The 72,089-nt window shown below is 32.1% G+C and overlaps 2 protein-coding genes and 1 non-coding gene across 3 annotated transcripts; 1 reads left to right on the top strand and 2 right to left on the bottom strand.

Annotated features, from left to right (window-relative positions):
• Window positions 1-84: 84 nt before the first annotated feature.
• On the bottom strand, window positions 85-1,392 carry OFP14 (ovate family protein 14). The gene has a single exon (XM_086430742.1). The coding sequence runs from the start codon at window positions 1,383-1,385 to the stop codon at window positions 537-539; it is 849 nt and encodes a 282-aa protein (XP_086286868.1). The 5' UTR covers window positions 1,386-1,392; the 3' UTR covers window positions 85-536.
• A 23,441-nt stretch (window positions 1,393-24,833) lies between these two features.
• TRNAL-CAA (transfer RNA leucine (anticodon CAA)) lies at window positions 24,834-24,917 on the top strand. The gene has a single exon. It is a non-coding gene; the product is annotated as a tRNA-Leu (tRNA).
• Window positions 24,918-26,287: 1,370 nt separating this feature from the next.
• ALDH2C4 (aldehyde dehydrogenase 2C4) lies at window positions 26,288-36,029 on the bottom strand. The gene is made up of 9 exons (XM_086430738.1): window positions 35,853-36,029; window positions 30,856-30,998; window positions 29,551-29,934; window positions 28,520-28,609; window positions 28,098-28,271; window positions 27,872-28,009; window positions 27,059-27,196; window positions 26,880-26,941; window positions 26,288-26,739 (listed from the first exon to the last, which is right to left on the bottom strand). Exons 1-9 carry the CDS (start codon window positions 35,953-35,955, stop codon window positions 26,466-26,468), a joined length of 1,506 nt encoding a protein of 501 aa, XP_086286864.1. The 5' UTR covers window positions 35,956-36,029; the 3' UTR covers window positions 26,288-26,465.
• Window positions 36,030-72,089: the final 36,060 nt, after the last annotated feature.

The raw sequence follows: 72,089 nt of genomic DNA on the forward strand, positions 1-72,089 counted from the left end.
ACACAAAATCTAAATAAACTTCATATATGTAAACAAAATATTCAAGCAAAACAATCTACACACATTATCACATTTTATGATCCTCTTATCGGATGAGTTCATATCATTTCTGAGACTCAAATCCTCAACCCAAATCCAAAATTATCGAATTAGAGTTAGTCAGATTCTGGGTCTGATCCGATCCATTGGAAACTATCTCCATGATCAGTGATTTTACCCCCATGATGTAAAATCATTGATCATCCTAATTTTTAGTGTGTAGGTCCACCAAAATGTTAGTTCCAAAGGAGACTAATTGAAGTTAGCAAGCTTTCCAACTCCTTGTAGTTCACTATCACAATCACAATCACAAACTAAGTAAGCAAAAAGAAATTATAATTTTTTTTTTTTTAAGTTATATTTCTATATCTATTTTGCATTATATGAGATCCCTCATCAATAGGTCTCAAATCTAATGAAAACCAATTAAATTAAAAATGTCACCCTTTCTTGTGCCATCATTCACGCATATATTTAGAATATTAATAACTAAAATCTTACATTACATCTCCCTTTCTTCTTCTTCTTCTTCTCCTTTCTCCGGTGACCGGAATCTGACACGACATAGCTGGATTCTTGCTAGTGTTCTGCCTTAATTTGACAATCAGATCGGAAAAAGCGCCTAATATGTACTTATGTGACTTCCTCTCATTCAACCTTAAGTAACAAAATAATAGTTCCTCCATATAATCCCAATCTACGCATTGATTTTCGCATAATCTGACTTCGATCATCGCTTGCATCGATCGTCGAAAATCATCAAATGGGTCTGATGAGTATTTTAGTACTGCTATACTTTCGTCGGGGAGGAGAAGACTATTTACCTCAGTAGATACTCTTATGGACTCATTATGAGTAATATTAGAGCTAGAGCCCAAATCATCAGATATCGAACCACCACTAGACCGTGCTTCCTCAACTAGCGAACTCGATGTGCTAGGTGATACAAAGAACCGATGTGAAGCTCGGATATCGGGTGGTGGGTCGATAAACCTAGGCGATTCAAATAAAAACCCATTTGAATTTTCTTCATTATTGACATCCTTCTTTTTATTGTCGGTATTGTCGTTATTGTTGTTGTTGTTGTTGTTGTTGTTGTCACGATATAAAGAACCAAAATTCTCGATTAGGAACCGATCAACATCTCTTAGTGTGGCAGCGTCACCATTTCGACCGTCAATTTGTTCATGATCCAAGGCAAATGAAGGGGTTTTAGGGTGTTTGCACCCTGAGAAGATCCAATTTTTGGTACATGTGGTGATGGGTTTTGGATGGATTTGAAATTGTGTGGGTACTTTGACTTTGGAGAGATAATCTTGAAGAGATCTTTGAAACCCTTTAGGCATTTTTCCTTCTTGATTCTATAATGGGCATGAGTGAAAATGTGGTTTTAGAGATATATATAATAATGGATGAGAGTAGGTAACCTAAGAACATTAAAAAGTGTGAAACGTTTGTCCAAGGATGTAGCTGTAAAGGATTAATGGGTTTTAATTGGAGGGGTTGTCACCAAAAATCTTTTTAGATTTTATGCGTTTTTTGGAAATTTTGAGTTTATTGATACGAGTGTTTTTGGACTTTTATTTAGTGTTTTTAAGGCAAGAATGGACTTTTGAGAGATTTGGTGAATAAATATTTAAATGAGTTTCTATTATTTATGCAAATGTGTAATAAATTAAATTGGAGTATTTAAGGAAGGGTTTTCCTATAGGTTACTGGATAGATTGGGAGTTTCTCCAAGACCGATCCGATTGCAAACTAAAAAGAATTCTCACATGGATTGGACCTAATAATGTTTAACAGGATGGGTCTGACCTGACCTTATAAGCAATCAAATACTGACTCGATGGGTCATTCTAGTCTCTTGAGGCAACCGGGCTAGATGATTAATAATAATTGTCTATAACATTGACTCCACATCTAAGTTAGCTTTTCGATATTTTGAAAATCACATTAGTTTATAAAAATTACGTTGAATTTTGTGTTTTTTATATAAAATAATTTTTTTATTGATGCCCATGCCTATAGTAGGGGCATTTTCTTTAGGGGATTAAAGAGTATAAGAGGAAAGATGATAAAATTGGAGAGATATTATTAGAGAACTGACAATAAATTTAAAGGAATATTCTTGAAAAATGAGGTAAAATAGGAAAATTAATAAAGTTATAAGGGCATTTTTGAAAAATAAGAAAAGAGAAAAAACAATAAAATTAAAATTATCTTTTAAGATTTGTTAGAAAATCATCCCACCTCTTCTTTGTGTTGAGGAGAATAAAGGGAGTGGAATCTACTGTTGAGTTTTATTATATAAATTAAAATATTAAATTTTGGATTAAGCATCTATTAATCTATCTTATAATAAAAAATATATAATTATTAAATATAATATTATAATATTAAATAAATTTAAGTGATTAATGATTTGTCCAAGACTAGATTATTTGGACAAGTCAACTCGATATCAATGCGGGCGCGAGACAAGACAAGACAAGACAAGATGAGATACTTATTTTTGAAATTATGATCTAAACTTACTTTGCATATATAATAATCATTATCGTTGTCAAAATCTTACAATGAAGGTTAAGGCCATATCTTCTTTCAAGTCAATTTTCACTACTCTTTATGCTCTTTTTGTCCTCACATCGTTCTTTTTATCTAGCTGAAGTTGTATTAACCTTCATTACACATTACCCAACCATCTCAAATGACTTGTTCGTAATTTACCACCCATTGAGTTATTTATGGGGTGACAATGGGTCTGATCGTGTCGTGTTGAGCTAAGGATATTATGTCTTCCATTCTCTCTTCACTAGATAGATAGACAAATAGGCAATCCTATAGATAGATTATGACTTCCTCACTATCAGCACGCTCCCACAGGCGATGAACTGCTTCTGACTTCTGAATTCGATTTGTAGCCATACCATATAGACTGAAAAATGCCTTTTTTAGGGAGCAATGAAAATTTCCCAAACCCAAACCTAGCCCATTTAATATTCGTGTCAAAAACTTAAACTCAACACATTTATTAAATAGTAACCTGAACCGACCCATATAACATGTTTAATAAAATTCTAATCTTAATTAGAAAAAAAATAAGGGTCATTTCCATCATAAAAAAATGAAAAACCATTACCAAAAATAAAGTCACACAACCGTATCTAACAACATAAATTATCACAAAACATAATTAAGTTTTATCATAAAAATAAATGTATCACAACCAATTAAAGGTATGAGAATAGATGAAAAAGAACATGTATTCATAGCCTAATACAAAAACTATGTATCTCTCTACCTAGAGGTGTAAATTGGGCCGGACTGGGCCATTTCGGGCTTAAATATTGTTGGGTCGGGGTAGGGACATAATCCCAAAGGCCAAGCCTGCCCAAATACTCATTGAATTTTGAGTTTCAGGCTTGGGCTTTAGTTCGGGTTTTTAACTTAAAAAAATAAAAATAAAAATTATATTTACATGATGTAAGAATTCATAATAAAATATTGTAGTTACATGTGTCTCAAATTGTGGAAAACTTGAGATTTCAAAATCAGGAAATTGATGAACATAATCTCTAAGATCCAATACATTAGTAAAAAAAATAAAATAAAAAAAAATTGACACTTAGAAAGACAAGTAAAATAAATAAAATAAAAATGTACCAATCTCTACCGCTCAATTTGTCTCACACGTGGCAATAAAAGTAAATAGCTCAACACGTGATAAATATAAATATGAGAATTAATCTTGATCACTTGAATCTTGAAGCTTTATTGATAAATTCCATATTTTCAATCAACGAGCTCACTTGTTTTGTATTCAATCGGGTGATTACAAATGACAAGTGGTTGACTTGATTTGGACTTTTTTAGGCCGGGCTTCGGACTTGGGGTCGAGGCCCAAGCTTATCCATAACCACTTAGGTCCAGATTTATTTTTGGGCCAGTTTTGGGTCGGGCTTTTTCGGGCAGAATTTTGAGCTTTTTAATAACAAAAAATAGTTCCGTTGGTAAGATTTTAAATCTTAGAAAGGGTTGTTTTGCCCACATGGATTACTATATTGGGAATAAAAAACTACAGGCCTTTGGATTTCAATGAAAAACTCATATTAAAAAAATATATGTAAATATAAGTAGATAAATAAGTTAGTAACGAAAGTGTTTTTCTTTGCCAAACTAAAAGCTTAACCATTAATTATTTGAAAAGTATCTTAAAACATCATCAATATTTTATAAAATTTAAAAAAAAATGTATTATGAAAAGTTCTAAAAAATTTTAGCAAAAAAATGGGTAATTTAAAAAACTCTTAAATAATTGTTGATGTTTGAGATTCTCTTATGTTTTATGATTTAAACAACACTTTAACGATAAAATAACTAAACATGTCAAAACGGATTAAGCGGATTGAAATCCTTAAATCATACTTGACTCATTTAATAATCGTGTTAAATGGGTCGACACTATTATGACTTAAACTCAATTAGGCTTGATCCAACCCCACTAATATCGTGTCATTTTTTAGTGGTGTTCGCAAGTTGTGTTAAGATTGCCACGCTTAGTTATTTACATATTTTCACAAACTTCATTTATAAAATTTTATCTTTCTTAGCATTTCACAAATTTTAGTTGACTCAACTTAAATCGATTGGAGTCGAGATATCTCGGCCAAAAACTCTTATGAACTAACTAACTTGTTGAGTCAAATTGAAAAATATATCAAGTCAACTAAAAAATGCACTAAATATATAATAATTTTGTGGAGAACAAAAATTAAATATTTTATTTCTATATTTTAGGATATTTAATTTTTTTTAAATATTTATAAATTTGATATATTTTTTCTTTGACTCGTCCAAGTCGACTTATGAGTTGTTGATTTGACCTTATTGACATTCTAGTCAGGTGGAAGTTTTCAAGTATTAGAATATGATCTCTACTACACTTATTCTATATATATATAATTTCCTGATATAAACTCTATAAAGCATAATGGATTTTACTATCATCTTATAAAAATTGATTGGGATGAGATCACCACATTGCATTAGTCTAGATTCATAGTTCTACTTTGAAAGAGAATAAAAGTTTAAATTCTCAAGGGTGGAAAATTATTTTATGACAGATCCATTATCAAATTGGATCTAAGTGGAGACCAAATATCTGAACCTACTCATTCCATATATATTTCAAGGTACTATTTAAGTATGGTAATAATTTGGATTTATTGCCAAGGTTTGACTCATTGGATCATAGATAGGTTTAAAATTCGATGAGTTTATTTGATCGAGTTTTAGAACTAAGTCACCTAAAATGCAAACGAGTTGAATATATTCGACTCGAGTTTTCAAACTATACTTAGATCTCCCTAGTTTGAGTTTTCTAGTTTGTCATAAACTTAGGACCCGTTTGATTCAACTACTTGAAACTGTTGTAAGAAACTGCTGTCAGAAGCTGAAACACTGAAAAGCTTGTTTGATAGAGCTTTATAAAAGTGTTGTGCTGTTTATCAGAATCCCGTAATTATTATTTGATATAGCTTCTAGAATTTGTTGTATTAGGGTAAAATGATCAAAATACCCTTAAGGTTGATAGTACACCCAAAATGAATAAAAAATTATTAGAATACCCTTATAAATATATAATTACATTAAATATATATATAAATATAATAAATTTATATTAAAAATTTATAAAAATAATTACTTTAATTTTAAAAAGTTTATAATTATTTAAAAAATTATAAAATTTTTATAATTTTATAGAAATTTTGGCAGCATTTCCTCTTTAAAAGGGACATATAAAATTTTTCTAATAAATAAAATACCTGCAAAATACGTAATCCAACATAATCCACCCAGAATGCATAAAAAATTATCAGAATACCCTTATAAATATATAATTACATTAAATATATATAAATAATGACTCTCAAGTTATATATATATATTGTGACTCTCAAATCAAGCTAACAGTAATGGATTCCAACAAAAATTGTAAAATTTTGCATTTACTTTTTAAACATATAGCCAATTGGGATTTTAAAAATTTTATTTTTGCTACAATAATGTAAAATAAAATAAAAAATCCTTTCAATAATTTTTCTCTGATCTTCATCCCTACTTAATTAACCTTTTCCACCACCCTTCTCAAAGTAGAACAACCTTAGAATAAAAAAAAATTTAGGTTGTCCTACATCAGACCATGACACCAGATAACGTACGTGAGACAACTACATGGTGATAGTTCACAAAAAAAAACACATAAGAACTTAGCAATGTTGGTTAGAGACCACAATCAAGAACATACCACTTGCAACAATGATGCCATAGGCCCCTTACGAAGAAGTGATGGTAGAAACAAGGGCATAGTATCTTATGAACGAGTACCAACAATAGAAGGTCTAGAGCATTCGCATGAGCGGGTGAAAAAGGAACAAGGGCTAGACACCCTAGTGAGCGAGTGATGGAGGAGCTAATGTGCCTTACGAATGAGGGTGGGAGCAACACTAAGTCTAAATCATCCTCCTTTCTTTTAACAAACTAACAAATCCTGAATACGAACTAGACCTTACAAAATCGAAACTCCACTAGGACAATATACCTTATAAAATAATCTTCAAATTGCAACTTCGACCTAAAAAAACATTAATTGAAATTTAAAACAAAATGAATTAAAAGAAATTACAAAATCTGATTAAAGGAAACCAAATTCTAACAACACCGAAGAGTTGTTGGTTCGAATGAGTAAGAGATTAAAAAGGTAAAGAGTCATGTTTGCGAAATTGACGTGTAAACTGATGAGTCGAATCAACTATACCCATATTTGAATCCAAATCCAAAAGAAAAAAAAAACAATATGTTATCCGAATTCAAAATCTATATTATATCTCAACATCTGAATTCAAATCAAATTAACTTATGAGATGTCTGATTCGTTTGGAAGGTAAATTGGACTTGAAAAATCCTATTAACCGTGTGCAATTCTTTGGTAATTTACAAAGAAATTGGTGTGGCATTAGTAAAAGTTGAAGTGGCAATATCAATTCTCTAAAAAATCCTAATCAGAGCATACAAGTCTCTATGAAATCTATACCAAAAACTCTTCTACAGATACCTAAAGTTTAATTAGTTTTCCACATTTCCTAATTTCAACTCTTCTAAACATAACAAAAAAGGACAAAATATATAAATAAAAAACTATTATAGAATCTCAATCAATTATTTGCTTCTCATTTTCTTGGATTGACGGGATTAGTTCAATTTTTATTCGAGACAAAATGAAAACAAGTTGAAAGTCACTAGATTTGAAGAATTTCTAAGTGCATTTCGGCATCAATTTGAAGAGAAAACAAGATTAAGAAATCCAAATTCAGTTATAGATGAAGAAAAATGAACCTTATAAGTAAGCGTTTTCTATTATCAGCAGAGCTGCTTGATTGACATTAAAGTTCGAAAACCAGTAGATTGAAACCTTGAACTTCAGATCTAAGAATCTGAAAATAACAACAGTAGATAGAGAGATATGTGAGTGGCGCAGAGATCGAACTCCGGCAACTTCAAGATCTGTACGAGGCTTTTGTCGATAGAGATGTGCGAGACAGAGAGAGAGAGCTTTGCGAGAGAGATGGACCTGTAGAGAGAGATGTCCGAGAGAGATTTGTGCAAGATCTGTACGACAGAGAGAAATCGAACAAAAAAGAGAAGAGAAGCAGAGAGAGATCTATGATATTCGTGAGGTTTTGTCGAGCTAATAGAGACGAGGGCAAAACGGTTATTTTAATCGAACCGTTTTATCGTTGTTAGTTTCTCCCGCAAACACGAAAAAAAAAAGCTGGTTTCAACAGCTTCTCCTAATTACGTTTAAAAACACAGTTTTTTTAAGCACTTTTTTTTTACCAAACGATAATTATCAATTCAAACGCAGATTTTAGATGCAAATGCACTAAAATCCGCGTTTTGAAGCCGTAACAAACACCACCTTACTTTTTCGGGAAATTTTTGTATTATAGGAAAACATATGATATTGTTGGTTGCAACCTAGTCTGAAACCTACCTCCATAGTTGCATCACGGCCGTTAGATTGGTGTGACATCTCGATGGGCCAAAGTTTTAAAAAAAATACCAGTTAGGTAATCAAAAGATTAACTTAAGATCAAATGGATCAAATTCACCAGTCATCAAGAGTTAAGGTTATGTTGGGCCTACAATAGAATGATTTCGATCGAAAATTGGTGGGCCACACTAGGGTTATCAATCCATCATGTTCAAATTAGTTTGGTACCAAATTGGCACTGATCCTATAAGGAATTTATTATACCCAGACCTGATATGATATGTATTGTTCTAGATCTAATCCGATCATATACAAAAAAATAAATACTATTTAGATATGTTCTAGACTTTTAGTCCAACCAATTTGATTTATTTAAAGTAAATGTAGTATACATTATAGGAAAATTTATCAAATAATTATTAATTTTTTTATTTATTACCAAATCATTATCAATTTTTAAGTATTGCCAAATCAACATTTTATTTTGTATAAGACACTAAATTACGCTTAAAAGTAGGTGTCAGATTTCTGATTTGATTTGATTTAGGAGAGAGAAAATAAAAGCTTCAATTTCAAGTTTCTTCATCACTCTTCTTCCATTTTCTTCTTCTTCTTCTTCATTTTTATTTCTCAATTTTCGCTCATGCGACTTGAGGCTGAGAGAACCATATATTAAAAAACTTTTGTTCTTCCATTTTCTTCATTATTTTCCTCTGTTTCTTTATATTTCATTCGTGTAGCCGTGGTTCAAAATATCTTTCTCTTCATCATTCATCCTTCTTCTCTACTCCAATTTTATTGTTATATAAGGGCACATAAATGAGTTGTTACATAAGGGATTTAAGGTGAAGAGATTTTAATTTTTTCAACCATCGAAGGAAGTAAATGAGATTTTTGTATTATTTTTGTCTTTCACACAATCTGTGATTTTCTTCCACGTTTTGAATGCGAGATAATCAATGTCAACTTCATTGAAAACTTAAAGTTTATTTATTGAATGTGTTTAAACATTTGGTTAATTGAAAATTCATGGACAATATATCAACAAGAAATACACTAAAGTTATAAAAAACGTTAGCGAAATGTTGACTTACATAATTTCAATGGCAAATTGACATTATTGTAATCCATTATTAACATATGTTAAGTCGATTGTTGACAATTTTGAAAGATTTGCATATAGGATAAATGTATAACTAAACATATAATATATGATGATAAACCTTAAGTATAGAGTTGACAACAAAGATATTTTGTTGACAAACTTTGAGTAAAACGTTGATAAAATTATAATATGAATATTGAATTATTGTGTTTTGTTTTAAGGTCGGGCTCCGATATAAAATCCGATATGAACATGGATCTATTGTATTTTTATGATAGATTAATAAAGTATAACGATATAGGATGCATTTATAAAGGAGATAGTAAGAAGATAAGAAATTGCTCTTGTTCAATCGATTTTACTCATTTTATAAATATTATTGAAGAAGGGGTCAGCCAAATTGTCACAGAAAGTACAATTATAACCTAAAAAAAAGTTCTTTTGGCTTACCAATGTGATATCGATGAAAAATATAATTACATTGCAATGATGAATAAGCATCGAAAGAACCTTAACATTCTCATTATCATGCGAAAAAATAGTGTGTTTTAATATAATGATTATCTTTTCTAATTTCTCGAGTCAACTACAAACATACACTTCGAATAAAATACACACATCACTATTTAGATTAATAGATGAAATGCACAAAAGAGAGAATATTGACACTGTAGAAATAGAAAAAAGAAGGAAGATATGTCAATGAGGAAGATCACTATACTTATTTAAACATTGAGATAAATATTGCCAAACATTTCTTTAAAAATTAACAAAAAATAATTTCGTAATGAAAAAATCATCATAATAGTTGACACACCTTTCATTTTATGTTGATAAATCATTCTTTAAAGGTTTGATAAACTTGCACTTAAATTTTGACAAATCTTACATAGATATCTTTCAAGTCGTCGATACAACTTTCGTAGAATTTCATTATTGACATATAATTTTTATTATGTTGATAATATCTTCATAAAATGTTGACATACTCTTTGTCTAATATTGAGAGATCAGGGATAATTATAATGAATCCTATCAATTGCTAACGAGCTATTCTATTGAGTTAAAATTTTGTAATCTAGATGCCTTCATCAATATTGTCAAGGTTGAAAGGGAATAATGTTTCTAATGATTTTATTAGACATTTGGATATTCTATGACTAGAAGAATATTTTATGTCTAATGATACTAATTGATATCACATTTTTTAAAGGTAAGATGTGGTGAAATACTCATTTCCACCATAGGTATAGATAAGGATAATTTAGTTTTTCCCATAGCATTTATAATATGTGCCTACCACATAGAACAACATTTCAGGAGGTATTAAAATCAATAAATGAAATATGCTCTCACTATAATGTAGTACGATAAGATAATGACGTCCATCAAAATAAAAAATCCCAATGCCCATTATTACATAGCTCTCATTGAAAAAGAACATGGGCAAATGGGGTCATACCAAAAAGAAAGTTTGGAGTTATTTGTGTGAATCGTGTTGAAAGTTGGAATAAAACTATTTTAGCTGGAAGAGACTACCAGTCACCTCCATTATCGAAAAAATTCATAGTAATTGTTCAAACTATTTTAATCAATATAGAGAACTTGGGGAGAAGTTAAAGACTAGGTTGACCTCATGAGCAGCATGTCATATATTAAGTCTGAGGAATCCATGTTAGGGAATAGGGAAGGTGTTAGGCACCTTATTCCCTCCACCATCTGTGGTAACCTCGAATTCAATCATTTTCAAAAAACAAAAATAAAAGTTGGAAAAAGAATCGATTTGTACCCTCGAATGCGAGGGGCTTTGATTTCAGCATAACCCAAGGAGGGCTTCCTTATTGAGGAAGGAGCCCCACCATGGTCCATGCCTTTTGGAAAATCTTGAAAAATGTAGACATTTTGGTCGATGGCCCATTTTCATAAGGAAATGGCCCAAGTCCTTAGTCTCAAAACACTATTGTGGTATGTGCACTAGTGTATGGATTTTTAAGAAATATTTTAAAAAGGGTTTTCAACTCCTACCCTTTCGACCAAGCTGAAACCCAATTTATTAGAAGTAAAGGAGGGTACACATTATATCTTAGGGTTTATCTAAAAGAAAATAAAATTAAAATTAAAAGATAGGGGGCAAGTAGAATAGGAGAAAGTATGGAGGGGAGATAAGGGGTTTTTTCCTTTTTTATTAATTATTGTCCTTTCCCTATTTTGTTATTTTTCTTTCTTGAGCTTTCTTCTTGATCTTCAAGAAACGAGTTTTCTTGGCTTTGAATTTGATGTGTTGGTTATGTACAATTTTTTATGGTTGATGAGTGTGAGTGTAGAGATTATGAAAGAGATAGAGTTGATGGTTGATAGAGAGTTGAAACTTGATAAGGGTTTCAAGTCTTAAAGAGTTTGTGGGAGAATGATGGGGTTTTATAGGTTTTTGGAGGTGACTTTTAGTTACCTACAAAAGGGTTAAAGGACAAAGTTTATAAAAAGCTCTATTTTTCTTAAAATAAAAGCCCAAATGCCCTTGATTAGTTCATGAGTTCAAAATAAATACCACTTGGCAACTATTTCGTGCGTCTATGCATTTTTTTTAGACTCTAAATCCACTTTTAAATCCAACCTATTTTCAAATCCTAGCCTAAGCCAAATTCAATCCAATTTCACAAAATCCCTAATCCATTTCAATTCCTTCCCAATCCTATCTCCCTAATTCAAATCCAAATTAATCATATCCCCAATTCAACTTTATCCCAAATCCAACTCCCCGATCCAATCCATTATCTAGCTCAATTTTTAAGTCCACTATTATTCCTAAACTACTCCAAAACCCAACCCATGTTCAACAATGGCCTACCCCAGTCTAATATTCATTTCCAGTCCTAAGCTAAACCCAACCCTTCAATTAAAATTCATTGACCCATTTAAAGGTCCAACAAAGCAAAAAACTCATTCCATACCTTTGCTATGTGTCATGACCCCCCCCCTCCCACTCCCACTCCCAACCTCTCAAATTCAATCAATCAAATCCCATCTCATAAGCCATACTACTTTCCTTTAATCAACTCACCCAATACCATCACTTTGACTTTTCTCTCAAATTGCCAACCTACCCCCCATTTGGTTTGATTTTCATTCAACCACATGAGAATGGAAAATCCCATGTGGGTTTTACCTAGAGACATGGGTCAAAAGGTCCATGCCTCCCTTTTTCCATTTTTACACTCCATCAATGTCTTAAAACCTCATATCATTTTGGCTTGCTATCCAATATGGACCCTTTTACCCTTGAGAGGTGTCTCAAATCCTACAAAAGCCTACTATTTCCATGAGAAATCACATGCTTGAAGTTTTCCTCCAGAAAGACTCAAATCTTTAAGCCTAAAATCCATATTTCTCCTAATCTCAAGTTCTCTATACTAAAACCCTCAACTTTCAACCTTAAATCCCTATAATTGAAAATCAAAATTCAAGGGCTCTTGTCGAAGATAATAATAATAATAATAATAATAATAATAATAATAATAATAATAACAAATCAAGAACTAGGTGGGGTTTGGAATTAAAAAATTAGTGTGGTTTCATTCCCTTTATCCTTCTTTTATTTCCCTTTTTTCTATTTCCCCCATCTTTAATTTTGGTTTAAAATAAGCCCTAAGATGTGATGTATACCCTCTCCTATATCTGATAGATTGGACTTCGCCTCGATCGAAAGGATAGGAGTTGAAGACCCTTTAAAAAAATCTTTGGTTTCTTTCAACCATACACACATTTCGCACCCACCACTTAAATTATTTTCAAGGCTAAGGATATTTGGGCCTTGTAGATGCGTGATTCTCGATTACGAGTGTCACTTTTACAAAGGTTTGGAAACGCCACCATTCATATTGTAAAAGGGTGTGAATCGTCATCTGATGTACATATTTTTTGGAAAAGTGTCATTTTTGACATTTAGTGACTCTCGATGGGATAAGGTACTAATCAACTTGAGATCGAGGTAAGAGGTTCGATTGGAGAAAAGGGAAGGTGTTAGGCACCTTTTTCTCCTCACCAAGTAGTAGTAACCTCAACTTAATTTGATCATTTTTTGATGGAAATACAAAATAAAACAAAATGCTACATGTTGACTGATTGTATCTAAGTAGGGATTTGCTATTGACTTTATCCTATAAGGATCATCTCATTGAAGGAGATGTTCTTTACATGGACCTAGTCTTGGGAGTAATTGCTTTTGAAGAGTGTTGGCGACGGTCATTGATCCATTCTCATGAGTTTGAGAATGATCTGAATACCAATTACCTCAAAATAGTTTAAAGGGTTTAAATCGATTTTGTTTTGAAGGTAGTTACAACCCCTATATTTTCAATCAAACCGAAATTCGATCTACCGGAGATAGGGGAGGGGAAGCATTACATCTTAGTAGCTTTCTAAAATGAAAATTAAATAGAGGTGAAAGGGATAGTAGAAGAGGGATATGGAGAGGGTGGAGAGAAAGATTGGGGTGTTCTTTTGACCTTGAAGCTTCAACTTATTCCTTTTTTTTTCTTCTTCTTCTTCTTTGAGTCCTTAGTAAAATATGATAATGTATTTTAGAATAATATGAGAGTATGAGAGTAGAGTAGAAGGTGATTGAAAGTGGAGAGGTGAGTTGAGAGTGGATTTTTCTTAATTTTTCATTAGGTTCTTTGAGTTGAGAATGAGGAAGGTTTTATAGGATTTGAAGAGTATTTTTAAGGATAAAATGGGATAGATTGATGCGAATGAGTAAAATAGTTAGGGGTTTGAGAGAGTGGTATATGTAAATTGAAGGGGATGGAATGGCATTTAGGGAAGGGGGGTTAAATAGGTTAGTTGTAACCCACATGGGTTGAGTGTTTGGTGGAATAAAATGTGTAGACATGAAATGTTCGCCATGAACCTCAATACTACATTGTTTGGAGTCGCCACCATTCTTTTTTGGAAATGGGTGTGAATGGGCACCCGAATTGATTTTTTGGAAATCATTTTTTCCATGGCATTGTAGTGACTCTCATTTGTTGAAAAGGGCAAGGTCTACCTAAGATCTAGGTAAGGAGGTCCGATTAGAGGATGGGGAAGGTGTTAGGCACCCCATCCTCTCCACCAAAGGTGGTTACCTTGCTTGGCCATTTTATTTTGTAAAAACTTCAAGAAAACACATATTAAAATGCATGAGAATGTATGGTAAGAGTGGTGTGTGCATTAAGTGGAATATTCCCTTAACAAAGGGTTTTTTATTTTTAACATGACATTAGGGGCATTCTATGGAAAAGAATGACCCATGTAGCCACATTAAATTTATGAATATGAATGTAGGTTTGAACTTTTAGAGAGACTCCATGATGGAGTTCCCTTAAGGCCACAACCATGATGCATGTATGCATGGCTAGAAACTTAGTGTTTCACCCCATCAAGAGGGTGACACATTCTTCATCATTGCCATGCATAGGTGAGTGTGTGCATTGTGTACAATATGATGCATGAGATTGAAGTGAAAAGGGCTTCAACCCCCATCCTTTCGATCGAACCTTAGTCCAAATCTACGGACCGGGGAGAGGGTATACATTACATCCTAAGGCTTTCTAAAAATAAAATAAAGAGAGGGTTAGAAGAAGAGAATGCAAACTTTGAAATAAGTAAACTACATCTTAAACCCTACCTTGTCCCTTGATGGTGAACTTGGACCTTGAAGAGTAGGCTTGAGAGATGAATGAGATGGTTAAGGGTTGAGTTGAAGTTTAGAAGATGAGAAAATGAGTAGGAATTTTTGTAGAGTTTTAGGTTGAGAGATGGGGGCTTGAGAGCATGAGTTGTTCATGGAAATTGAGGGTATTTATAGAGTTTTTGGAAGACTTTTGGGGATAAAGTGGTCCAACCCTAAAAATGAAGAAAATGGACATGAGATTTAGGTTATTTTTTTGAATTTTTCATTTGTATGGGGGTAAAGATGACATTTGTGAAGAAACCCTAAAAGCATGCTTTGATCCTTGGTTTTTTGGTAAATAGAGGTGAGAGAACAAAAGTACTTTTGGGAGGGTGAATGGGGGAGTGACATGTGTAAAGGTGGAGTGGTAGGTAAAAAGTAGATCTTGGTTTATTTGTAAATAACTCATAAAGCAAGGGTGGAAGTGTAGTTTTGAAATGGACCAATGGGAAAACAAAAGCACATTTGGGAGGGTGAATAAGAGGATGACATGTGTAAAGGTGAAGTGGTAGGTGAAAAGTAGACTTTGATTCATTTGTAAATAACAAATAAAGCAAGGGTGGAAGTATAATTTTGAAATGGACCAATGGGAGAACTCCATGTATGTACTTGAAGATTCCCACCTTTTGAGGGTATAATGGGAAGTTCCCTCACCTTTATGGATTATTACCAAAGACCAAACAACCTTTTTGGTTTGACTAAACCTTTTGAGAAGGGCATTCTTGAGTTTTCACAAAGGGAAAGTTGACCCTCCAATTAGATGATGCATTGGGTATTAGGGGCTTATGAGGTATCAACATGTGTCATCATATAAGGGGTGAGAGAATGGACTTGGGTTTGGGTTTGGGATATGGACTTGGATTTGGGCTTAGGATGGACTTGGTTTTGGGTTAGGGATGTGGACTTGGGTTTGGGCTTAGGATGGACTGGTTTTGGGTTAGGACATGGACTTGGATTTGGATTTGGATTTGGGATATGGATTGGATTTGGGTTTGGATTTGGGTGATGGGCATAGGTTTAAGTGGATTAGGGACAAGGCATGGGCATGCAATGATATGAGATGATGCATGTATGCATGAAAATGATGCAAAATAGCAATGTGGGTCCGTCGAAGAACTTGAGTTCTAAATCGAAATTAATTCGAGAAAATTTGGATTTTCCTATGGGTTCGTGCAAATTGGGGTGTCTACAAAATGAATGGTTTTTGGTTGAGAGAATGGAGTTGTAAAATGGTAGTTGAGTGTTTGATGAGTTGATGAGAGTGGACTTTAATTAAAAAAATAGGTAGTGTAAGACGGTGGTCGATTATGGAAGGATGAGAGAGATAGTAACATGTGTGAAGATGTGTGGAGATTAGAGGTTTAAATGAGTTGATGGGAGGGGATGAGGTGTTTAATTTGAGATAATGAAGGTTTATAAGGAATGATGAAGGTAGGTTATAGGGAGCTATGGTTTGGAGGTGTTTGATTTAAGAGAATGAAGGTTTATAGGAAATGATGAAGGTAGGTTAGGGGGAAGTATGGGTAGATGATATTTAGAAAAAAGGTGATGAGATAGGTAGTGGGATGAGGGAGGTGAGTTGAGGTGGTGACATGTGTCCCACCTTGATGATCATGTTGATTGGTTGTGATGTTGAGTTGGGTTGAGTGTTGGGCTTGGGTAATGGATTGGGTAGGTATAATGTTAGGTTGGATTGAGAGTTGGGCTTGGGTGATAGGTTAAATAGGGATAGGTTGAGAATTAGTGGGCTTAGGTGGTAAGGGGTCTTTGGTCCGTGAGCCACGTGGGAAGCCTTGGGCCGTTTATTAAAAAAGAATGACAAAATACATTGGATTTGTGTAAGTTTGGGCCTTGGGGTTCATTCCAATTTTTATGATTTTTGAGACATTTGCATTGAGGGCCCGGTCAAATTTGTGTGTCTACAGGCCTCTTTTACCATAAAAGTGGACCTATAACCATAAAGCCTACATTTTTCAAGTTATTGTAAACAATCATTTTTGCATCCGCCTAACTTGACAATCCGTCACCCGGTTGCTGTAGATTCCTAATGATGAGAGCAAAGAACTCGAAAGCTTGTGAGAAGCCTCCTTTTAATTCCCTCTATCTTCTAATTCTATTCTTTTCTTTCTCTTGACCACGCGACATAGAATTATGCACACTTAGGATCACTATACTTTCCACCCAACTTAGCAAGCACGTACGCTTAGGTTCGCTACACATTTGGATAACTTAGAGATCTCATTATGCTAAGAAAACATGACCTCGAGACTTATAAATAATCACATTAAGACTGAAAGAAATTTCATGCAGAAATTCGCAAAAATGGATGAAAATTGATAAAATGTCAAAAATACCCCTAATGAATTTAGGACCTCCGAAAAATCTCGAAAGTACCTGCATTGCATTCAGAATATGATTTCAAGTCTAAAAGGACCTAAATCGACGAAAACAGATAAATTTATGAAAAATCACAAAATGACCAAAACGCCCCTTGATGTCCAACTTATACATAGAAACCTTGATTTTTAGGAAAATCGAAATAAAGCAACCAACTTGAAAATTTTTAAATCAAAACAAAATTTAAATTCAAACAATTAATTTAAAAACTTTAAATCAATGTTCTAACAAAAACTCAATCAATCCCATCAACATTTAATCAAAATCCAATCAATCGATTAATATTTAAGTTAAACTCTAATTGACCAATCAACATTCAAATTAAAATTCGATCAACTAACCAAAAAAAAAAAAAATTTGTAATCAACTTGAAATTAAAAGTTAATCAACTCATTAAAATTCCAATTAAGGTTCAATCGACCAACAATAAGTAAATTAAAATTTAATCGAACAATATAATCGTCAATTGGATCAAAATTCAAATTCTTCAACCAATCGACGAATCTAAGCAAAATGCAATCAACCATTAAAATTCAAATTAAGTTGCAATCGACCAACCATAAGTAAATTAAAATTTAATCGAACAATCTAATCGTCAATCGGATCAAAATTTCAATTCTTCAACCAATTGATGAATCTAACCAACATTGAGCCATGGGAACGACATAAGTCATGAAGTATAGGAACATATCCTCTTTCTCTTGTTATTTATAAATCAATTAGAAAGATAGGGTCTCATTTTCTTTGGTTCAGTCAAAGAGGAAACAAACAAACAAAAAAAATAAGCAAGAAAAGAAACAAAAAGAAAGAAAAGGGAAAGTGAGGTAGAAAATGAAGGAAAGAGAAAGAGTAGAAAAAAGAACAAAAGTGGAAACTAAATGATATATAAAGGAACCATGTTCTCTTGTAAAAAGGGGAGGAGGCTAACGTTTTGAGAAAAGATAAAGGGAAAATTATGAAAAAATCCAAAAAAAAAAAATTATTTATCAAAAACAATCTAAGTTTTAAAAAATTAGAAAAAAGATACAAATCCGATCATTCAAAGACCGATTTTTCTCTCTTCACTTTTCTATCATCTTTCTCTTTCCTTAACATTTAAAAAAAATTGAATTTTTTTAAATATCGATCATTCAAAGATCGATTTTTCTCTCTCTTCATTTTTCTATCATCTTTCTCTCTTCTCAACATTTAAAAAAAAATCAAATTTTTTTAAAATACCAGTCATTCAAAGACCGATTTTTCTCTCTTTACTTTTCTATCATCTTTCTCTCTCCTCAAGATTTTTAAAAAAAATCAAAATTTTTTTAAATACCGGTCATTCAAAGATCGATTTTTCTCTCTCTTCACTTCTCTCTCCTCTTTCTCTCTCATCAACATTTAAAAAAAAATCAAATTTTTTTAAATACCGGTCATTCAAAGATCGATTTTTCTCTCTCTTCACTTCTCTCTCTTAATATTTTAAAAAAAATCAAATTTTTTTCTCTCTCTCTTCATTTTTCTATCATCTTTCTCTCTTCTCAACATTTAAAAAAAATCAAATTTTTTTAAAATACCAGTCATTCAAAGACCGATTTTTCTCTCTTTACTTTTCTATCATCTTTCTCTCTCCTCAAGATTTAAAAAAAAATCAAATTTTTTTTAAATACCGGTCATTCAAAGATCGATTTTTCTCTCTCTTCACTTCTCTCTCCTCTTTCTCTCTCATCAACATTTAAAAAAAAAATCAAATTTTTTTAAAATACCGGTCATTCAAAGATCGATTTTTCTCTCTCTTCACTTCTCTCTCTTAATATTTTAAAAAAAATCAAATTTTTTTCTCTCTCCTCTTTTTCAAATTCAACCGTTATATAGCCGTTTTTTAGTCATTTTTTAAATATTAAGAGAGAGAAATACTGGTCTTTGAATGACCAGTATTTAAAAATAATTTGATTTTTTTTAAATGTTGAGGAGAGAGAAGTGAAGAGAAAGAAAAATCGATCTTTGAATAATCGGTATTTAAAAAAATTTGATTTTTTTTAAATGTTGAGGAGAGAGAAAGATGATAGAAAAGTGAAAAGAAAGAAAAATCGGTCTTTGAATTACCGGTATTTAAAAAAAATTTGATTTCTTTTTTAATGTTGAGGAGAGAGAAAGATGATAGAAAAGTGAAGAGAGAAAAAAATCGGTCTTTGAATGATCGGATTTATATCTTTTTTCTAATTTTTTAAAATTTAGATTGTTTTTGATAAATACATTTTTTTTTTTGGATTTTTTTCATAATTTTCCCAAAAAATAAATAAAGAGAAAGACAGCAAAAAAAAAAAGGAAAAATAAAATAATAAGAAAAGAGGAAGGAGCAGACCCCATTGACTTCTTCTTCAATCGAGGGACGAAGCCCATTCTCCTCTCCTCTTCAGTCTTCTTTCAGCCATTAACAATAGCTACTTTCAAACCATCTTCTTCTTGGCAGTCCGTAATAACTACAGCACCGTCACCAGCCCCATCTTCTCATTCAATCTATAGCAACACCTCCTTCATTAACGACTTCTATTTCTATCCCAAGGACAACCCATCAGAAGCCCCCTTTATCGTCTCCATGCAACCAGCAGACCCATTTTTATCATCTTCAGTAATGCAGCCCGAACGCACACTCTTATCTCGTTGATCTATCTTTCAGCCCTGCAACACAAACGAATTCACCTCTTTCTTCTTTCCTCACAATCACTTTCAACGCCATCTCCTTTCCTCCCTTTCTTCCTCTCAACCTACCCATCACAGCACCATTCTACCTATTCATTGTCAATGGCAACACAGCCCCAACCTTGGTCCAAACACAGCACCAGTACAGCCCCATAACCAGTCCTGAAACTTGTCCCTGCAGCAGCCCCAACCTTGGTTCAAGAACAATATCATTACAGCCCCATACCAGTCCCAAAACCAGTCCAAGACAGCCTACTTCTTCTTCATAAAGCTTCACACTGACGACGAGGTCTCCAACCTCTACTTCTCTAGTCAACGTTGTAGCAGTCAAAATCTTTGTTGTTGCTTCTTCTACCCAAGCCACTCAACGACACAACAATCCTATTTCTCCTATTCAAGTTCCTTCCATTCAAGTTACTTCTCACAGAGGTTTTCGCTTCTTGCAGTCCCTGAAGGAATTCAAAGGAACCATTTCTACATCCAAATTCACAAATTCTGAAGGTGAGTCCCATTGTTTGTATATATTTCGGTATTTAAAGTCTTGGATTTGTCTTTGAATGCAGGGTTATACAAGTAATGGTGTGTGAATCCTCTTTGAATGATGGTGATAGAGCTGATTGATGAATTATGTTATGAAAAGGAGTTAAGGCACGTGTGCATAGAAGTTTCGAAATATGTTTTTTTTAAAATAAAATTGATAGGTGAGTCAACTCGCTATTTTTGCGTGCATAGAAGTTTCGAAATTGTTTTTTAGTAAAATGGACACATGGGACAAATTGTTTTTTAGTAAAATGGACACGTGGGACAACTCACTGATTTGTGTGAGCATAGGAATTTAAAATCGATTTTTTAACAAAATTGACGCATGAGTCGACTCACTGATTTTTTTTCGAGCATATAGGAGGTTTAAAAATCGTTTATTTTTTTTAATATGCACGTGAGTCGGCTCAATGATTTTTTTAGCACATAGGAGGTTTAAAATTGGATTTCTTTTATTCACTTGCCATGTGAGTCGACTCACTGATTTTTTATGGATATGGGGGGTTCAAAATCAGTTCTTTCAATAAAATTGGTACGTGACACTCATAGTGATTCTTTGTTTTCCAAAGTAAAAGTGAAAAAACGCATACTCATAGTTTTTTATTTTAGAAAATCCATATTTGCGAATTGCCAAATTAAAAAAATCCTTATTCATAATGTCTATTGTGAAAAAACCCATACTCATAACTCTCTATTTTGGAAAAGTTCATATTCATGAATTCCTAGTTTCAGAATTTATCATATGTGGGTAATTTTCTATTTTAGGAAATCATTTTTATAAATTTCTAATTTGAAACTCATTATGTTTGGAAATTTCTATTTTGGGATGTTTATTTTTTAGTTTCCAACTTGGGAGCTCCTCATATTTTCATACATTCCCAATTTAGGAAATTTTAAATTTCTAGTTTGGAAACTTCATGAATTACCAAATTAGAAATTTCATATTCATGATTCTCTAACTTAAATTTTTTTTATAACTTCCTATTTTGATTGATTGGAAAAATATTAGCGACTGTGGATTTGTGATTGAAATTTATTGCCACGTGGGCTTTGAAGCATAGATCGAAATTAAAGTTTTTTTTGTAGTATTTCCATTTTTACACGAAATTCGAGAATCATGTAATATTTAGTAGAATATGGGCCGTAAGATCCGTTTAGCACATCCGGTATAATCTGATGATGATGGGATCCTAGCTTGACTTTAGTCTTTACCCGTTGACCCTAGGATAGTTTCGATCGTAGTTGAGACCGATCGAGCGGGTTCGGTGCCTGACACCTTCCGAAACTTGTAACCTGACCCCTTACCCATTTCTTTGATCCGTGGATCGATTCATATCTGTTTGGAGTTATCTATAGTTCGTAGACTTAAACTAGGTGACGACTCCTTATTCCCCAAAATCTCCCAATTTACCAATCGGACCCCTATTCGCTATTTAGTGAAAAATGGGTCGAGGCAATTTCAATGACGACTCCGTTGGAGACTTTAAGATCAAATTTGACCCGATCCAAGATTATTCTTAGGTTGACTTTTTGCTCGAGTCAACTCAGTTGACTCAATGAGACTTTTTAGATCAGGCTAGATTTTGTCCATTCTTTTATGGGTATGTGATTGATTAGATGTAATTGGTTAATGATTTTTATGATTGGTTGTTTCGTGTGATGGGATTTGATTGAATGATATGGCTTGTATGGTTGGATATTCATGAAAACGCCCTAGGCGCACTTTGTCCCTTTACACACACTCATAAGCATGCATATTCATGTTTGCATTATAACATGACTCTATAAACCCCCGTAACCGGATCCAAGCTAACCTAGTCTTTCGGAACATAGGGGATGGCAGTGAATACTACAACTTCAGTATAGTACCTTCGGGTATATCGAACTAAAGCACCATGTATTATTTGACCAAGTAAAATTGGGATAGTATATCGGTGTTTCGGGCTGAAGTGACCTAAGCTTTGTTCTAACCTAGCCTCAATCATATAGTTAGCTTAGAACCTTGAACTTAAGTACGGTCCTATTAGGCCACAACTCGAATCGACCATGAGTACTCCCAGGTTACTCCATTTAATCTAACCAAAAGGTAAGTGGGCGGACCGATCCACACTGTTCAAACTAAACCAACAATATCGGTCCGACCCAAGTGGTAAAATGCACCAATCAATTTGAATCGATTAAACCAATTAGCCCAATTGGCAAATAGATCTAACCGAACGACATCAAAACAATTGGACCAATTGGTTTTTAAGACAAGACTTGAGTTAGGATCGCTTCCCTCAATGAGGTGATCTTCATGATTTATGCCAATATCTATGCCCTTTACATTCAAGGGTACAATTTTTTTTTTTTTTTTCCTTCTATTATTTTTTTATTTAAAAATGATCATGTTTCAAGGTTACCACCTAAGGTGGAGAGAGTGGAGTGTCTAATATTTTCCCCACTTTCTAATCGGACCCCTACCTAGACTCAAGGTAGATCAGTTTCTTTATCCATACAAAAATCACTACAAAAAACCAAATTTCTAAAACTAGTTTTTGGGTGGCCATTCACACGCACTTCTTAAAAATGAATGGTGGTGAATTCAAATTACGTAATGTCGATCTTTAGGACTCTAAAATCACATAACTACAGTTCTTTTTGTTTTTTGTTTTTTTTTTTTTAAATTAAAGGTCTATACATATCTCAACGAAATCGACTGGTTCTTAAAGTAAATAGCATGTCACATTATCCATCACCCATCTCGTTAAACATATTGAAGTGAAAGACTGCAATGCCTTTCGATGGAATTTCAGAGGTTGTCAGAGTACAAGAACATTATGGGTCCTAAAGTAGTGAATTAGGAAATCGAAAATGTTAGTAACGTATTTTGGTAATAAACCAAAATACTAGTAATTATTTGGTAAATTTACCTATATTATATATCTGGAAAAAAATGCAAACACACATTAGTATATATTTCAAACACATTATCGGATCCAAACCTTGAATTGGATTCTTACTAGAACCCGATCCTTCATTTGGATTAGTAGTTATTGAATTGATTGGATTGGATAAAATCCATTGACAACTAAAAGTTTTTTCCTATATGGCTAAAAGTTTCGGAATGGGTTGATTTTTTGTAGATGGTCTTGATGGTGAAGAGATCATCCTCAGAAAAAATCAACCCATTCCAAAACTTCTAACCTCATCAAAATTGGTTTACAAATTAACCGTAAAATAGATGGTCCCCGATTCTTCAACTTGTAAATTGAGATTAGAAGTTTCAGAATGGGCTGTTTTTTTGGGAGGATGATCTCCTTACCATATAGATCACCCTCACAAAAAGTCAGCACATTCCGAAACTTCTAACTCCTATTTAATTTGAAAAACATTTGATACAATGTTTGGCTCTCTTTAGGGAAATAGGGGTTAGAAGTCTCGGAATTAGTTTATTTTTTGTAAAGACTATCTCTATAGTGAAGAGATTATCCTCATAAAAAATAAACTCATTCCAAAACTTCTAACTCTAGTTTACAAGTTGAAGAATTGTGAACCATCGATTTTTGTAAATCACTTTTGATGGAGTTTGAAGTTTCGGAATGTGCTGATTTTTGGTGAGAACGATCTCCTCATCATAGAAATCATTCTCACAAAAAATCAACCCCTTCTAACCCATACAAAGAATGTTTGGCTCTCTTTAGGGCCTCCGAATGCCACCCATGTATATGTATATATATATATATATATATAGCAACACTTCTAACCAAAAATCAACTCATTCCAAAACTTCTAACCCATGTAGGACAAAAAACGTTTGTTAAAGTGTGTGGTAAAACTTAGGGTGCTGAACATTTCCCATATATATATATATATATATATGGGAAATGTTCAGCAACAAACATTTTGACAAACATTTTGGCAAAACATTTTTCAAAACATGGGTTAGAGGTTTTGGAATGGGCTGATTTTTGGTGAGGATGATCTCTACGGCGAGGAGATCATCACCACCAAAAATCAGCCCATTCCAAAACTTCTAACCCCATCAAAACTGGTTTACAAAATATGGACGGTCCACGATTTTTCAACTTGTAAACTGGGGCTAGAAGTTTTGGAATTGGCTGATTTTTGGGGAGGATGATCTCCTCACCGTAGAGATCATCCTCACCAAAAATCAGCCCATTCCAAGACCTCTAACCCATGTTTTGAAAAATGTTTTGCCAAAATGTTTGTTGCTGAACGGGACCCTATATATATATATGGTTCTGACATTATTCCAAGACAAAATTAATGTTAAGATAATTATTAAATTTAATAATTTATATGAAGTCAGGATGGCCGAGTGGTCTAAGGCGCCAGACTCAAGTTCTGGTCCTCGAAAGAGGGCGTGGGTTCAAATCCCACTTCTGACATTTTTAAAATTTTGAGGTTTATAACTTGGGATTGTTGCTTTCTTTGAAAATCCATTCTTCAAGACTAACAAAAGCCGACCTAATTGTGTAAATGTTACCGTTCCCATATAATGTCACACGTCTGACCTTTTTTTTTCTCTTCAGTTTTCTTAGTTGGAAGTGCTGCTTTCTTCAACAAAATTTCATTTGTGCAGATTAACACTAACATTTTGTAGACATTAAATTATTCTTCTATACTAACTAGAATGCCGATCTGATTGTGTAATCATAACCATCCAAAATAATGATTTTTTGATTCAAATTCCACTTCTGTAAAGTGCATTTCACATTAAAGGTTGTGTTTGATATATGATATCCCTGCATCCTCACTAGAACGTGGTATATGCAAACGCACATGTATCAGAAAGGCTTATTGGTAATTTAAAATAGTAATTAAATGGTGGTTTGAAGATTATATAATAAAAAGATATTTTTATAATTTTAAAAATTAATCAACGTGAATTTAGGGACGTCCAACGGTGCGATTGCAATTTTCTTGGTTTGAACAAAATAACCTTTGATTATATTTAAATTAAATATTAAGACCGGGTCAAAAATAATTACAATGTATTATATTAATATCTTACATAAGTATTATTTTTGTAATTTTAAACTACAAAGACACCATAAAATGCAATGGAAAGAAGTCCCGATTTTGAGGAGTCTTTACTAAGCAATACATGTATGTGTCCCTTAACTAATTATGATTAGAAAGAAATCAGAAAGTATTTGAGAATTCTTTAATCGGCCATGGGATGAGTTGTTGTTGTTATTTTTCTTCTTTTTTTTCTTTCAAAAAATAAATAAATAAATAAATAACAATGTCATCAATCGAATGGTTAATAAAATTTTCCATACCATGCCATTTCGTTTACCACGTGGATTTAACATCTTCACGGAATTTTGAAATTAAGCATAATTGATTAAAATGGATGTAAAAAATTCTGTGACCAATGAACGTGATGATTGTATTGACTGATGAAGGTAGCTCCTAGTATTCGATGGCGGGGGTTAAATAGATCTGGGTGCAGCTGAATTTTATGTGATCTTTAGTCGATTTTGAATGGGTCCGACCGGCTAGTTTATATGTTCATTGATTTTCAATAACAAAGCATACTCGTTCGAAGCGAAGACTAAATAACTTATAACGACACGAGGACCCAATTCCGACTGAAATAAAGCCAAATTGCAACTCAATTGGAGGAAAGGGTCAGGCCCGGTTGTGCCTCCCGAAGAAATGGCAACATCGTAATGTAATGGTCTAAGAAAATATCGATCGTTTCCATGATAGCACACAAAAAGAACTCCAATTCCAACATGAGAGACATAACTTGTAGAAATCAATCAATATCTACTATTTATTTTTTGAGGGTGCTCACATATTCTTAGACAGCAAGACGAGCAACTTCCCTACATAACCAGCATTACATTTCGTAGTATCTATAAGAGTAACCAACTACTATACCATACACATATCAGACAACAACTGGTTTATCACTAACATCAGATTTAGAGCCAAGGAGAATCATGAAGGGGTGTTACAACAGTCTTGACTTGGAGATACTTCTCGAGAGCATGCAATCCCATATCTCTTCCAAAACCACTCATCTTATATCCACCATAAGGACTGTCCCTATCAAATGCAAAGTAACAATTGATCCAAATGACGCCTGCACGAATTGATCTCGAGACTCTATTGGCCACATTCAAGTCCTTGGTCACAATTCCGGCTGCAAGGCCGTACCTTGTGTTGTTTGCTCTCTTTATTGCCTCGTCCACAGTCCTATAATTGCAAAATTAAGGGGGAAAAAAAAGAATGACAAGTTTAGATCTCAAATCAATGAAGTTACGACCTTGTTTTATGAGCAATCTAAGGTATTTCTAGTAAACTTTAAACTGGAATGGAGAAGTTGTTAAACTTACTTGAACTTCATGAGAGCCATCACTGGCCCAAATATTTCTTCCTTCACTATCTTCATATCCTCCTGTCAAGAACAAAATTATGAGAAAAAAAAAATTCGATAAATTACACTTTCTTTAAAATCCCTCAGTTTCTTTTGCAGACATGTATGAACATTCACATATGGTTGTGACAGTTTTACCTTAACATCTGTAAAAATCGTGGGCTCAATATAATATCCCTTCTCACCACAGGCCTTACCACCTGTTAACAAGGTAGCTCCCTCTCTCTTGCCATGCTCGATATATGAAAGAATTTTTTCGAACTGCTGCTTATCAACCTGAAACGTTGAAATAGAGACCGTAGCCTTTAATAATCCTAAAAGATAAAGCTTCGATGAATATAACAAGTAATGTAATCAATCCGATTTTACAGAAAGATGAGGGTGAAGGTCCTCTCTTCCTTTATATTCTTTTAGCTTAATACAATAGAGAAAATTTACTCTGATGTATCTTTTACATTTTTGACATAAATATGAGAGAGAATTACAAAAAGTGTGCAAACATTTAAAAAATTACAGAATTGGGACGAAAAATTACAAAAATGGGTATAAACTCATTTCTATAAACAACTTTTTTAAATGGATAGAGCAAAGAATTCTCTACCCTTTTGTTTAAAAGTAAAGAAATAAAACGATGATCTTAATCGAGGTGTAACTTTTGATCCAGAAGTCCATTTAGTTGTTATTATATATGCTTTTGGGAAATAGAAGTTTGAGCACAAATTCGCAATTGTCCAATTTCAATTCAAATCGAAAGAGGTGAATTCATAACAAAAATGGGTTATCCCATTTTCATAAAAATGAAGTTATTTATGAAAATGGGTATAAAAACATTTTGTTAAAAAAAAAAAAAAAATTATGCCCCATTCTATAATTTATACGAAGTTAATACTCATTTTCATAGAACAACCTAACTATAATCAAGCCAAGTTGAAGACAAAATTAACACCATACCTGAGGTCCTTGTTGAACTTTAGGATCAAAAGGGTCTCCAACAGTCCAAGTTTTTGCTTTTTCTGATGCTTTCTTCACAAATTCATCATAAATCCCTTCTTGAACATAAACACGAGACCCAGCGACACAAATTTCTCCCTGAACAACCATATCCAATCACCAAAGTTAAGATTTTTGAACTACATTACTTGCTAAAGAAATAAGCGTGGTATCGAAAAAAAATTGCCTTGTTATATAAGATGCCAAGGAGAGCAAGATCAACAGCTGTGTCAACGTCAGCATCATCGAAGATTATGACAGGTGATTTTCCACCCAACTCAAGTGAAACAGACTTCAAGTTGCTTGTTGCGGCAGCTTGCATTACTAATCGTCCAACTTCGGTGGATCCTGTAAAACTAACCTGAACAGACCAAAACATGGTAACTAAAAATAAAATAATATTGATGTAGGCAAGTTTTAAAATTTCATCTCAAACTAATGTTTCAGTTTCGAGACTAATAAAAAAATTCAATGTTTTTGGGTGGGGCAATGTTTTGTTTTGGTCTCAATGAAACCAAGATGTCTCAGACGAAATATTATGAAATAGTATGCAACTTCAAAACATGTATGCTGTAAATCACACACATATATTACAGAGAGAAGAGAGACCTTATCAATGTCCATATGAGAGGCAATGGTAGCACCAGCTGTGCTGCCAAATCCAGTAATAACATTAAGCACTCCATCAGGGATGCCAGCCTGATTCAATAGAGAGGAAAACACATTAGAAAACTACTTTAAAACAGGTACAACTTAGAACATTATACTTATATTTTCATAATTAACTTTTTAGAGGAAATTACTAAGAGAGTTATGCATTTTGCCAAAAGGATGTTTTACACCATCAGAAAAAAGTTTCAAGTCTATAAATAAAAACTTGTTTGGTGAATTTACCTTTATACTCCTCTGATCTTTTAAAATTACATTACCAATATTTTAAAACCGAAGGAGGAATAACAGTAAAATTATTGGGTATGTAAAAACTTCAAAAATGGTGTAAACTTGACCAAATGTTTATCCTCACATTGCCAAAATTATTGAACCAACCATATTTTCTAATATTTACAACAAGTTCCATATACCCAATTTCAATATCATAGAATTCCTGTTCCTTTTTCAGTGACTTAGGCGTCAAAATGCTTTTACAGGTACAACCCCTACAACTTGAAGAACTCAGATCGAGGTGAGATCAAGATCGAAGTCTAATTATGAATCTTGAGGACCATTAAAGATTTTTGCATCTATAACTGTTAACTAACCAACTAACTACTCCAAAAGACCGATCTGTTGGAGAGGGGGAGAATCATTAATATAAGAGGGTCACAGGTCTTAACTGGGGTATGGCACACCCGAGACTAGAGGAAAATCCCCCTCACTCGTAAGGGTGGAAAGAATCAAACCCATGACCTATATGAACATAGTGCTCTGATACCATCTTAACCAACCGAGAAATATGAATATAAGAGTGTCACGGGGCTTAACTGGGGTATGACACACCGAGAGTCCAGGAATATATACACTCAACAACAACTAGTTGATGAAATATTAATAAGAGCCAAAGTGTAGTTTCTCCTATATGTTAATATATGTCATAAGATATTGTTTCAAATCATATAAAAGTAGCATGGATTGAATATTACCTGCTTAGCAAGATGTGCGTAAAAGAGAGCTGAAAGAGGTGTTTGCTCTGCAGGTTTGACAATCATGGTGCAGCCGGCGGCTAAGGCAGGTGCAACCTTCATGACGAACATTGTTGAGGGAAAGTTCCAAGGAATGATGTGTCCTACAACACCAATGGGCTCTTTCAAAGTGTATCCGAAAAGATCCCGTGACATCTTTAATGTCTCTCCATGGATCTTATCTGCAGCACCAGCATAGTACCTAAGAAGGTTTGAAGCTTGTGGTATGTCTAACATCTTCCCCCAACTGAACAGCTTCCCAGCATCAATAGTATCCAAGATAGCCAATTCTTCAATGTTTTCGTCTACTAAGTCTGCGAATTTCATCATTATCATTGCTCTTTCCTGAACATCATGCAAGAAAGAAGAGAAGAATTAGCTAAACATTAATGGTAATCATGTAAGTAATTAGTTACTGAAAATATGGGTTGTATTTATCTTCCATTTGTTCTATCTTACATGTTAGTTTTGATTTGAGAGCACCAAATTAAGGGATAGTTTGTACATCACAATAAAATTTTAAGAAAACTGCCAATTATTTTTCAATAATTATTGAATCAGCTATTATTTTTAAGATATTTATGAAAATGGTTATATATTGTATGGTGATCACATATGTTTTACTTATTTACCCTTCTAGAGGATTACAGGTTGGTTTTAACTCAGGAACTGTGATGAGTTCTACTACAAGATAAATTTAAATCCCTAAAATTACGGAAGAGATCAAGAGATTTGATTGTGATTGAATTCAAGTAGAAAACAAAATCAAATAAATGTGAAGGAAAGATGCCAAAAAGAGAAAAAATTCTTGAGGTATAAATAAAGGTAAATTTGTTTATTTTGAGAGGGATTGATTTCACTTAAATAAAAACTGTGAATTTGACTTTTGGTATAGGAACCACAACTGTGCTTAGATATAAGAAAATTTACGGACTAGCCCAACCCAGCTCGAATACTTTTGGCCTGGCCCATTGAAAACCTAGTTGGCTCATTCGAGAACTCAAAATCTTTTAAAAACACTTTCTTTACCAATTTAGTATGATTTTAAATCTTACTAAAGGTAGTTAGGCCCACATAACTTACCACATTGGCATTCCAATATCACAACCTTCTTCCAGATTTCATGGAAAAGCTAAGATTTAAACTGTTTTTTGAACTCCATAATAATCCCCATGGGAAAGTGGGCCTTGGACAAATCTACTATAGATTAGATGATTGGTTTTATGTCAAATGAGACAAAAGATGAGAGGAAAGAAAAGGACATACAAAGCCAGGCATGCGGGGCCATTTTCCATGGTCGAAAGCATTTCTACAAGATGTGACAGCTAAATCAACATCTTCTTTATCTCCAGCTGCCACTCTTGCTATCACTTCACCTGTTCTTGGGTCTATTGTTTCAAACGTTTTTCCTGATTTTATACACATAACAACAAAACAAAAAAAAAAAAATATTAATCAATCAAAGTGTATGTAGGAGTAGATTTAATCAAACCATCAAGAGAAAGATTTTGGAGCCAACTTCTTCAAAACATGTTGATTTATTATTTATACGAAATTCAATTCAATCTATCTAATTTTCAAATAATTTTTTTTTTTTTTTTTACTAGTATGGATCAAAGTTTCGAATCATTTCGTAATGTTTTGACACAATATTTTAATTTGATACTTTTAGAGAAAATGTCACACCAAAATGCTACATGTTACATTTTTGGATCATGTAATGAAACCATCACGATGAAAATCCTATTTTGCCACTCAATTTTGTTCAAAATTCCATAACCATTTCGTAATGTTTCGACACAATATTTTAATTTGATACTTTTAGAGAAAATGTCACACCAAAATGCTACATGTTACATTTTTGGATCATGTAATGAAACCATCACGATGAAAATCCTATTTTGCCACTCAATTTTGTTTAAAATTCCATAATCTATAATTGAAAAAAATAAATATCCAATATATAAATATTTATATTTCTATAGGAATATAAATCATGCAAGAAATGGGTGTAACTATATCTGGTTGGGGAAAATTACTTAATAGACCTTGCACGAGGGATGTGTTTCAAAATGCAACCTAAGTTTTGGAATGGTATCATAACAACTTGGTTTATAAAAAATTTCTTTCTTAATGCTCCTCAACCCAGATAAAAAGTCGAGTTCAAATCATTAAGATTGACGATTCAAATCGTTTCAATCTTGACAATTTGTGTTGATGTTGATGATTTATTTTCAAATGTCAAGATTGATGATTTACAATCTTTGATCACAATGATTGCAAAATTTTAAAAAAAAAATGTCAAAAATTGAAATAAAGATTGAGCTTAATAATTTGAATTGTCGATGGTCGAGTCATTCATCACCAGTTGAAAGGGGGTTGTCCTTAGGAAGGAAAACGTTTACTAAATGGGCCCTCTGCACGGTGTCCTAAGTACTTTTCCCTTATCACTATGTGTCAGAAGTCAAAATTACACTGGCACATGTTTTGTAAAAGACAAGAATAAAATATGGACAATGACTGTCAGGACCCGTGTTTACAAAAACACCTACCAAAAGAAACGTATCATATAAAAAAATATGGACTCTTTAATATTCATTTTATATATGTTAATCAAAGAATTACATATATATTTTTTTTAAATATCCCAATTACTCTTTCATTGAATTTAAGAGTTTAAAGAAAAGTCTCTATTTTAAAATATTTGAGATGCACCTATGTTAATTGAAATATATAAAAATAATTTTAAAATTTTAAAACACAATTTCGAAACTCGACTTGAATGTCCACTGAATTGAATTAATTCAAAGACTTGCAAATCAACTCAAATGAGTCAAATAAAATTATATGAAATTTATAAATATTTCTATATAGTGTTTAATAAATACAACAAATTTTTTTGTATACCAAATTTTTTTTTACCTAATTTGGTCTATTTCAGAGTTTAGTCAAACAAGTTGACTTGAGAAGATGGTTCAATTAAATTTGGGTAGTCACCAACATTGCTATTGACTCGATTGGATTTCACAATGATTTGGCCCAAAATTTGATGGATCCAACTTTTCAATTCAACTTGGCCGAGTTAACTTAAAAATGCGTCGAGTTAGGTAAAAAACTTGACTGAGTTATTTGATTATATATATTTTTACAGAGAATTAAAAAAAAAATTTATTTTAAAATACTCATAAACTAATATAATTTTATTTGACTGAATTGAGTTGACTCATATTTTTGAGGGGGTTATAAGTTTTTTAGACTTTAAATAGTCTACTTGCATGTCAAAAATCAGTTTTATGATGATCATCATCATCGTTGCCTATAAGGATTGAAGATCTAGTTTTGGGAACAAAAAATTAGGATGTTTTGATCATTGAGATTATTTTTCATTAATCTCTAAAAGATGACCAAGATCAACAGACGTATCATCTATTTTTAGACATAAGGGGTATCCCAAATATTCACCAGACCAAGGAGGGGTACCTCAGTTCCTTGAAATTTTTAAGTTGTAAAGATTAAGGGTAATTTAGGTATTTTTTTTTAGAAAAATTTTTCAAAAAGTCCTTGTCAAAGTAATATTTATAAAGTTTGGTACTTAATGGACCTATTATTTAGTAGGGAGATTTTTAGTATATATTCTCACTAAAAGATGCTTTTGCCATCGTTTTCTATAAAACATTTTAGTGAAATTACGTAATCAAATGATATTTTGTTCTTGCATAATTGCATTTACTTTAATTTATTTTTAAACTTTAATATTTATTTAAAGTTGTAAAAAAAAACAAAAAACTGAAATAAAAGTAAATTTAAATAATGAAATTTAAAGAAAAAAAATAGATATTTGGCAAAGTTTATCGTATTTTCTCTATTAAATCTTATTTCGTTTCAGTAATAGTCTTCATAAAAAAAAAAAACAAGTTCAAGGATATTGTTATTGCAACTTTTTATTTTTCTAATAATCAAGTCTATATAATTAATCAAACATGTGAACAAAAATTTGATGTTTCAAAATTTATTTGCTAAACCAATGAACTAATGGCATGAGGTCACATGTATATAAAAAGAATAATGATAAATGCACACGGTAAATCATGTACGGTCTGTATGCGACTGATGTGACAAGGGCATAGAACTCAAATCTTTTCCTTGAGTATCCCAAAGAAAAAGATTTATGATTTTGTGCCCTTGTCAAAAGCAGAGTTAGTAAGAAGCTGGTGGGGGCAATTGCCCCACAGAACTTTGAGACACCCCTATATTTTTTTTACTAATTACATGCCCTACTTGTCCTCATTCCCCACCTCACTCCCCATTTGCTCCCACACCCTCACCTCCCTCTAATTTTTGCCCTCTCCTCTTCAATTATTGTTGATGACATTGTCTCTTGACAGGCATTCTCATATATTAATTGGAAATGACTTAAATATCATTTTCTTCAACTTCTAATAAAAAAATCTTGAATTTCTCTCTAAAATCATTCTTCTTCAAGTTCTTCAACTATACAACTAACTGTAGTTTGCACTACGAGAAAATCCTGACTCAACCCCTAGCCCTTGTCACATCAACCGTGTATATTTTATAGTGTGCAGTTATCATAACTCACATAAAAAACAAGAGTAATTGGTTAGTAGAGAGAAAATTTCGGAGCAGTTTGATTTTTTTTTATTCCGTTGATTCATTAGTACATAAATTTCGAAATAGCAAATCGTTATTTGACAGATATGATGTGTTTTTTATTAGATTTGCAGGCCCTAAAGAGATTTTAAACACATAATTAATTATATGAGAAGAGTTGAAATGTCTATATAATTTAAACAAACATTAAAGACCTTTTTTTATTGATACTTGGTGGGGTCCTATAAAACAAGCTTAATTTATAAAAAATAAAAAATAAAAAAGTTTAAAAAAAAAAGTCATAATGTTCACCAATATCCATCAACCTTGATATACCATTAATCTAACCCGTCTAGTGATGCATATCGACCAAATGAAATGATATTGGCACTAATGGTTGATAGGGTTCTTCAAAGTAGTGGTCCATCTCTTAGACATGATGACCAACGGTTCAGTGGAAAGCCTACACTTTTACCATGGAACCGCACCACACATGATATCTCCCCTCCACCCCTTCCCCATCCAGAAAAAAAAAATAAATAAATAAATCTTGTTAACGTGTGCCTTCGGACACACGTTAAAGTGCAAACATTTTGAAAATTAAATTTTGTATAAAAATAACCTTAAAAAATTATTTTTTATCAAAATACTTTCAAATTCCAATTTCAAAAAATTTTGTAGGTGTGCCCTACAAAATAAAAAATAAAAAAATAGAAATGTTAGTGCATCAAATACACTCTGGAAATAGGAATCTGAGGGTATTTTAATAAAAATAATTTTTTAAGGATATTTTCAGTAAAAAATCTAATTTTTAGGGTATACGCGACACCTCTCATCTTTAACACGTGTCATGATATTATTGCGTGAAAATCAAAAGTGGGGGAGATTAAAGGTCTGAAATTGACAAATGGTATATTTAGTATACACTAATGCTGAGGTGACACAGGATATTTACTGCGATTCTAACAATTCTGACATGGGATGTACACATAACCGTAGATTTATTTTCTCGTGATACGTGTAAAATCATCAACGGTTATGTACACATCTCCACGTTAGAATTGTGAGAGTCGCAGTAAATTCGGTGTCACCCCAGAACGACCGAACGAGAATCTCAAAGTCATATAACGTTCCTCGTGGTTTTAACGTTGAGAATCTCGAGATAAAAGAATTGTCCGTAGCTATGGATGATAGTCTTCCGGAGTTGACGGCAATATTGAAAAAATATATATATTAAAAAACCCCTTTTGCACATTATTGGAGGGAAAATTTTAGTGCCCAACGAACGGCTGAAATAGGAAGAGATTCCCGAGAAAACCTATAATTTGAAAACCAATCAAAACCTGTATTTATTCTCTTATCTCAGCCGTTCGTTGGACACTGCAATATATACATAGGAAAAATTATAGTGTCAAACGAACGGCTAATATGAAAAGAGATTCCCTTGAGAAACCGATCTGTATTTCTTATCTTATCTTATCTGAGCCGTCAGTTGGAACTAGAAAGTTCTTATTTTTATAATAATAAAATATAAAATCAGATAAATTTCCCAAAAAAACAAAAAGTAAATATAAGAGGAACTCAATTTAATAGATCTCTTAATCGAATAGAATCCGAAAGAATCGAAAATTTTAAAAATAAAATAAATAAATTACCAGAGACTGCATCTACGAATTCTCCATTGATGAACAGCTTCGTGAACTTGATTTTTGGGATCTTGATGTAACTATCTGTGCTTCCGTTGGAAAGATTCGCCATCTCTCTCTCTCTCTCTCTCTCTCTCTACTGGTTATTGTTAAAAGAAGTCTTCTCTCTGCCTTTCGATATGTAAGGGGAAGTGAAAGCTTATGTATTTATAAAGGGATAGTAGGGCCCACAAACCCACGAGAAGGGTAATTCCAGGGGAATCCGTCTCTGCCGGCTATAGTAATAAGAAATTTTCTTCCACTGGGACGTGGAGATAATCTTGAGGAATATCAACTATGTAGATCTAAGGAAGATGTCTTCTTGCGGAGCACAGCAAAAAAGGTCAAATTTTTAATTAATTTGGTTAGACTTTGTTCTTGGTATTTCAAGTAGGCGTGAAACTTGGTTTGGTATGGTTGGGTTTGTGCTCAAATTGAAATCAACCAAACATAAGTTGGTTCCTATTTAGTTGGTTCCACTAAATAAGAATTAGAATCGAACCAAATTTCATTGGAATCAAATCAATTCAAATCGAACTAAAGTCGGTTTAATTCAGTTCGATTCTACAGGTTGTCAATATTCTAGTAATATTTTTAATATAAAAATATATATATAATAAACATAAAATTTTATACAATAAATCACTAATCTATCTATAAACAGTCATTAGTTTATACATAAAAGATGACTAATATATATCTTAACTCTTAAAATAATTTATAAAAATTATTATATACATATATATTTATTTATTGCATAGGGGAACGATTCTCGATTTGGTTTGGTTTTATATAAGTTTGATCCGAGAATCAAATCAAATTGATCGATTCTCCATTTTCGTAATCCAAAACCAAACCGCAACTTATTCCAAACTAAGCTATCGGTTTGGTTCGGTTCTCAATTTGAACCAAACCAAGTTGCACCCCTAATTAGAAGACGTACAACCAAAAGTCATGTTTTAGAATGGCATGTAAAGACATTATAATATACGCTGGTTTGGTTCTTGATTAACCATGTTTTGATGTGATCAAGTATATGAATCATAGTAATGGTTCAATACCAAATTTTGGATCCCACAAATGTTCCCACATTTACATTTAAACTTAATATAATAACAGTCATTTTGATTAAAAATAAATATAAGAAAATTGCAACACAACATAGAGAGAATCACATTGTTAGTTTTTAGGATTACAAAAATAATATTTTTACTATGTAATATTCAATAACCCTTTAATCAATATTAATTACGAATAACCCCATTTGATACATGTGTGTTTGCAGACGACACTTTCTAATCTATTATAATTAAAGAATGTTGTGATTACAGAAATTTGTAATCTTCAATCCATCTCTAGATGCATAATTGGTGACCCACATCCCTTTAGTGTGGGAAACCTTTGACCGAGTTTGTTTCAACCTAATTATACAAGGAAAATTTATAAATAAATAAAAAATTTAAAAAATTAATAAAAATACTAAATATGATATTCTTGAATTCAAATTGGTGAAAAATTCAATAATATGGATATCCGAACTTTGGATAGAAGTCACTATCACTCAATACATTAACTCCAATTTGAGATCCTTTTTTATTGGAATAAACTAGACTTCAAGATGGTTCTATCAACAACAACAAAAAAAAAAATCACATATTTGAAGTCTTGGTTGCAAGGGCGAAGCCAGGATATTCCGTCAGTGGGAGCTAGATACTAATGATGGTTAACTAATGATCTTCATTTCCTTCTATGTCAATGTCGTCATTAGATAATAAAGTTAGTTATATTCGTCATTGGATAACAAAAAATCTATTTTTTGCATAGACCTTGGAAAATTAGTAAAATATGTTTTTCTAAAAAGAAAATGATTGCAAAAGATAATCAGATTTATGAAAATTTTTATTCAATTAAAACATTATTTTTCAATAATTTTCAAGAATGCAATAAAATTATTTTCCTTCTGAATAATCATTGAATGGATGAATAGTTTAATGGATTGGTGCAAAGAATTCAATAAAATCTCATGGTTCATTTAAAATGCTATCAAGGGGGTAACACTGAAATTGATTAAATTCACCTTCAATAAGGTTTGGTTATCATTACACCTAAGTTCAATCGTCCATCATCTAGCTAGGGTTGTAAGTCTGATCAGTTAGAACAAACGTCATTACCAAGTGAATTGTCAGAAATGAGCCCCAAATTTCTCGAAATTACACAGTTGTTCCTTGAATATCACAGTGCCTTAGTTTTGCCGGTTATAAGCAATGTATCAGTCCTCAGTCCTAATCAAGCCTGTTGTAAGTACTTGTCTTGCGTTTTCATGAGACATTTAGGTTAACTTGAGTTCATTTTTTTTTCAATCCATCAATGTCATGTCTTCTTCAGATCAAGTATACTATTTTCCTGTTGAGTCGAGTTAGTTTGTCGAGTCTATATAGGTGTTTGTCGCCCCATCTGAATTTGATTAGATAAAGGAAATTTTTGAATACCTTGAGTGCATTAAAGAATTAACTAATAATCTAATAGATTTTTCTCCTGAATAAGAAGATAATGGTCGGACTCAACCTTTAATCGAAAAAGTAAAGGTCCTTGCCCTCGGAACATAAAATAATTTTCAAGAAATTCATATAGAAACCATCATATCCCTAGAGGAACACGAAAGGATAATGAATTTACTAAGAAATTTTAAAAGACTTGTTCGCGTGACCCTATGAGAATATGTTAGGTGCAAGCTTGGGTGTTATCTGACATGGAATAGATACTCGCTCGATAAAATAAAAATATCAATGAAATTAAAGACGATGTTACAAAATGTATCAATGCTGTCCCACTGCATTTCGAACTACAACGTTCATCCAAGCAAATATCATAAGTCGAAATAGGGTACCTTTGAAATTAGTTTTTGATGATATCACTCTGCGTTCAAAGTTTAAGATCCGACATGACAAATCATCTTCCTACCATCCTTAGACTAATGGAGTGGTTGAAGCAACTAATAAAAGTCTTAAGGCAATCATTAAGAAAATATGTTAATTGTACCAAGATTAGTTAGAGAAGCTACCATTTACACTACAGGGGTACAGAAACAGTCTTACCAGTTGAAAAGAAAATCTCATATCTCAAGGTCTTGATGGAAAGTCAATTGCTAGAAATAGACTAGGCTCATCATAAAGTACGAAGAACTAAACTTGATTGAAGAAAAACAACTTAAAGTTTTGTACCACGTGCAAACTTATTAAAGAAAAGTCACTCGCACGTTTGACAAGAAAGTCTAAGGTTGCCACTTACAAGTCAAGGATTGAACCATCAGACTTCAAAGAAAATTGAGCACCCCTTATCAACCATATGAGGAAGTCTGAACTTAATTGAAGAGATTCATCCATCAACAAGGAAACACTACTTTGAAAAATCATCAAATTTCAAAGAGAATCGAGTACCTATTTTTGACCCCAGAGGGAAATTCAAACCTAATTGGGGAGGTCTGTTCATCATTAAAGAAATATTACCTGGAAAAACTATCAGACTTCAAAATTAGGATGGAATCGAACTACCAGAACCAACCAACCTTGACAAGATCAAGCGATACTACATTTAAAGAGGCCACCTTCGACCGAATCAATTTCCTATTACCCAGTTTAATATCTTATTTCTCAACCCTTTGCAGTCTTAAAAAAAAAACTTTTTTATTTCTCAGCCTGATCACCTAACCTAGGGGAGGGAAGATTCAAACTATGTTTTGGTCTGATCCCAAAATTCTGGGTATGTAGGCAACTTGAGAAGTTACTTCAGGCCCGACTACAATAAAATAATAAAAATATATATATAGTCCCCCACAAAGAAACAAATTCAAAAGAAAAAAAGAAATATTGTCATAATGGAGAAGAAAATTCGAAGAAAAAGAAAACAATTTTTAAAAAATGCCATACAGGCACTCGAATTTTTAAGCCTCAAAATTCCTTTCTTTTTATACCCAGTCCTAAGCTTACCCATGAAAGTCCTCCTAAGTACCATGTGGAAAAGTCAAGGAAGGTAACAAAGAATGATCAGACAGTATCTAAAGAAATTTTAAAAGGGAAGAAAAAGAAAACGGGGCATGCTAGATAGAAAATCTGAAAGGGCAACTTAGGCAAAAATTAAGGCAAGCTTGCAAGGTTGAAAGACGACCTTAGCAACAATCAGAGCAAAAATAAAAAAATATAAGCTCGCTAGATTGAAAACCTAAAAGGACAATCTAGGCAAAAATTAGAACAACAAAAAAAATCTCCGAAGAGTTGAAAAGCTAAAAGACTATCCGAGCCGAAACATTAAAAGTCTGAATGCTCAAGTTTTAATATCCAGTTTAAATCAAATATAGACTCAGTAGATACAAGCCTCTTGTCTATGATTGATTTGAAGAGCTTCATGTCCCTAAGTGAACCGACAGAGAGAAATAACAAATGTTATGATAAATTTCAGAAAGAAATATTTTGTTCCAATTTCTTGGAGCCGGACTCAAAATCTTCAATATAAAAAGTCAAAGTTAAAAGTTAAATCTTTATTACGCTTGCGGTAATCAAAGATTTCAAATCTTCAAAACAAGGGACATTTTAATTTTTTAAAGTATGTAGTTTTCCCCTTTACACTAGGGGCAGTTTTTTTCAAACTGAGTTCAATTATTCCTAGTGCAATGTTTTCTATCAAACTAGGGACATTTTGTTCTGAAGCTTAATCAACACCAAAGGATAAGGTTAACACTGGATTAAAAGTTTACCCTTTTGATAACAATTTGTTGAAAACTCCTGAGGTTCAAAAGCAAGTTAAAATGTTGACCAGACCTTCATAAAATCGAACTCTTTATTTTTTTTAAAGAAAAAAATCAAATGCGATGTTAATCCCCCGTTTGTTTTCCTTAGAAAATTAATTCATTACTATTTAACCCCGAATAGGTAGAATATGACTCCAATAAAATTAATTCATTACTCTTTCACCCTTAGTAGGTAGAGTAGGACTCCTCAAAAAATTAAATCATTACTCTTTTACCCCGAGTAGGTAGAGTAGGACTCCAATAAAATTAGTTCATTACTTTTTCACCCTGAGTAGGTAGAGTAGGACTCATAAAAAAATTAGTTCATTATTCTTTCACCCTGAGTAGGTAGAGTAAGACTCCCAAAAAATTAGTTCAATACTCATTCACCCTGAGTAAGTAGAATAGGACTCCTAGAAAATTAGTTCATTACTCTTTCACCCCTAGTAGGTAGAGTAAGACTCTCAAAAAATTAGTTCATTATTCTTTCACCCTGAGTAAGTAAAGTCAAAAAATTAGTTCATTACTCTTTCACCTCGAGTAGGTAGAGTAAGACTCCTAGAAAATTAGTTCATTACTCTTTCACCCCAAGTAGGTAGAAAAGGACTCATCAAAAAATTAGTTCATTATTCTTTCACCCCAAGTAGGTAGAATAGAACTTCCCAGAAAATTAGTTCATTACTCTTTCACCTCGAGTAGGTAGAGTAGGACTCTCCAAAAATTAGTTCATTACTCTTTCATCTCGAGTAGGTAGAGTAGAACTCCTCAGAAAAATAGTTCATTACTCTTTCACCTTAAATAGGTAGAGTAGGACTCCTCAAAAAATTAGTTCATTACTCTTTCACCTTGGGTAGGTAGAGTAGGATTCTCAAAATTAGTTCAATACTTTTTCACCTTGAGTAGGTGGAGTAGGACTCCCAGAAAATTAGTTAAATACTCTTTCACCCTGAATAGGTAGAGTAGGACTCCCAGAAAATTAGTTCATTACTCTTTCACCCCTAGTAGGTAGAGTAGGACTCCTTAAAAAATTAGTTCATTATTCTTTCACCCCAAGTAGGTAGAGTAGAACTTCCCAGAAAATGAGTTCATTACTCTTTCACATCGAGTAGGTAGAGTGGGACTCTCCAAAAATTAGTTCATTACTCTTTCATCCCGAGCAGGTAGAGTAGGACTCCTCAGAAAAATAGTTCATTACTCTTTCACCCTAAATAGGTAGAGTAGGACTCCTCAAAAAATTAGTTCATTACTCTTTCACCCCTAGTAGGTAAAGTAGGACTCCCAAAAAAAAATTATTCATTACTCTTTCACCCAGAGTAGGTAGAGTAAAACATTAAACTTTTACTCGGATTATGCTCAATTTATTCTCAATTATGCTCAGATTTTACTTAGTTTTTTGTCAGATTTTGCTTAAATGCTCTGAGATTTATCTCAGCTTTCAAGTACACACACTTGCACATTTTTAGTCAGGGAGAATTTTTTAAAATTCAAGGATCTGACGCCATCAATGAGAGCTCGCGCTTGAGGACCTGACAACATTTTTGTTCGAGGAGAGTTTTACTCTCAAGGATCCAAACATCCCGACGAATTGCTAAATCAGGCTGCAAAATAAATTATCACTAGCTTTGGCATTCAGATATCACACTGTCTATCAAAATATATTTGTTATCTAGTTTGCTTCAACCCTTTATCAAAGAGGAGCATCTGCTGACACTCCATTTTTGCACTCGCCTAATTAATCAACTTGTCAACCCGATTACGACGATTCTAATGATTGATGAATATTTCAATATTTTTATTTGTTACTAGATATGTTTCAGAAATTCAAATGAGATATCTCAAACTAACAAAACTATAGAAATCATGCTACGCTAGGAAAATATAACCCCAAAAATATAGAAATCATCATTTTGCACACAAAATAAGTTTTACTATAAAAATCATAAAAAATGATTAAATTACCAAAATACCCCTAACATAAAACATCCTTAGAGCCCCCTTATGCTTAGGAAAACCCTTTTGAACACATAAAATAACAAATTAAAACCAAATAAATCATGTCGTCAACTTTTACCGAATTTGACAAAATTATAAAAATGCCCCTCATAGTTCACAATCATTTCATGTCGAAAAATTCATGATGGCACAAACCCATAATCCTATTGAATTCTGTAAAAAAAATTAATTTCAAAATATCCCAGAACATCAAAAAATGACTTGAAACGCAAAAGTTCTTTTCAGGGGCAAAACGATAATTTTTCAATTTTAAAAATTTTTAAATTTAAAATTAATAAATAAAACATTAATTAATGTAAAGTGAAACCTTAATTTAAAAATCTGAACTAAGAAAATTGATCAATCAAGCCCTCAGGCAAATTTGTTGATGGTTGCCCACTTATTTAAGTGGAGCCTTTTTGATATTTATTAAAAGATCCTTCTATCTGGGGGTTCAAATAATTAAAGATATAATTAGGAGGTTCTCCACAAAACTTATATTCTTTCATTGTACTCAAGATTAAAAAACCTAATTTAAAAGATCAAGTCAATCTCGTAAGTCTTAAGTCAAAACCTTAATTAAAATCATAATCTAAAGAAACCTAGTCAATCAAATAAGACTTAAGTCAAAATCCTAATTTACCTTATCTAAAAGAGACATAATTAAACCCCAATTCTTCAAAAAAAAAAGATCTATAAATAGGAGCCTCCACAATCCAATCTCGCAGGTCAAAGACCCTAGAAAAAATAAGTCAAAAAGTCTCTTTAGCCTTCTCCAAATCTTAATTTGAAGTCCTAACTCCCTACCTATTATCCAAACCTTAGCTTTTATTCAAAAAATACCTAGAAACCTTTCAAAAAATATAAAAAACACTCAAATGTAGGAGAAAGATACCTCAATTTGGAGATTAGAAGCAAATCCAGTAACGGAGGAGAAGCAAGGAAACTCGTACAAGGACGCTCTCCGCCAGTATTGAGGGAACCGATTGTCGTAATCAGTTAGGTAACTGTTTTTTATTTATTTATCTTCTTATTAATTTTTAGGTTTATTTAGCAATATAATTTTAATTTGGGAAAAAGTGGATACCGGTATTTATCGGGTAGGGTTGATGCCTAACACCTTCCAACCTCGTAATGTGATCCTAGGACCATAGTTTCTTTTTATTCGTAGATTAGTTATTTTTATCTATTTAGAGTCAATGCTCGGTTCCTAGACAACAATAACTAGGTGGCGACTCCCAAATCTAAAAAAAAAAAAAAAAACGGATCTGCACACCCCGCGAATCAAGGACGCTTTCAGTAAGTGAAAAAAAAATGTTAGACACTAAGAATCCCCATTACAAATTAAACTCAAATAAAATAAAAAAAATATAGATAATCATAAGAGAATGAGTAACTGCATTGAAATATAAGGTGGTGGTGGCATCATTAAATTCAATCGTGGATCAACGTCATCGGCCCGTGGAATGGTTTCAATTGAAATCTTTCAATATTTTATTTTAATTTCAATTAAATTGTAATGTTATATCATAATATTTCAAAAAGTGTTGAGAATTTTGAACAATAGTGAAATTCATCGAAATCATTTTGTTAGAAAACATTGATTATTGATATAAAATAAGCATTTTATATAATGGAATGATCCAATGATTAGGCAAGCTAGTAGGTAATTGTGAATTACATTTCAGAAGACTAAGGCAGATGCATGTATGTGTTTCAGTGCATTATAAATTTTAGTACTTATTTAGTCAAAAATGTTATACTCAATTTATGGGTGACTAAATCGGCCTACATGTTTAGCACGTTTTAATCTAATTGGATTCTATTAAAAAGTTGTCAACATTTGGGAAATCCACTAAGTTATTGGATTTAAATAGAATCGTTATTAGGTTTTAATAGGAAACCTTAATGGTAAGGAATCCTACTAAAAGAGGAACTCTAGGCCCTCTATTTTTTTCTATATAAGAATTGATCGACTCTCCTATTATGGAATCAACAATCTATGATTATCAATAATCACTAAAGATCCAAAAACGTGGAGACTTTCTCTAGGATTTTTGGATTTGAAATCCATAAAAAACGGAATGCTTAGGTCGATCCAAACGATAAAGCAAAGAGGAAAAGATGAGTCTAGTATTGAAAAATCCAGGAGAAGTTCATTTTCTTGCACAACAAGTCACATGTTTTGATTATTGGATGGCAATGTCGTAACGTACGCTTTCTAATTTATTGAATATTATAAGCATGACAATGTTAAATGAATCTTGAGATATATGTTAGATTCAAATATTAGGGATTTTTAGTGTGTTCATGGAAATTGTGGAGGACATTTTTCAGAATATGACACGTGGCAATTACAAAGCTACTTTGTCGAATATCTGATTTAGCAAAAGGGATCGAAAGAAGAAAGGTCCACTAGTATCTTCAACTGAGATTCTGAGGGCTAGGATGAAAGTTTGAAAACATCAAATCCTAGATAATCAGGAATTTAATAATATTCGTGAAAATCAAGGGAAGTCCCTAAGAAGATAGAATCATTTAAACGGAAAGAAAAAAAATCAAGGAAGATCAAAGGGAGAAAGCCTCTATAAATACATGTATACAAGGCACAAAAATGTATACAATTTTTCTCTACTAAAATTCTACACTACATTTTGTACTAAAACCCTAACTTGTGTGTCGGAGAGGTATTGTTGCAAACATACTTAGGAGTATAAGAAGATGAAGATTATTTATCCAGTGAGAATCTTGAGGTAATACAAGTTTTTTGCATCTACAATTTGGCGTTGTTTGTGGGAACGTTACAACAAAAACAAATGACCAAAATGGTAAGAAAAAGACGAGAAAGACCTGAAGAACCTACAAGCCTACCACTAGCACCACAAAATCCTCAACAAGTGGTGCATCGCTTGTTGACATAGATGTGAAAATGGTTTGAGTGCCAGAATGATGAAATTCAAGCAATAAGAAGGGAAAGTGAAGAACTCAGGCAGATGGTAGGTGAAGAAATCGAAATTGGGAGAGAACTGAGCAAGACAAGAACCACCACCCCCCGCAGCAGATCAAACTGAGATTGATTGAATATTAAATTCGATAGGAGTAAAAATTCCACAGGGGAGTTTAGAAGCTCGGAATCCCATTATAAGGGGGGAAGTAGAAGAGCTGATGCGGCAGAAGAACGAGGAACATGTCAAGAGAAAAGACACAGGACGCCATGCTCAGAACATAATTTGGGAACTCAAAGGGTCACCATTCTCCCCAACAATAATGGCATCCAACCTTCCGAGAGTATTTTATCCCTCGAAGTTTGAATCGTTCGATGGGACGAAAGACCCAATGGAGCACATCCTTCACTATAGGAACCAGATGGTATTGTATTAGAACAATGACTTATTGCTTTGCAAACTCTTTCCAATGACATTGAGGCACAAAGTTATATCCCAGTTTCAAAGGCTACCCTTGGGATCAATAAGAAGTTTCTTTGAGCTCGAAGAAGTCTTCGTCGGATAGTTTATACATTTGAGAAGGATGAAGGTTGGAGTGAATACACTTTTTCACCTACGATAGAAAGTTGGAGAGAGCATTCAAGTTTTTATGTTGTGATTCTGGACTAGAACGTTGGTGATGGAAATTTTGGATGAGGCGACTGCATGTGCAACCTACGTTGCAATAATAATTCATGGAACACGACTGCATGCATTACTAATTAAGACTGACCCATCGCGACTAGAAGACTTGTATGTCAAGGTAAAGAAGTATATCTTGGTAGAGGAGTCGATGAAGAACAGGGGACAGACAGCACAAGCAACCACCATCGGTGCATTAGAACTTGAGGCTCTTAGGAAACTAGAGCGAGCAAGGGAAGTGAAGGATGTGAGGAAGAGTCGTAGGGAGACTAAGAGAAGGTCAGGGTGGAAGACTAGACGGATCTATACACCGTTAAACAAAAAAGTGTCTGAGATCTTGAGATATATACAAAATGATCTAGGATTCGTGTAGACAACCCGAGATTACTGAAATGTAAATAATCGAAAAGTTTGACAATTCCACCTTTTTACGAGTGAATCTCAAGCATAAAAAAGCAAGGCCAAAAACAAAAATTTGCATAAAAAAAGTTGGCCTATGAAACACCCCTCAAGCTTATGGCTTCATTAATATTTAGTGTATTATTTTATGAACATACATACTAGATATCAACTTAATAAATTATTTCTCTCCAATAGATTTGAACTAATTTTCTTGGTGGATTTAAAATCCCACTAATTTTTATAGTTTATGATAATTTAAAATGGTAAGATCCAAATGCTAGAAATTGTCAATCAGGCTGATTATCGGTGTGAGAGTCTAGTAAGGGTGGGTCCCATAGGACCAGTGGATCCAAAGAGTTCTAAGTAACACCACTTTGGCATGATCAAGAAAGCCAGAATATACTAATCACTTAAGCTTTCCTATTATTATTATTATTATAAATTGAAGGGATCGCCTATGCTCGGGTTTTTTTATTAGTTAGGTGTTTAAAATAATAAATTTTTATATAATAACTTGTAGGTGGCATTTGCAAATGTAACAAAACAATGAATATCCATTTTGGTAAAAATAAATAAATACTACATTGGACATACAACTCTTTTGATGAAATAATGACTAAGTTGATAATTCTTACATCATCCAAAATAATTTTGATACTTTCAAATTCAAATATTGTCGAGTATTTCTCTTATATTCATTACTAAGTTCTCCCATGCCATAAGCACGAGCATCCTCTTTGAGGGTTAATAGGATAAAAGTGAAAAAAAGAGTTGGAGGGATGTTATTAGATTTTTTAAGTTAAGAGAGAAAAAAAAAAAAAAAACTAACAAAAATTATGAAAAATGAGATATAATAAAATTAGAAAGAATGGAGAAGAAAGACGAAAAATTATGGTGTAAGTCAATGAGACATTTGTCCAATCAAAAAATTGTAGCTGAAGGATCGTTTATCCCCGCGTCAAAAAATACAAAACTATAATAACTCCATTATACTTTATTAAATAGATTTAAGTTCTGATTGAAATTTAATATTGAAATTCCGATTTCAATAAAATAATTTTTAATGTTACACATGGTTGGATTGACTATTAAAGTAAGACAACTTGTTATCATCTTTACTATTATAATAAGACAAGATTGAGTAAGAGTGATTCGACACGAGAATTTAGAGTCCCACAGATGCCTTTACTTTACATTTAAATTTAAATTTGGACAGGTCATTTTCATCAAAAATCAATAAAATTAGTTTGCTAGTTTTCTAATATGACAAAATTTTCTTTTTTGTGTCTTCATCTTCCCTAGCCTAACAATTAAATTATAAAAAGTATTATAGTGCATATGTGTTGCACATGCCATGTACTATTTTCCAATAAATAAAAATGGTAGATGGACAACATGTGCACGCTTACATGTCGCCCAATTTTTGGTCGTTAAATTGGTTGTCACGAAACCTATATTTAAATCTCATTGAGATTATAGGAGGAAAAAACTTTGAATCGATCAGTCCACTTCAAAATTTTGAAGCAAACCTCTTCGCACTATGACATGTAAGCATCTTAAAGGAGTTATTCCATATATTAATAAAAAAAAGTAGGGATGTGAATTAAATACAAAAAGTCACATGCAGGTGCGGAGCCAGGATTTTCTTGTAGTGGGGGTAAATTATGATTAGTTGTATAGTTGAAGAACTTGAATGGAGGGAGAAAAGGGTGTTGGGGCAAATGGGAAGAGAGGTGAGGGAGTGGGGACAAGTGGGGCATGTAATTAGCTGAAAATATAGGAGTGTCTCAAAGTTCAGTGGTGGCAATTGCCCCCACCAGCTATTTACTAGCTCCGCCCCCTAACCACGCGCGTGTCATATTCTGCACAGGATTCCTTCAAAATTTTGAAGCGGAGTATCTGCTTCAAAGTCGAACTCAATGACAGAAAGATGAAGAAGAGTTCCCAATTTGATTAATATATATTGTAAATTCTGGACAAACATGTCATTAATAGTAATAATTGTTATAGTTTTAAAATTGACCAAGTGATTCCAAACTTAGATGATTCAACTCGACTCATTATGGTTTCGAGATGACTTGGCCCACGCCTTCATCGAACCCATTTGGACTGTTGGGCCAGGTTTTGGTTTAATCTAACACTTGGTTAATGCAAAAAATAGGCTCGAATTTTGTAAATTGAATCGTGCTTGGACACAAGTATTTTTATTTGAAATGAGTTTGACTCTGAGTTAGCTTGCCACATTGATAACCCATGAAATCAGTTGAGTCAGCTCGACCCCGCCACTTGTTGGAGTAATGTGATTAAAATTAAAATAATTTATGAAAATAAAATTAAATATTTTTTATTTTAAAATTTTAGAATTATTTTTAATGAAAAATTGAATTACCGACAACTTTAATGATGCAAATGGTCAACATTTAAATGTGATAGAGAAACAGTCTACAAATGTCATGTTTTCGGATCACAGCCGGGCAGTATACGGGTCTGAAGGAAAATGATATTGTGAGTCGGGTGGATCATCATCCCAATCTCCATACAATACGGTGATCCTCGAGATTCTCGTGTAATCATCTTGACAAGAGAGGAAATTTTAAAAAAGAAAAAAAAAAAAAAAAACACTGAATTCCTCAAGATTTGTCTAATTTGGTGGTTAATTATTTAAAAAAATTGATCATGGCTATTTGGGATTTTTTTTTTTTAATAATAATAAAAAAATAAAAATAAGAACTTTTACTAACACACTATAATCTTGAGTGAATTTTTCGTAAGCTTAAAATAAATTATTTACTATTTTGACTAATTATATATTTTATATAAAAGATTAAGAACAGTAATGAATTCAACGATTTTAAAGTGATAATTTTACTTGTTTAAAGTGATTATTTTTAGTTAAACACGTGAAATTGTCACTTTAAACTGACAAAATAGTCACTTTTTAAAATCTCTCAAATCATTATCAGTCACATTTTGATAATTAAGATGAATAGTCAACGGGAAATCGTGCATTTGTCAATAGTTGATCACATTTTCATAAATATCCTTACAATCTTTACATTTAATTTGAAAAGTATTGGTGTATTATAAGGAAAAGTCAGTGTGCCAATAGAATCCTTCATATTTTATTAGATATATTAGTTTTGTACGACTTTAGATGTAACATATGTTATTTATAACCGTACTCCATACAAAGTGACGTGAAGTCTGATTTATTTGGATTTTTTAAATATTTTTAATAAAAAAATAAATATTTTATTAGATATATTAAGTTTGTACAAAATATTTTATTAATTTTATATGAAGTGATGTGAAGTCGGCGGAAGCCACGAGATCTGGCTTTTCTATTTTCTTAAAATTATTATATTTAATGATTTTTCCGAATTGAAGATAATATATTTAAGCCGAAAAATCAGGGATTTTTTTTTATATAAGGTGAAGATGAGGGTATTTTGGTCATTTTTGTTATTATCAATGTAGAGGGGGGTGTCTCTGCCATCAGTTTGAAAATACAAGGGTATCTTAAATATTTAGCAAAATGTGGAGGAGTATGCCTAAATCATCCTGATAATATTTTTTACAAGCCACATCTTATATCATAGAAAATTAATATTACCTTTTCCTTTTCTTGAAGAAGTTAATGTTTTGATGGGGCTACCTGACAAAATAGCCTAACAAACCTACATAAGATAAACTTTGCTCTACCATGGAATATCAAATTTGATCCATCACCCCTTGAAAAGCGAAATTTGGCACACTCTTCCATAAAGTGGGCCCCTAGACCAAAACTCATCGGTCTCTTTTAATTAGATAATATAAGGGAAAAAGTATCAAATTCGATAATCAAAATATCACTAATCAAATGGATTTTGATACATATGCAAGAGGTAGCACTAAGGGTGTGAATGGTAAAAAAAAGTATCTTTTCGTATTATTTATTTTTTTATTATTTTTATTATTATTATTATTATTATATATATATTTTAAGATTAAACGGGAGTTAGGTAGAACCCTAATCAGGAAAAAGAGAATTACATTTTGTCATATCTATGCCCAGAGACATCTTTACATACAATGTCCCTAAGACAACTTAGAAGATTCCTATACTCAAAGAGAATTCTACCCGTAGCAGATAATCATCTTAATTAGGGACCTAGCAAGAATCAAATCTTCTAGAAGAATGGATTTATTTTAATTATAATTTATTTATAAGATAATTAGTATTCCCATTAAATATTAATCAAGAATTTTTAAAAAGTAGATGTACTTCAACTAAAATTAAAATTTAAACAGAATATTCATTTTTAGTTTATTTTCTTTTGACTTTCTTCTAATAGACGTCAATACATACATTCACCATTCCTTCTCAAAACTAATTAATTTATTTGAAAAATTAATTGTTGGTATCAACCACCATGTGAGGAAGTACAAGGTAAGTTTCTTTTTTAAATTTTTACTAAAATTAAGAGTGCTGATTTTCTTTTCCGCTTCAATCTTCTTCCTTTTACGGGTGTGCCATCGATCAAGAATTGGATTGGTGGTTGCTTGCCTTCCCAAGCAGGGATGTAAGAAGAACTTATCCTCCTCCCCAACATTGCCTCCGATTTATTTTGAAACGACAAGCAAATAAATAACTTATCTTTTTCGGTCCATGGATGAGAAATAAGGAATTGATCGACCTCTCCTTAAAGGGGAGGCTTACTTACTGTCTATCGATCAGCTGCTGCTGGAATCCATCCCTTTATATAGGAATCACAAAGCTCATCAAATCAACTAAAAGCTTTCAAGGGAAGATTTGACTAGAAAATCTTTACTCGGTTGACATGTTGTCAGACACGGAACCATCTTTACTCGGGATACACAAATACACATTCCCATAAAAGATGTGTAGTTGTGTATCCCAAGGAAAAAAAATCTATTGTTCCGTGTCTCCGACACGTCAATTGAGTATTGACCAAGTGAAGACTTTCTAGTTAGAAAATCATTATTCTAAAATTAATTGTCTAACTTATTGGTTGGTCTACAACTAACCAATGTCGGGTATTTGTCGGGTTTGATTATGGTTCCAAAGATCTCACACTAATAAGATTCATAATTGATATTTTATTTACTGTGTATTTGGTAGCACTTGAAATCTGAATGGAGGTGATCCACCTTTAAAATTCAGACTTCAAAAACTTTATTTCATTTCAGATTTCAGGCTTCAGGAACGAAATTCATAAGTTTTGAACCAGTGATGGGGGATATTAATAAAACTTCTAAAGTCTAATTTCTAGTTTCTAGACTTCAGAATTCAAAAGTGGTATCGAACATAGCCTTAAATTTCAATTTTAAGTATGTATTAGATGTTGGAAAAAATCTGCAGTTTTCAGATTTTTATGACCGAGTGGGTCTATTTGAGCTACGATTTAAGTGGGTCCCATTATTTATTTGTGACAGGACCACTTGGAAACTTATTCTTCTCATTGAAGAGAATAGTTTCATGTATTTAGTTATCGAAAATCCATTTTGGGTGAATGAGAAATCGACTCCAAACAACCCCTTTATTCCTTTCAAAGGACACCTCTTGATTTTGAAGGGGCATACCCCTTAATTCAGAAAGGACACACATCTTGATTTTGAAGGGGCTCACCCCTTAATTCAGAGAGGACACACCTCTTGATTTCCATGGGTGCTTGTTCGTTTTGTAAATACACCTTTTTTTTATTGTGGGTTGTCTCTTAAGAGACACACATTTCCTTTTCCAAGAGACATTATGTCTCTTAGAACCATCTTTTCCCAAGAGACACCTTGTCTTATTTTGACCTTAGTTTTTGGTAATTCAAAATTTTTCTCTTATTCTATGCTGTTTTAAATTACTTACATTCTGATTTCTTGTCTGCATTCTTTGAGAGTACAACATTAGCGTTCAGTTCACTAGACGTGTAGATTGAAGTGCTGCCTCTACACGTGTGATCGTTGTATCTTGGGAGACAATTGTTCATTGATCCGTGGGCACCAAGTTGCGGGAACAAAATTGTCTTAAGGATATTGTGTTCAACATAAGCCTCGGTCAAACTTTATTTTGTTCATTCTCGGGTATCTACCGTATAACAATCTTAAGACAATTTTATCAAATTTTTTTTTTCTGTGTTCTCAGATTTAAAAAATAAATCACCAAGAAAAACCTGAGAAATTTAATGGCTCGGATTTCAAGCTTTGGCAACAGAAAATGTTGTTTTATTTAACAACATTAAACTTAGCCAAATTCTTTCAAGAAGATGCGCCTGTTCTGAAGGAAAACAAATCAGATAGCACAACGGTTGCTACTATCGAAGCATGGAAACACTCTGATTTTCTATGTGGAAATTATATCCTCAATGAATTGGATAATAACACTATATAACGTATACAGTCCAATCGTTACTGCAAAAGAACTGTGGGAATCCTTAGACAAGAAATATAAGACAAAAGATGCCGAACAAAAGAAATTTGTAGTCGGCAGATTCTTAGATTATAAAATGGTGGATTCCAAAATAGTTATCAATCAAGTCCAAGAACTTCAAATTATCCTGCATGAAATTCATGCAGAAAGTATGTCTATTAGTAAATCTTTTCAAGTGGCATCGGAAATTGAAAAATTACCGTAATCTTGGAGAGACTTCAAAAATTATTTGAAGCACAAACGCAAGAAGATGAAGCTCGAAGACTTGATAGTGAGGTTAAGGATTGAGGAAGACAACAGAATGAGTGAGAAAGGGTCAAATAATAACTACTTCGAATCCAAGGCCAATGTTGTGGAAGTTAAACGGCCTAAGTTAAACTCTCACAACAAAAAGAGAAAAATTTCTACTATGGGTCCTAAAGGAAAGGACTTTAAAAAATTCAAGGGAATCTATTTTGTTTGCAACAAACCTAGACATCGAGCCACGGACTACCGCAAGCGCAAGGATCAGGATTCATTGAAGAATAAATTTGTTCAAGCCTAGTTGTTTGAAGTAGAAAATTTAGTTGTAGTTGTTTCTGATATCAACCTTTCTACAGTTGTCTCTGAAGTAAATTTAGTCGGAAATACTAAATAATGATGGGTAGACATAGGGGCTACTCAACATATATGTTCTGACAAAAATTTATTTTCAGAATATTTTAAAACAAGAAAGGATGAACAACTCTTTATGGGAAACTCTTCAACTTCAAAAATTGAAGGTCTAGGGAAGATGATGCTGAAATTTACTTCGGGGAAGAGTCTAACATTAAATAATGTGCTGCACATACCAGACATCCGAAAAATTCTAGTATCTGGATCTTTACTAAGTAAGAAAGTTTTCAGATTAGTATTTAAATATGATAAATTTGTACTTACTAAAAATGGGATGTACATGAGCAAGGGGTATTTGACCGATGGTCTATTTAAACTAAATGTAATGACGATTGTACCTAAAGATTCAACTATGAATAAAAAGAATTCTTTTGTTTATATGCTTGAATCTTTCAATGTGTGGCATGATAGATTAGGTCATGAGAATTTTAATACCTTGCGAAAGTTAATAAGTTTAGATTTATTGCCTAAATTTCATATTGACCAAAATTACAAATGTGAAACATGTGTGGAAGCCAAATTAACCAAAATACCCTTTCATTCTGTGGAAAGGAGTTTAAAAACTCTAGAATTAATTCATAGTGATATCTGTGATTTAAAATTTATGCAAACAAGAGGTGGGAAGAAGTATTTCATTACTTTTATCGATGATTGCACAAGATATTGTTACATGTATTTGCTAAGGAGTAAAGACGAAGCCTTAGAAATGTTTAAACATTACAAGGATGAACTTGAAAATCAACTCAATTAAAAGATAAAAGTAGTAAGAAGTGATAGATGAGGTAAATATGAAGCACCTATTAGTGAGTTCTGTTTAGAACATGGTATTATTCACTAAACTACCGCTCCTTACTTACCACAATCTATGGTGTTGCTGAAAGCAAAAATCGAACCTTAAAAGAAATGATGAATGTTATGTTGATAAGTTCTGGTTTACCCTAGAATTTGTGGGGAAAGCAATCCTTTTAGCAAATCATATTCTTAACAAAATACCTCACAAGAAATTAGATCAAACTCCATATGAGTTATGGAAAAGTCGAAGACCATCTTATAAATATTTAAAAGTATGGGGGTGTTTGGGTAAGGTAATGATTCATAACCTTAAAAAGGTTAAGATAAGACCAAAAACCATTGATTGTATATTCATTGGTTATGCACATAATAGTAGTGCATGTCGATTCCTTGTGCACAAATCTGACATTCCTGACGTTCATGCAAATACTATTATTGAATCAAGGAATGCTTTATTTTTTTAGAATATTTTTCCTTGTAAAAATATATAAATAATAAGTTCTCATAAAAGAACTTATGATAATGCGATTACTAGATCACAAGGCAATATAGACCAAAAATCTATAAAAAAAATGTGGATGAACCTAAACGCAGTAAGAGACCTAAAATGATTAAGTCATTTGGTCCAGATTTTCTAACTTTTTTGTTAGAAAATGAACCTCAAACCTTTAAGGAAGCCATGTCTACACCTGAAACACCTTATTGGATAGAGGCTGTGAATAACGAAATTGATTCAATTTTACAAAATCATACTTGGGAATTAGTAGATCTTCTACCAGGCAGCAAACCTATAGGTTGTAAATGGATCTTAAAAAAGAAGATGAAACCCGATGGTTCTATAGACAAGTACAAAGCAAGACTTGTTGCCAAAGGGTTCAAACAAAAATAAGTTTTGGATTATTTTGACACCTATTCACCAGTTACAAAAATAACTTACATTCGCATATTGATAGCTATTGCAGCGTTGTATAAACTAGAAATGCATCAAATGGATGTTAAAACAGCTTTTTTAAATAGTGACTTAAATGAGAAAGTATATATGGAATAACCAGAAGGTTTTACTGTCAAAGGACAGGAAAGAAAAGTGTGCAGATTTGTTAAATCACTTTATGAATTAAAACAAACACCTAAACAATGGCATGAAAAATTTGACAGTGTAATGTTGTCAAATGGTTTTAAAATAAATGAGTTTGACAAATGTGTATACGTTAAAAGCATTAAAGATGCTTATGTCATTGTTTGCCTATATGTTGATGATATGTTAATTTTAGGAACTAACAAAAATATCATCAAGTCAACAAAGAAAATATTGACTAATAAGTTTGAAATGAAAGACTTAGGTGTTGCGGATGTTATACTAGGGATAAAAATTACTAGAACATCAGAAGGACTTGTATTATCTTAATCACATTATATTGAGAAAATACTTAAGAATTTTAATCAATTTGATTGTAATCCAATTAAAACACCAATAGAAGTTAATTTTCATTTGAATAAAAATACTGGTGAGAGTATTTCTCAATTAGAGTATTCTCGTATAATTGACAGTTTAATGTATCTTATGAACTGCACAAGGCCAAACATTGATTACTCAGTTGGCAAACTGAATAGATATACAAGTAATCCAAAATTAGATCACTGAAAGGCATTAGTCAAAGTTTTAAGATACTTAAAATTTACTCTAGACTATGGGTTGTACTACACTAGGTATCCAGCGGTACTTGAAGGATATTGTGATGCCAATTGGATGTTAGATTCTGAAGAATCAAAATCCACAAGTGGATATATTTTTACACTTGGAAGTGCAACCGTTTCTTGGAAATCTTTTAAGAAGACATGTATAGCTCGATCTACCATGGAATCGAAATTTATAGTGTTAAATAAAGGAGAAGAAGAAGCTGAATGGCTTCGACATTTTTTAGAAGATATTCCTTTATGGCCAAAACCCGTACTCGCCATCTGTGTACATTGTGATAATCAACGATAGCAATGGCACAAAATAATATTTATAATGGTAAGTCTCGACATATTCGTCGTAAAGCAGTTGCTTTCAAATGGAGTTATTTCCTTTGATTATATAAAGTCTAAGAAAAATCTCGCGGATCCGCTTACCAACGGTTTAACAAGAGAGCAAATTTACTGCACATCGAAGGGAATGAGATTAAAGCCTACACAAAAGGGTCATCACAATGGCAACCCAACCTAGTTGACTAGACATCCCAAGATCTAAATTCAATGGGACAACTAGTTGTGTGTGACTCACTAATAGTCCTGAGGAGATAAACTCTCATATCCACTCTTATAATGTAACGGTGCTATCTGTAATGGTTTTTAGGGTAAGCTTTGCTTTTAATGATGCCTATAACTTGATTTTCAAGTGGGGTACAGCAAGGTACTCTTAATAGGAATCACCTATGTGAGTGTGAAGTTGGGTCGCTTCCATGAGAATTTATAAAGGCTAAAATTCTCTATAGTACTCATGAATCCAGGAATGTTCAGGGCCAAAATGAACACAACCGTGAGCATCGACTATGTCAAGAAAGGAACTATGTGAATTCTATTGTCTAGATTTACACTTAAACTTGAACAGTTCAAAACATCATGTTTACTGTTTAGCGAGTAAATCTTATAGTTTTTACTAGGGAAGGTTTAAAGCCACAACCTACCTATACCGATGTAGTATCTTTTCTATATGTACTCTCTTTGTTTTGTTTTATCATCATTTTAGTTGTAGCCATTTTCATTCATGTGGGGGATTATTGAAAAAAATCTGCAGTTTTCAGATTTTTATGATCGAGTGGGTCTATTTGAACTACGATTTAAGTGGGTCCCATTATTTATTTGTGGCGGGACCACTTGAAAACTTATTCTTCTCATTGAAGATAATATTTTCATATATTTAGTTATCAAAAATCTATTTTGGGTGAATAAAAAATCGACTCCAAACAACCCCTTTATTCCTTTCAGAGGACACCTCTTGATTTTGAAGGGGCACACCCCTTAATTCAGGAAGGACACACCTCTTGATTTTGAAGGGGCATACCCCTTAATTCAGAGAGGACACACCTCTTGATTTCCATGGGTGCATGTTCGTTCTGTAAAGACACCTCTTTTTGGTTTTGGGTTGTCTCTTAAGTGACACACCTTTCATTTTTCAAGAAATATTATGTCTCTTAGAACCATCTTTTCTCAAGAGACACCTTATTTCTTAGAATTCTATAAATAGGTCATTTTGACCTTAGTTTTTGGTAATTCAAAATTTTCTCTTCTTCTCTGTTGTTTTAAATTGCTTGCATTCAGATTTCTTGTCTGCATTCTTTGAGAGTACAACATTAGCGTTTGATTCGCTAGACGTGTAGATTGAAGTGCTGCCTCTGCACGTATGATCGTTGTATCCTGAGAGACAATTGTTCATTGATCCGTGGGCACCAAGTTGCGGGAACAAAATTTTCTTAAGGACATTGTGTTCAACACAAGCCTCGGTCAAACTTTATTTTGTTCATTCTCGAGTATCTACTGTATAACATTAGACATAACCGAAATTGACTGACGACACCCCTAGGTGACACAACACCAATAAGGTCAGCGGATTCAAATAAGTACACCATGTGGTATTTCGAGGATACCTTATTTGCATCAAAGTTTTATTGGCCAAGGATCACTCATGCATTTGATACCCAACACGAAATTTATTTCTTATTTTAAATTCATGAATGCCTAACCCACCTTGTGGAGTTGCTACAAATTATAAATCTTCTTGATCATTGATTCAGAACAATTGGATTTGGGCATTTTTATTATGGGTTAGGCCCATAGTTAAAACTCATTTTTATCCACGTGGAATTATGTGGAGAGACATGGCCGACTCATACAAGTTGAGATCTAAGAATAAATCTCAAAATGAGGTCTCTTATGTCTAATATATTAATACTAATAATTATTATTATTATTGAAGCACGACCATTTCAAAGTTGACCTGTTTTATAGGTTACAATTTACAAGTTTACACTTTGTAACATACAACAGGTTATTGTAGCATTTTTTTTTCCAACCAAGTTTTATAAAAATTCGTAAAAAAAAAAAAAATGTTTTATTCTTCTTTAACTTAAAACACGTGAATTATTCAAAATAGTTCAATAATCTAGAGAATAATACTTCCTTTGAAAAAAAATGAAAAATTCGTGATTTTTTCAAAAATTAAACGGGAGATTGCTAACAAGGGTTTATCCTATCATCAACTACTGCGATTTGATAATGATTGTGAAGATTAGAAAATTTTAGAGGTGAAAATTTATCAAAGATAGAAAAAGTTGTAAATGGAATTAAGAAAATACAAAATGGTATTATATATTGAATATATAGTTATAAGTTTCAGTTGAAATCAAAATCTTAACCCAACTCTAAGTTAAAATCAGAGAGATCAGATAATGTTAGATTTTTTACGCATTCATAATCTTAAATATAACTTCAATAAACTATGATTTTCCAATAGAATCTATTCTATCTCATACCTCAAATACTTATCTTGTGCCATCATAAAGTCTTCGATTCAAAATCGTTGGAGAAGTGTCTTACAATCCACATGTTTCTCAAAACTTTCAAAACCCCAATCAAATTGATATTTTCTTCTAAATTCACCTTTTTCATTTTCTCTATGTGGATCGGTTAGGGCCTTCTCTCGTCTCTCTATGTAGATCAATTAGGGTTCTAGGGATTGATGGATATCGCTATTGTGATATCTCTTCTTTGTGTGTTTTTCACAATTAATTCATTATTTATATCTTGTCAATATAGGATTTTCGATCTTTTTTTATAAATGATGGTTGAGGGTTTAGAGTTATTCTTTTAGTAAATTTTCTATCTATCAAAATTTATTATTAACTTTAAAAAATATTCATAATTCTAACGATATTAAAATTCTTTAAATAGTGATATTTATAATATTTATAGACTCTTTATGTAATTAAACAATAAAAAAATATGTGAGGTTAATTGGGTCGGTCACACGACATAAAGTTCTAATAGATAAGAGTTCGACAAATTGATTGGGCCCACCCAACTTGCACCCCTTTGACTACTAATGAGGGGATCTCACTCTCACGGGAACTAAGTCCGAATAATGACAAAAAAATATCTTACATGAATATCTCCACACTAATTGGAGGGAAGAGAAGGCCTAATAACTTCTAGTTGAAACTTGAAAGTAACGACACTTTTTTTAGAGAGTGGACCTGATTATGTAATTAATTGCTTGATAGTCTATAATGCCACGTGGCACATTTTTAGCGGTTGAGAATCATGATTGGTGTTGTCATCCTTTAATTGAACATTTAATTATGGGGCCAAGCTTTTAATTATTTTGACGCGTATGAGAATTCTAGAATTGTTAAACCATACGGCGTCCCTTAGGGCTTTTAATGGATAGGTTACATGGGGAATTCTTGATATAAAAAGTTCTAAATTATTAATTAATTTTTTCAAAATTTTAAAATATTTTTTTGATGGGGGCAAATTCTTTGATCATCTTAAAAATTTTAAATTTATAAATAATTTTTTCAAAATTTACAAATTTTATGAGGGCAAAATCATTTAAAAATCTTAAGAAATTTTAATTTCTGAACGATGTCTTTCAAAGTTTAAAAAACATTTGTGGCTGCAAAGTTTAGAATTCTATGGGGGCAAAGTCTTTAAAGATCTTAAAATAAAAAAAAAGAAGAATTTTTAAGAAATTGCTTTAAAGTTTGAGAAATTCTTGTGGGGGTACTTGCCCCCACTGTAAATGCGCACATGAGTGCAGGTCATGTAATGGTCGACTAGGGACCATAGTTGATCTGTAACTAATTAAAAGAAAGGTCAAATATTAAAAAAAGGATTTTGTTAACATGTGCCCTGGGCACACTTTAAGTTGCGTTAAATACATCTTGAAAATTTATTTTCTTACCCAAAATACTCTAAATTGCATTTAATGCGCCTTAAGTGTGTCCTTGAGACATATTAAAGTGCATTAAATACACTAAGATCTTCTATTTTGTACTTAAAAGTCCTAAAGAAATCTTTTTTTTTTGTACAAAAGTATTCCCATATTTATTTGCACGGTGTATTTATTGCACTTTAATGTGAGTCCTTTAACAAAATCCAAAGAATATAAATAAATTTATGATTTTGTTAAGGAAAAATTAATAAAATAATTATTTCACAAAAAAAATCGAATTTATTGTAAATTACCAAAATGATAAGAAACCGACCATTGAATGGTCGGTTTTTTTCTCTCTCTTGATTATTATTATTTTTAAATCGAATTAAAAAAAATGATTATTGAATGGTCGATTTTTTTCTCTCTCATCTTTCTCTCTCTTGATTATTTAAAAAAAAAACATTGAATAGTCAATTTTTCTCTCTCTCTCTCTCCTCTTTCTCTTTATGAAATAAATACATAAAAAAGCTTTGAAAAAATAAAAGAGAAAAAAAATAAAGGACTTACAAGGTGCAAATGATAAATAACTTCATTCTTTCGAAATTGGCCTATAAATACCCTTTTGAATAATTATGATTTTTTAAATTAAAACATCCAATAAACAACTATCCCATGATGTAATAATATAGAAAAAATAAAATCAAAATCAAAAGGCATAAAAACACAAAGAACTCACAATTTATTAAGGAAGAAGAGAGGGAAAGCAAAATTATTCAAAAAATCAAGAAAGAGAAAGAGGAGAGAGAGAAAAAAAATTGACTATTTAATGTTTTTTTTTTTTAATTCGTTTTTTTTAAATAATCAAGAAAGAGAAAGAGGAGAGAGAAAAAACTGGCCATTCAATGGTCGTTTTTTTTTAATTCGATTTTAAAAAAAAATCAAGAGAGAGAAAGAGGAGAGAGAAAAAACTGGCCATTCAATGGTCGTTTTTTTTTTAATTCGATTTAAAAAAAATCAAGAGAGAGAAAGAGGAGAGAGAAAAAATTGTCATTCAATGGCCGTTTTTTTTAAATTCGATTTAAAAAAAAATAATCAAGAGAGAGAAAAAATCGTCCATTCAATGGTCGATTTATTATCATTTTAGTAATTTGCAATAAATTCAATTCTTTTTGTGAAATAATTATTTTATTAAGTTTTTTTTTTTATATTTTTCCCTTTTGTTAATATGCATCTTAAGGGCATACGTTAAGGTGCATTAAACTCATCTTGAGAATTGATTTTCCTATCAAAACTACCCTCAAAATATTGTTTTTCTTATCAAAATACCCTCAAAATTTCAAGATATATTTAATGCGCCTCAACATGTGGTGCACATTGACAAAATTCATAAATTTCATATATATATATGAGTCGGGTTGCATAGAAAACATTTCAGACAATGTACTTTGTCTTATATGATTTAAAATTTTCAGAATGGACTGATTTTTTGTGAGGATGATCACTATGGTGAGGTGGTCATCCTCACAAAAAAAATCAATCCATTCTAAAATTTCTAACCCTAATTTACAAGTTGAAGAATCGTAGACAATTCATTTTTTATTGTTAGTTTGTAACTACTTTTCATTGGATGATAAGTTTTAGAATTAGCTAAGTTTTTGTGAAGATGATCTCACCATAAAGATCATTGTCACAAAAATATTAGCACATTCCAAAATTTATTGGCCATGTAGGACAAAATCTTTTCTACAACGTTGTCAAAGGAATGAATATATATATATATATATATATATATATATATATAGTGGCATTCGGAGGCCCTAAAGAGAGCTAAACAGTGTGCCAAACATTTTTCAAAACATGAGTTAGAAGTTTCAGAATTGGCTGAAATTTTGTGAGGATGATCTCTATGATGAGGAGATCATCCTCGCCAAAAATCAGACCGTTCTGAAACTTCTAACTCTATCAAAAGTGATTTACAAAAATCGGACGATTCAGGGTTCTTCAACTTGTAAATTAGGGTTAGAAGCTTTGGAATGAGCTGATTTTTTGTGAGGATGATCTTTTAATCATATAGATCATCTTTACAAAAAATCAGCCAATTCCAAAACTTCTAGCCCATGTTTTGAAAAATATTTGGCACAATGTTTGGCTTTCTTTAGGGCCTCCGAATGCTCCCCACATATATGTATACATGGGCAAAAAGATTCGGAATGAGCTGATTTTTTGTGAGGGTGATGTCTATATTGAGGAGATCATCCTAGCAAAAAAATCAACTCATTAAAAAACTTCTAACTCCATAAAAAGTGGTTTACAAAAAAATTAACGGTCCAAAATTCTTCAACTTGTAAATATGGGGTTAAAAGTTTCAGTATGAGCTGATTTTTGGCAAGGATGATCTCTTCACCATAGAGATCATCCTCTCAAATATATACAAAAATATATATTTGGTCAACGTTTTGCCAATATATTTTATCCTACATAGGTTAGAAGTTTCAAAATGAGCTGATTTTTGTGAAGATGATCTTTATGATAAGAAGATCATCCTCACTAAAAATTAGCCCATTCCAAAACTTCTAACTCATGTAAGACAAAACATGTTGACACCCTATACATATATAAGAAAATGCTGGAATGACACAAGGTATTTACTCTGATTCTCACAAGTCTAACGTGGGATGTGCACATAACCACAAATGTATTTCCTCACGATACGAGTAAAAATCATCTACGATTATATATATATATATATATGGAAATGTTCAACACCCTACGCTTTACCAAACGTGTTTTGTCCTACATAGGTTAGAAGTTTTGGAATGAGTTGATTTTTGGTGAGGATAATCTTTACGATTAGAAGATCCTCTTCACCAAAAATCAGCCCATTCTGAAATTTCTAACCCCATGTTTACAAGTTGAAAAATCGTGGATCATCCATTTTTTGTAAACCATTTTTTATGGGGTTAGAAGTTTTGGAATGGGCTGATTTTTTATGAGGATGATCTCCTCACCATAGAGATCATCCTCACCAAAAATCAACCTATTCTAAAACTTCTAACCCATGTAGGACAAAACACATTTGGTAAAGCGTAGGGTGGTGAACAGGACCATATATATATATATATAAGGAACGGATCAAGGGACATGTAAAAACAATGCAACATCAAGGGACATATGTAAAAACAATGCAACATTAATAAATTTTCAAAATATGAGTTAGAAGTTTGGGATTGAGCTGATTTTTTGTGAGGATGATCTCTATGATGGGAAGATCATCCGAAAAAAAAATCAGTCCAATCTGAAACTTCTAACTCCATTAAGAGTGATTTAGAATGTGAACCGTTAATTTTTTATCAATTTTTACTAATAATTTGTAAATCACTTTTGATGGATTTAGAAGTTTCAGATTGAGCTGATTTTTTGTGAGGATGATCTTCTCATCATAGTAACCATCCTCACAAAAAATCAGCCCAATTTAAAATCTCTAACCCATATTTTGAAACCCCATTATTTTTTCATATGGCCCATAATCCGCCCCATATATATATATATATATATATATATATATATATATATATATATATATATATATATATATATCCTTTTTATTTTTTTATTTTTTTATTTTTTTTATAACTTAAAGTTGATGTGTGTGGAAGTCTCCGACATTTTTTAAGTTGTAAAAGACTGAAATTTATTTGTATGAAAATGCCATTTTCGCGTAGTCAATATGTATATATTGAAAACATATTCACTACAATCCCAGAGATCTTAAGAATTCAATACCTGCGGAGTACGATACAAATCAGGCACCAAGATCAAGCAGCTGTTGCGTTCCTAGTCTGACCAATTAAACTTTGTGCTCATAAATCAATATTTCAACAATTATTGTCAGATCTTCTCGATTATTTCTCTTGCACCTGTGAAACTTTTCAAGATTTTTATTTTTTGACTTGTAAATTATAGTTCTCAGATGGGCTCATTTATTAATAAAAAAATAAAAGACAGTATGGATTAGACTTTTTATTTAATTATGGTTAGAAAATCATTCAATCGAGCTTAATTTTTGTCAAAGAGAACTCCCACATGGCCACATCCACTGATGATACATAATCCATAACTAATGAGATATAAATTATATATTATTACGAGTTAGTTTCACAAATAATTTGAGAAAAAAAATAATAATTTGAGGAAAATATTTTGGGATGGAAAAAAAAATCATAGTTTTAGAGCTTTTTGAGTTGACTCAAAACTTGGCCCAATTGACACCATCTCATTAGATTTTGACATGACTGCAAAAATATTAACCTAATTTGAATGCAAAACAAAATAAATTTAGAGTTCATTTGGATACACTTGAAAAAGTAAACATTTTTTTTTTTTTTTTTAAATTGAAAAGTTAAAATTTTTGTTTGAATTCCCATAAATTGACTCGAAAAAAGTCAATCAAGATTCACTCATTGACGTGATATTTGCACAGAATCATAGATCTTTTTCTTTGTGATATGTAAGGAAAAAGATTTATGATTTTGTTCACACATCCATGTCAGCGAGTGAATTTCAAGTGGGTTTATTATATTAATTTTAAAAAATTACTTTTAAAAGGTAAAACTCTTCATCTGAACTTTTAAAAAGCAAAAAATAATAATAATAATAATATTTTCCCTTTTTAAAAGTTATTTTTTTCCAAAGCCATTTTGTTCCATAATTATTTTCTACTTTTTATTTTGTATCAAAAATCTAAATCAAATATAGAAGACATGATTAGTTATAAACCTAATATTAAAATTCAGTTGGCTTGACTTGACTCAATTGGATTTTGAGGTGACTCATCCCCTTAAATCAAATGGAACCAACTCACTGAGTCAACTTAATATATCATCCAACCAACTTGCCAAGTCAACTCATAAATCCACCCAATCAGTTAAGTTTCTTGTTTGACTTAAGATTATTTTATTTATTGCTAGAAGAACAAGATTAATGGCCAATGACTAACTGGTGATCAATGCCGATTTTAAAACTAGATCGTGTTTTTATGACAACAAATAAATATATTTTACTCATTTTAAAATATTAAATTTATTTTTTTAAAATTAATATCTTTTTATTTGCCTCATTCGAGTTGACTCATGATTTATCAAGATTATTATATATAAATTAACATATTTAAATTCAGACAGAAATAAAGATCGTTCAACGTCAATAACACATCCACATTAATAAAATTGTTTTATTACTGGTCATTTACGACTCCATTATAATATGATTTATGGTAAAATTTTACATAAAAACTTATCTTAAAAAAATAAAAAAGAATGAAAGAGACTCGTTTGATGTCATTCTTTACGTGATAACTAAATCAAATCTATGACTCCTAATGTCAGACATCTAATGGCATTGGTTTGAACCTTTTAATTAAAGTTATCGCAAACAGCCAAGGAAGACTCGGTCCAATTAATGGACCAAAACATGCATAAAGAAGTCCATTAAAATATCATTTTCTTTCATTCTATATTGAAGGAGACTTGTCACATTGAAACATTGGACGTTTGAAAGATTCAAAAATATTGTAAATCTCCTTTAGTATATTAGGGTCTGATCTAATATCAATGTTTTAAAAATATATAATCAAACAATAATGCCGAAATGATGTCACGCTCGCGCTTCTTGACGTCAAGGTGTATGGGAATCATACAAGTGAAAAGGCACCTATGGTTCCTATTCACTTTCAAGTCAAGACGTGCGATATAAGACTCCAGTTTGAGGTCACTCCACCATGATTCTATTCAAAATTTAAAAATATAGATACTTTTGTCTTAAAATACTTTTATTTATGAGATATTTACGAAAAAGTGATCAACTTTGATTGAATTTACGATTCCTACTCACTATTCATTTTAATTAGCGAAACGTGAACGATAAAAAATTTGGAGACTTTTAAAGTGACAATTTAACTTTAAACCTGTGAAATTGTCACTTTGTTCTGGGATTTTTTTTTAATAAAAACATGATTGTTTACGTTTTGGTAATTAAAATGAACAGTGAGCCGAAATCATAAATAACTCATTTTCAAATAACGAAATATTAATTCACCCTTCATTTATTCTCAGTATAAATAACATTCACGAAATGGGTAATTAACAAACCGTAGTTTGATCAACATTACATATTATTATTATTATTATTTATAATCAAATTTAAATTCAACTTGATTATTAAATATTGAAATCCATTAAAAAAAAATAAAAAAAACCTGATCTAATAAGTTCCCAGATTTAAACGCCACTATTGATGTGATTATTTATTTTTTTATCAATCCAATTTAATCCACATCAAATCCAAATCCGATTCGTAAACATCTCTGAAACCAAGACCTTGTTTTCCTTCGTTTGGAATTTTATATAGATGATCATAAAACTTCTAGAGTATTAGTTGAAAGGTATTATTAGCTTTCCTTGTCAATCAAATAATGTAGAATATAAAAAATCATAAAATAGATACACTAAATATTTTTAAAGTCAATGACAAATACTAATAATAATAATACAATCGATGATTAAGACGATGATGACCTTGACTTGAAAACTTGCATTTATTTTTTCATGTCGATATCAAACATTGGACATCTTCATTTTCATAAAGTCAGACACCCTTTGTAAAGACTAATATACAGTATAAAAAAAAAATTGCAATAAATATGTCACACTGCCACGTGGTACGAACTTTCAATGGGTTGAAGCATTCCGTCACCATGACTGTTGGGATGTTAGAGATTCCTAAGAAACAAACGTGTATTAATACTTTGAAAATTAGAGCTTATATATCACTCAACGTTTTTATTCAAATACTAACGTTCATATTGATGGAGAAAAGTCCTTTTTAGTATTCAAATTTGACCATAAAGGGGTGATATTTTGTACTTTTGGAAGGATCTTTAAGAATTTGTCAATGCAAACAAGCTTGTGTGTTGCTCTTGATGATTATTTTTGGAGATTTTTCCTATTATAGGATTGAACTTTCTTAAATGTGAAACATGTGATCAGATATTTTCTAATAAGATATTGGGCTGGGTTCTGTTGTTTAATGATCTGACAGAGCCCAACCCTAATTTATTTAGAGATGTCACAACATCATCTTAGCCCTGTTGCCTTGGTTTAAAAAAAATACACCATCTTAGATTTATATCGTATCTGAAAATGATTTGTCTCAAGGGCATGTACATTGTTCCGAAATGTATGTGTCTAAAAGTACATTTGGCACTGAGACAATGATTTTTAACCATTTAAAAATTTTGAAAATTTTCTTAAATGATTCCTATTAAAAACTAAAGCCAAAAAAAGCATAAAATTTAAAAATATTCATAAAATATCTATCAAAATTAATAAATTAAATACTTACATTGCTACGCATGTTGCATTTTTATTATACAAGTGCACCAAGTTTGTTTTGCACAACATATAAAAAGCACCAAACTTATCATCAAAAAAGTCAAAGGACTACCATCGAATAATTTATGTTAAAACATTGATCTATTTGAGATTTTTCAAAATAACACACATGCACTATCAAACTTTCAAATGAACCATTCTAAAGTTGTATGCAAACATAAAGAAACATTGAGTTATTAACAACCAATCAAAGTACTAATTGCAATTCAATAAAATGCAAATGCATGATAATGAGTAAGATTCATACATGCAAAAAAACAATTCTGATATTAATATAAAACTCAATTTGTAAGTTAATTCAAATATAATTCAATATTGACTAAAAAAGATAATTGTAAAAATAGAAATCATGGAAGCGAAGCACCACAATGACATGAGATGAAATTTGCATCGATAGAGCAATTGGTCGTTAAATAAATCAGATTAACTAATTTTCATAGTTGGTCTTGAATCGGTAAATAGTTTAAAACCTTTTAATATGCTTTCACCAAACATGAAAAAAGATGAAATTTTGTGCTTAAATAAGCCCTATACAATCATCTTATAAATGGACTTGGCCAAGCTCACACCACACCAGTAATAAACTTGGGATCTAATTATGACCTAATTCAATAACGATTTGATCTAATAAGATATAAAATGGATTATTGATTGGCCATGCTTAAGCCAACAGATGATTTGTTAATATTTATTGAATTATATTTTATACATCTACTATTTATTGCAGCGTATTATTTAAATCATCAGTTTCAGTATAATAACTTCTTAATAAAAAGTAATGAATTTTTTCAAATAACAAAAATGATTATAAAAAAGTTGGAACTAGATATGATTAATCAAGGGAAGACGATAGACCAGGTATCAATACATACTATTGTCAAATAATTCAAGGTTGTTTTGAAAATTTTGTATTTATAATTTAATTATAGTATATAAATTATTATTTTTATCGTTTTTGAATCATTCTTTGCATTTTAAATAGATTAAATTGTTTATTGATGCAACGAGGGAGTTCGGTGATGTTCTAACTAAAAACATGAGTAAAATTTCTTTACTAGGTAATATATAAATAATAATAATAATTTATACAATAACCAATACTAAAGTATTTAATATTTTTTTTCTTTTTATCAGTTGATTGATGGTATAATTATGGTCATACTGCATCCGACATCACAAAAATAACGATTAAAGTCTTGAGTCAGACTTGCCCGTTTTCAGGCTATAAAAGAAATTGGAATACCTTTACAAAATATCATCTTCCATTTTATTTCATTCAAAATCACTAAAATATGATTGTAACTTAAAACAAATCCACAAGTATGACATGTTCAGGTAAAAAAGAGAGTAAGAAATTTTATGGTAGTCAACACTTCAATGGATACAATCCCCATAAAAATTTTACAAACAGTTGATGCACATTAGTCTGAAGGAACGACATTTGAAGGGAAATCTTCAAGCCAATATTCATAAATAGAATGGCAAGCCAAAAAAATTCATTGCAACTAATGTATCCAAGTAAACCAAACATCATTGCAAATCAAAGTAACCAAAATTGATTGGGAGAGGATTGATCAAAAGAAAACTAAGGGAACTGAGCATGAAGTTATTTTTTTAATCTCTTAATTGAATCAGAGAAGTAACCTTTTACTATTAATGTTCCTGAATAAAACCCCAAAAAGAAAAAAAATGAAGTTACGTAGAAAGATAGAGAGAAAGTCCAAGTGAGATGGAGAAGAGGGAGAATTGCCACGACTTAGGGTTCATTCAGTATGTGTTAAAAAATGATCGTAAAGCTGAGAGAAAAGGTTCTTTTGTGTTTGAAGACGATTGCAGATCAGATAGAAATAGAAAGTTTGAGAGAGTAGGATTTTTTAGAGAAGAGAGGGGTGAGAGATGAAAATTGCGATGAGGGTTTCGCAGGTGGTTGGGTCGATATAATTTTTGAAACTTTAAAAGAAACACTTGCTTTAAATCTTGGATAGATATGATATTTATTATAATATAATGAAATTTTGTTTGGTTTCATTTGATTCTAGGACACCCTTCAACGGATAATTGAATCAAATCAATCGATTTTTCAATTATTCAATCCAAAATCAAATCGAAGGTTTATAAAATTGAACCAAATCAATCTGAACTGCCTTGGTTCGGTTATTGGTTTAGCCCAATCCAATGTGCACCCCTAATGTTTTGTTCAGAGCATTTTAATTATTATTTAAAAATTTATTTTTTCTAATAAAAATAATATACATTAAGAGGGTAAAATAGTAAAATATTATCTAAGTTTTAACCCTGTCCATGAAATGGGAGGAAAGTGCAATTATCAAAATGTTAGGGGGTCAAGACATAATTATACCAAACTATAGGTGATCAAAGTGTAATTTACCCTTATTTGAATGAATGCTTATTAGACTGATTTGTATTTATACAATGCAAATAATTGAATTCCTAAAGAATCTGAAAGACCTATTATTAGAAGTAAGAAGGATAGTAAACAAGTATTAATGTGGCATAAAGATGGGTCTTGCGGTGTTTATTGAATTTTTATGAGTTAGTCTTTTTACAGTAATTAAGTGTATTTTAGTCATTTTAGGCTCATTTAAAGTTTCAATGTATTTAATCAATTTATTTGGGAGTTATGGGTATTTTTTTTCATTTTTTTGTCATTTTAAGAATTAAGGGCAAATATGTAATTTTGCCTCTTAAGTATAGATGCCTTAACTAAAAGTCTTTATAAATTCTCTTTTTTTTTTTTAAAGGTTAATGAATAAAATCTGATTTGTGGTTTCCTAAACAATTTTGGTGAGTGATTCTTCTAAGAACCTTACAGTGATTTTAGGGCTTTACGCTATATTTTTTCTTTCTCTACAATTAATGAGAGACTTATTGTTGATTGATTAGTTGTCAAAAAAATCAGATTAACTAATTTTCATAGTCGGTCCTGGATTGATAAATGGTCTAAAATTTTTTAACATGCTCTCACCAAACGTGAAAAAAGTGGAAAATTTGTGCGCAATCAAGCCCCACATAATCAATCGTCTTATAAATAGACTTGACTAAGCTCACACCACACCAGTAATAAACTTGGGATCTAATTATGACACAATTCAATAAGGATTCGATCTGATAAGATATAAGATGGATTCTTGATTGCCTATGCCTAAGCCAACAGATGATGTATGAATATTTATTGAATTATATTTTGTACATCTACATTATTGTGTTCGACAGATCAGGTCCAACGGTGTTTGGTCAGGTATTATCATTTGATAAGTACCCGATCCAAATATGATATTGAATTGGTTCCGAACCAAAGCAACTATCATTGAACCTGGTCCAAATCAACCTGATTCGATCCGAGTCCCATCTATATATGACAACCTTGAATCGATAAAGTTCGATATTAGAATTTGGATCCGAGTCAACTTATTCCTTTGAATTGATCCTGACATGTCATCCATTATTGGGCTGGGATAGGCCCAATACATTTTGGCTCCAGCCATGGGTGGGTTCTAAGCTCATCCAATAGCCTTGATCAATAACTTATTTATAAATTTATATTAGGATGGCATTCGAAGGCCCTAAAGTGAGCCAAACATTGTGCCAAACATTTTTCAAAACATGAGTTAGAAGTTTTTGAATGGGCTAAATTTTTCTGAGGATGATCTCTATGATTAGGAGATCATCCCCACCAAAAATCAGTTCATTCCAAAACTTCTAACCCCCATCAAAAGTGATTTACAAAAATTATATGGTCCACGACTCTTCAACTTGTAAACTAGAGTTAGAAGTTTTGAAATGAGCTGATTTTTGGTGAGTATGATCTATTCACCACAGAAATCATCCTCGCAAAAAATCAACCCATTTCGAAGCTTGTAACCCGTGTTTTGAAAAAAATGTTTGGCACAATGTTTGGTTCTCTGTAGGGCCTCGGAACGCTCCCCTTTATATTACGATATAAATATGTATATATATTTATACATAAACTAAAGGGGGCTGCCTGTATGGAGCCACCGTCGCAGTTGCATCGCTGTGCATTAGGAGTTGAAGGCCAGTTCTCAGCAGAGACCATTGCTAGGTTGAGATACCTCGCTGGTCCAGGCCCATTTTTATGGGCCAAGATATGTGCCGGATAGGTGGAGATAGTCTTTCATTTTTTGGACCAACCTGAC

This window comes from Akebia trifoliata, unplaced genomic scaffold (genome assembly GCF_017979445.1).
Source record: "Akebia trifoliata isolate Shusen 1 unplaced genomic scaffold, ASM1797944v1 Contig00665_ERROPOS1100000+, whole genome shotgun sequence".
NCBI lineage: Eukaryota > Viridiplantae > Streptophyta > Magnoliopsida > Ranunculales > Lardizabalaceae > Akebia > Akebia trifoliata.

Excerpts from the sequence above, each read along its gene's own strand:
- OFP14 (XM_086430742.1), bottom strand. The coding sequence starts at position 1,385 with ATGCCTAAAGGGTTTCAAAGATCTCTTCAAGATTATCTCTCCAAAGTC.
- ALDH2C4 (XM_086430738.1), bottom strand. The coding sequence starts at position 35,955 with ATGGCGAATCTTTCCAACGGAAGCACAGATAGTTACATCAAGATCCCA. Across the intron at positions 30,999-35,852 it reads ATTCGTAGATGCAGTCTCTG|GAAAAACGTTTGAAACAATA; the intron begins GTAATTTATTTA and ends GTATAAAATCAG. Across the intron at positions 26,942-27,058 it reads CGATTTTTACAGATGTTAAG|GAGGATATGAAGATAGTGAA; the intron begins GTAAAACTGTCA and ends TGTTCTTGACAG.